The sequence below is a fragment of the Nomascus leucogenys genome, chromosome 5 (genome assembly GCF_006542625.1).
Source record: "Nomascus leucogenys isolate Asia chromosome 5, Asia_NLE_v1, whole genome shotgun sequence".
NCBI lineage: Eukaryota > Metazoa > Chordata > Mammalia > Primates > Hylobatidae > Nomascus > Nomascus leucogenys.
This window is the reverse complement of record NC_044385.1, coordinates 25,425,055-25,497,143: the sequence shown is the minus strand read 5'-3', so window position 1 is coordinate 25,497,143 and position 72,089 is coordinate 25,425,055. Positions and strand designations below refer to the sequence as shown.

General features: G+C 41.1%; 1 long non-coding RNA gene and 1 other non-coding gene across 2 annotated transcripts; both read right to left on the bottom strand.

Annotated features, from left to right (window-relative positions):
* Positions 1-53,596: 53,596 nt before the first annotated feature.
* On the bottom strand, positions 53,597-66,625 carry LOC105739726. The gene is made up of 4 exons (XR_001115669.1): positions 66,495-66,625; positions 66,267-66,412; positions 60,237-60,291; positions 53,597-53,687 (listed from the first exon to the last, which is right to left on the bottom strand). It is a non-coding gene; the product is annotated as an uncharacterized LOC105739726 (long non-coding RNA).
* Positions 63,271-63,376, bottom strand: LOC115835248. Its single transcript, XR_004030240.1, has one exon. It is a non-coding gene; the product is annotated as a U6 spliceosomal RNA (small nuclear RNA).
* Positions 66,626-72,089: the final 5,464 nt, after the last annotated feature.

Genomic DNA, 72,089 nt, shown 5'->3' with positions numbered 1-72,089 from the left:
ACAGGAATTTGAATCTGAACCTGAATTTTTATGTACCATATCCAGAATTCTTCTGAGGTTCCGAACTCAGTTATCTTGTGTTCAAAGCCTGTAGGCCCTGTTACTGCAGGTACAAGCCTGAGAACAATGAAGGGGCGCTTTCCGGAACTGCTGTGTGAGCTTAATGCTATCTCTGCCATTTCCTTGTACTCCTTTAGCAAATCCTGTGTAAATACAAGTTTTATTTGAACAAAGGAGAGTGCCCAGGATTCTTCAGCTTTGCCTTCAGCTTTGCAGCTGGAGAAAGCAAAATCTGTGGAGATAAAATTTAAGCCAATCAAACAGCAAGAACAAGCCAAAAGCTCTCTCCTTCTCCCTTTTATTTCTTGCTTTTCTTGGTGAGCTTGTTTGTCTCCCTGACTAGGAATAAAGGCCTCTCTTTGGGCACAAACAGCATCTTATTCATCTTTATATACCCCTTCCTGAGATAGCGGCATAGTGTACTTTATGTTACAGATACACACCACACGCTTATTAAACAAAAATTAAGTTTTGTACATAACTCTTATCACAATCCACTGATGCTATAAAACTAAGTTAAGTTCACCATCCAGGCTGGGCGTGGTGGCTCACACCTGTAATCCCAGAACTTTGGGAGGCCAAGGTGGGAGGATCGCTTGAGGTCAGGAGTTCAAGATCAGCCTGGGCAACATAGTGAGACCCCCCATCTCTACAATAAAATAAAATAAAATACAACAAAATAAAATAAAAACTTCATCATCTCTTGGCTTTTATCTCCTTCTAAGGAGGTCCTCTGGACCTCCTGCCCACTCCTCAAAATGACAACATGTTTGGTGTTTGGAAGACAGAAATTAATCTTGTGCTTTTAAAATGTATAGTTAATGAGTAAGGAAGCTCAGACTTAGCACAACTCAGGGTTTTCCCTATGATGCAAACCAAAAATGGCCAATTCAGTTAGTTCAAAGAAAAAATACTCCACCAAGTTGTTAGGTGCTTTCCATAAATATTACTGTGTACCAGAGGATTTCACCAAGTTGGTAACCGTGTTTAAAAATCTTCCATTATAAATGCACCTAATAATTGGGTAGAGAGTGGGAAAAAGACATTCGATTGACTATGTTTTGAAAATCCTGATATTTGATTGAATTGTATAGGTGGCATTGAGGAGTCAAAGGCTGCATCTTCTGGATCTGTGGTCGACACCTTGGCTTCCCAAAATGAGGACGGCAGCTACACTGACATTGCTTGGGAGCTTCTTAGAATGCAGAATCTCAGTCTGTGTCCCAGACCCAAAGGATAAGAATCTGCATTTTAGCAAGATCTCCAGGGGATCAGAATATACACTGACATTTGAGAAGCACACAGCTTAACCTCTAGCGCTTTATATTTGGAAATATGGAGCCACCTGATTTCACCCCACAAATTTGAGCAGGCAGAGTTGGAGGAATGTCTCCCTGTAAAACAAAGTTAGAGGAGACAGTTTTGGGCACTGACCAGCTTTGGAGCCCTGGGGAAAGCCATGGCCAAAGAAGACTATGAAAGCCACAGCCCAGAGTCAGTCTTTAAAAAAAAAAATAACAGCTTTCTTGAGATATAGTTTACATATGATATGATTCACTCTTTTAAATTATACAATCCAGTGAGATTTTGTATATTCACAGAGTTGTGCCACCATCAAAAATTTTAAAACATTATTATCATCTGTAAAAGAAATCCGTACCCATTAGCCATCAGTTTCCAATACCCTCATCAACCCCCCACCCTGGGCAAACACTAATCTACTTTGCATCTACATACATTTGCCTAATCTGGCTTTTCATCTAAATGGAATAATACGTAATGTGGGCTTTTGTGACTGGCTTCTTTCACCTACCATAATGTTTTCAGGGTTTTGCCATGCTGCAGCATGTGCCAACTCTTCATACCTTTTGACAGCCCGATAATATTCCACTGCACGGATTATACATTTTGCTTATCCACTCATCTACTGATGGACATTTGGATTGTTTCCAGTTTTTAACCATCATGAATAAAGATGCTATGCACATTGGTTTACAAATTTTAGATGTGAACATAAATTTTTACTAGAGAAAGTTTTTTTTTCTTAAGTGAAAGCAAGTTTGTTAAGAAAGTAAAGGAATAAACAATGGCTACTCCATAGGCAGAATAGCCCCGAGGGCTTCTGGTTGCCCATTTTTATGGTTGTTTCTTGATTATAGGCTAAACAAGGAATGGATTATTCACAAGTCTTCTGGGAAAGAGGTGGACAATTCCCAGAACTGAGGGTTCCTCCCCGTTTCAGATCATATAGGGTAACTTCCTGATGTTGTCATGGCATCTGTAAATTGTCATGGCACTAGTGGGAGTGTAGCAGTGAGAACGACCTGAGAGACAGTTTTGATCCTTAAACAAAGTGGGTGATATGGCTGTCAGCAAGAGAAAGGCAGGTAGGCAGGACTTCTGGGAAGAACAGCAACCTGCTCAGGAAGAAACCCTTCCACCCCAGCTCTTCCACTACCTGTGCAACCACCAGCAAATCACGAGATATCTCAGATCCACGTCTGCAGAATGGACATAAATCTTAGCCACATTGACCTCACACTTTCCTTTTTTGTGTTTCAAATGGGATAATTAGCATAAAGCTGTTTTCAAAGGAAAAATACTACACAAAGACCCGACAGGATAGTTGTTCTTATCACATCACTGTCATTTTGGCAATTCTTGAAATTGCCAGTACCTAGTGAGCTAATGACCTTCTCACTCAGAACCAGGGAAGGAGAATCACACTCAGGCCTTTCTCTCTGGTGCCTGAAAAGATTTTCAGTACAGTAGAGATGTGATCTCATTGTGACTCTCAGAAGCTGTGCTTAGGCTTTCAGTCAATAGGCAACCTCTTTGGGGATAAAAGAACCATCTTATTCACAATGGCTTGCTATACAAAAAAAATTAGAATAAAAGAATTATTTAATTCGTTGATTCATTCACTATTTTTTAGCATTTATGATGTGTTCAGCAGTGAGTTGTGTGCTTATAGAGGGTGGTGGAATGAGCGGGGGTAATATAAGAAAGTACTTGAAATTTGATGCTGCTTTTAGAGGAAGCCAATGTGGCCACTTCTGCTTTCTTATTGACTATTGGAAACGTAGCACAGTACTAGTAATTGTACTCTGGAATGGGCCAGTGGAAGCCCATTTGGAAAAAGTGGTCCAAGGAAGACTATAACACTTTGAAGGAGAAGGGGAAAATGACAGAGGAAAAGAAGAGAAAAGATGGAGAGAGAAAAAGAGAAGAGAGAAAAAAGAAATTATAACTTCTTCCACCTTTAAGGAAGTGATGAGCCCACATATAGCCCAGGTGATTTTGAGCTAAATATAAAGCTTGTGAATTCCCCCCAGTGCCCAATTTGGCACCTAGAGGTAGAGAGGAGTTCAGTGGCCACAAAACCAGAGACTCTAAGTTCATAGAAGGGAGGAGAGAATGGTAGGTGTGTGGGAGAAGGGAATTCACCTGCTTCCTGTTTCAGCCCCTTCTGCTAAAGTGAAATGCTGTGGTTTTGCTGGTTATACTTGTTAATAAAATTCCCTCCCCTTGCAGGACATGTGTGTGGTAACGGCACCATCTGGGTTAGCGAAATAGATACTCCAAGGCATAACACACTAAACACAGCAGGATGTTCATAAAATTCTTAATCTGGGCCCTTTGGACCACCAAGAGTAGACATAGAGATTATATAAACAAATTACTAAGTCAGGCTGAAACCAGACATATAAGCATTTTCATAAATACTTAAAAATTTACCTATACCACGAGAGGCCAACTCTCAGATCACTCTCTGAGAAATACTAGACCACCCTGAGATGCTGGTACCATAAGCAAACATTGTCTCTTCTTGTTATGTGGTCATCACCACCAGGACATCCGCCCCTCTCCTGCCCTGAACATCTAGAGCAATTTGGCTGGGCAAAGTGTTCTTTCCAGAACATTTGGTTGCCATACTTACATAAGGAGAAAACTCTATTTTCATTTGAAGACTTCAGACCTCCTTCATGAAGTGATACTGCAGTGAGGAAAAAATGCAAACTGAGGAGCCACAAAAGCTTGCAGCTGAAACAGTGGGGTCTTAGACAAATGACTTTGCCTCCTCATCTGTACCACAATGATAAGAAAGTTCATCCAACAGAAGTATTTGAATAAAGCATCTGCTTTCATGTCTGGCATATAGTAGGCATTCCAAGAAGGCTAGTAGCTCTTACCCATGCCCCTTTGAGGTGATTTTCGCTTACAACCAAGCCAGAAGGAAGTCATAAAGCTCACGGGCCTTGCATAGAGAGGAAGCATCAGAGAGCTCTGACTCTCAGCCCTCACTGCTCAGTGCAGGAACCGCCCCAGTTGACAGGACTCACTTCCTCTGTGAGGACTCCCAAATCTTCTATGCCCAGCAGTGTGTGCACATCTGTCTACACTGAGCTCTAACCAGAGTGCCTGGTTGGGGTCATGACCTGGCTCATTCAGCAGCATGAGCTGGAAAGGACTTTGGCTAATAGGACACCTGGTATCCAATAAATTCCCCACCCTGTATTTGTGACTGCTACAAAGCTAAGTACAGGTGATTGGAAATTCATTTTGATGGTAAAGAGTGGCCTATTCAGGGGACAAAAAGGGAGTCCCCAAAAGAGACCCTGGGTGCTCAATGCCAGGAGCAGAGTGAGCTTATGTATGGGATGTGTGCTAAGGATGTGTATAGCATGGTGAGTTACATTTTTAAAAAATCACAAAAAATGTACAGGTCTAGGGCTGAAAGTTCTTATAGCTGCCTCACAAGAGTTGAGGTCCTTTCCCATTGTTCGCAATCTCAGATTGGTTCTTCTTCCCAGGGGCACATGGCACACAGCACTTTGGTGATGGGGACTGCTTTGCTGATGTCAGGGTCAAGGGGTGCATGGACCATGGGCAGAGTGCTGGGCTCAGCCAAATGGTTCTGGGTAGGTCTTGCCTCTTGTAGCTTCAGTTTTCTCTTTTGTCTAGTGAAGTGATTACAAAAACTCATCTCTAGCCTTGGCTTATGGGATAATGTTCTTGATAGGACTTTGGAAATTTGAGATTTTGATAGAAGTGTAAGGGAGCAATTTTTGAGATTGGTTCTATGTGCCAAGGGGGAGAGGGCAAACAAAGGCACATTGGGGTGCTGGTTATAAGCTTGCTTGCACACTCGCAGTGTTCTCTTCCCTGGTCTGGGGCGTGGTGTCTGTTCACACAGTTGAAAACCAAAGGTGGCCGTGGGCAGCCCTAGACCTCCTAAGGACACAAGGCGAAACTAACCACCTAGCCACAAAACAGACTCAACCAGAGCCTAGCTAGCTCTCCAGCCTCTGGGCTCTCCCTGCATGGATGGCCACTCTATCTACCTCTAAGACCTATCTGGGCTTGGAAAAGGAAGCTCCTGAGCAGCCTCAGCCCTGATGGTGAACTCAGCATCAAGCTACAGCTTCTATCAGTCATCCTGGAGAAAGCAGGCCCAGAGATACACATTAGGATCCCGCCTGGATCACAAATTCCTCCACAGTGAAGTGACAGGGGTCAAGCTAGTACTGCAGCCTGAGTCATGTCACCTCCCTTGCAGGTTCCCTTAAGGTCATGAGTCTCCTGTGCGTGGATTCATAATCCATGATCCAGTTTAAGTAAGTTGGCCCGTGGTTTAGGCTTTGGTCCCCAAGCTTCTGTTTTGATATCTGTCTGCTATTCCCTGTCCTTCCCCCGCAACAATCCCATCCACAAATCCAGTTTTCCTGCATTTCCAAATAGCACCTTCCCCGCTGTGGTAGACAGCTTCAAGGTAGTCCCCACTCATCCTCACCTTGCAGCCATACCCTTGAGCAGTTTGCTCTCACATTCACTCGGGGTGACCTGTGTGACCACAGTAGCATGCAGCTGAAATGACAATGTACAACCTCTGAGGTGAGGTCATGGGAGATGTCGCAGCTTCTGTCTTGTGCCCTTGGACTCATCCCCCTGGGGAAGCTAGCCACCTTGCCATCAGCCCCAGCAGCCTTGTGGGAGGTTCCCTGGGGAGGAACCAGAGCTGTCCACCAAGGGTCAGGAGCCACCTTGGAAGCAGATCCCAGGGTCCAGGCAAGCCTTCATAAGACTGTTTCTGGCCGACATCTGATTGTGACCTCGTGTGAGACTTTGGGCCAGAACCACCAACAAAGCTGCTCCTGAATTCCCAATTCACAGAAACCGTGAGAGAATAATTATTTTAAGTTACTAAATTTAGGGGCTACTTGTCAAACAGATAACAGAACCAGAGAATAGATAACCAATACACCCGCTTCTCTAGTTTCCTTAAGGCAGTGCTCCACCTACCCATTGAACACCCCATTATACTCAGGGAGGATGATCCCCAAACCCTATCACCTCCCACCCGATCATGTGCTAGTGATCACTGTGCTAGTACTTGCTAATTCTATTCCATTCCTATTACTCCGTCTTGCTGTGAGTACAAAAGCCAGGCTTTTCTTTGAGTTCTGAAATAACAGCGTAACTAGGCAAATCCAAACTAGCACTAAGAGGATACTCAGAAGGGTAAAGTTCCTAGGACACAGACAACCCTATAGACTAGGCTTGCTCTAATTGTTAATCCCTTTGCAGATACATTCTGTAGGTAAGCAGGCAAATGCCTTTTCCAAAAGGGCCTGTGTCCATTTCACAGATGAGGAAACTGGGACTTATGCAGAGCCTTGCTAGGCTTGGTGTATGTGAGGGCTCAGCACACTGGTTGACCAGCCTGCTATGGGGTCTCTGTCTTGCCCATGAGTCATGCTTTCTGCTTCCAGGGATGCAGTCTGGTATTGAGCCACTTATGGCCTTTTTGCCTCAATACACTTGACCCAGTTCACTTTGGGGAAACTGAAGTGAAACTGCATGATATCATCTGGCAGCTGCCCAACTGCAAACTGCCCTGTCCCTCCAGGTTGCACAGTTGCAGAGGGATTGTCACCTGATGCAGCTGGACCCTCTGGGAAAGGAGGAGAAGCCGGGGGTAAAGGCAAGCAAGGCAGAGGCATTGAAACCAGAGCCAAGCACCAGTGCGTGCAGCTCTGCTACAGGCCCCACCATTAGCTGCCAAATTGGAATAAATAAATATGATAAATCATCTCCCCAGCCATCTTGTGAAAGGGCTTCAGGAATGCAGTGTCATCATCAGTTCCCCTACTGGTGTTCTCACAGATACATTTTAAAATGTCAACCTGAAATGGAAGCTCCAAGCCTCAAACGTTACAGAAAAATGGATTTTGTAACAAGACACTTTCTCATTTGGGCTCCTTCTCTCTCCCTCCTGCAAAAATGCTCTCTTGAGCGGACTGAAATCTGTAGTTAAATAATAGTAAGGCAAGAGGTAAATTGAAGCAGAGAAAGGTCTAGATACAGCCTGCTATTGCAAAAAGATGGCAAGTCACAGAAAGGAAGGAAGATGACCATTCAAGATGGACATGGGCAAGCCCAGGAGACCTCTGTGTGGCAGTCGCTGTCCTGGGGGTGGAAGTCAGGGTAAGTCGTGGGAGAACCATGAGTACTCACCAACCTGCCCCACCTCTAGCCTCTTCTCCAGAACCGGTTTTCCTTTCTCCCCCTGAATTTGAATGAGAAACGTGAGGTGTCAAGTATATCCATGAAACCTCAAGAAGAATATATGACACACCATTTTTGAGTTCAGAGTTGGAAGCTGCCCTGAGGACAACATGGTCCTCAATATGGTGCTCGGCCTGAAGGCCATTCCACTTCGCAGGAAAAAAGCTTTGGGGACACCTTCTCTGGTGGGGGCCAGCATTTGCTGAGGTCCTGAAGCACTGTCCAGGGGTCAAACATACCTTGGCCACAATATTGATTCATTGGCGTTTTTGAAAGAAACATATCTTGTCTACAAGAGAGGGCATCTGTGCTCTCTGAACACCTGAGAGCATGATAAACAATGTTAAGAGTAGCAGCTAATACTTAGCACTAACGGTGCAAGCAGTGTTCTAAGTAAAGTATGATTATTATCTCATTTAGTTCTCACAACAAATTGATGATGGAAGAATGACTGATATCCTCATTTACAAGCAAGGAAACTGAGGCTCCAAGAGTTTCAGTAACTGACCTAGATTCACCTGGCTAGTAAGCAACAGAGTTGGTGTTCAGCCCAGCTCTTCCTCTCCAGTGCCTATGTTCTCTCCGTTACTCAGGATTTCCAGCAGCACAGACTCACCAGAAATGTGGAGCTACATTCCAGGAAACCTCTGAGAGGCCACACAAGCCACTCCTCTTTGAAAAACAGTCATTATCCCTGCAAAAGGAAGGGAGCAAAGTCAGGTGGCTCCCAAACCATTGAGAACCCCATGGCATTGTCCTTTTGCTTGTGGCTTGTTTCGTTTTGTTTTGTTTTTTCTCAGCACGGATTTTTCCTTTCCTCATTTTTTTTTTCTTTTGGCTCTGGCACCATGATAGGAAACTAGCCTGCTTTCTAGACCCATTATGGGTAAGTGACCCAGAAACCTAGGACGCTAACATGAAAATTGCAGGCTGGTGAGGAATCATGGGAAGACCTTGAGCTTGAGAAACCAATGGTCTTAGGTGTGGCTCCTGGCTCTGCCACTTAGGAGGTACATGGTCTTGGTGAAATACAGAAATGTACCCAGGCTTAAACTCCTCATCTATAAAATGGGGATTAACAAAAGCCTACTGTGTGGGGATGTTGTGCTGTCAGGGACACAGTGAAACCATGTGTGTGGTTCTGGCTTTATGATGAGTGCTTGATGAATAGCAGCAACTGTTAGGTGTTAAATGAAGAAGATTCTACTTCTGTGGGGAAGTGTAGTTTTTTTCCTTTCCATTTCATTTTTAGAAATGTGGATTTTGTTTGTGCACCACAATTTACTTTCCCTCTGCCTACTTAATGCAGAGGTATGGGGGAGGTCACACTGATTGATTTAAGAGGGCTTTACCTGCATTGATAACAGAGTGGAATCATTTTGCAACAGATAGAATGTGGAGTGCTATTTTTTCCCAACCCTGTGCTAGAGCGCATTTTTTTTTAACAATCTACCAGGCCCCTAAGCGAAGCAACTGACCCCTGTAGTCAATTGCATGGGAGCTCTGGTGAGGTGAGGAGAGCTCTAGTTATTTTCTCCCCGCCCCCAGGTCCTGCAGACCTCACATCTCTCTACACAGCTGGGGTGGGAAATTTTGACATTAGACTCCAAAGAGGCTTCTGTGCTTTTCATAGCCCACATCCTGCTTCTCTGTAATTGGGTCTCCAGAAATGATTTCTGCAGACAGAGGGATTCTCTAAAATGTGCGGAATGAATGAGTGAATGATGAATGAATTATCCAATCTGGGATGAAAAGTGGACTCAGGAGAGATAGATGCAAAAACTTTATAAGTTCACACAGCTGAACTGGCCATTGATCCCTGGACTGAATTAGAGCTACTATCCAACTTCACCTGCATATTCTGTGCAAAGCTATTCAAAAGGGAGAGGGGTGAACACCATGGGGCAGGGATCAAGTCTAGGTAGGTAGCTTTCCAGGGTACCTGGAAGAGCCAGGGTCCAACCAGGAGAAGATAATTCACTCTAAATATTTAAAACAGAAGGAATTTAATTTGAGAACTTGGTCACCCAGGTTTGAAGGGGGAGAGGCAGATGGAGGAGTCTGAGAGGGATGTGGTTTTATTCAACATTTAAAACTGAAAACTGCCTGTATAGTCCCATCTGGGCCATGTAGAAAGGCCTGGGAAGCAAGGAGCTTGACCTTTATTATGGTAGCAGCTGTGGCAAAGCCAGGCTGGTTTTCCCTTGGACTGCAGTGACCTAAGCTGAATAAAGGCTTCCTTGTGAATGTGGTAAGGTTGCAATGATCACAAACCAGGCTCAGAAGCGCAGCGGCATCATCAACCATGCAGAAGCCCAGACCCAGAACCAACCCATAGCACTCTCACAAGTCCCAGTGTCCTCCAGCATGCAGTAATGACTAGGTATTCTAAAAGCCAGATATACATGGATTGCCCAAATCAACCAACTTGTAGGCTTTGCCAGCCCTGAATCCTGCCAAAAATGGATGAGCTGAAAAGCCCATTCAAACTTCACAACTGCCATCCTGCAAGCCAAATCATTAAGCAGAAATGAGTGGAGCTATTTTGATTAAATTGGCCAGAAAAAGTAGAAGCCAAGCTCTCATTTGCAAGGAAGCTTTGATAATCCAGTGAACTGAGTATTCAGGATGTTCTTCTTTTTTGAGTATTCTCATTCAGCATCAGGGCTGCCTTTATGGTCAGGCACAGAAGATTGCTTGACAAGCAGGCTTATCTCAGAGAAAACTCCAGGGAAGAAAGCGACCCAGAACCCATTCTGTCCTCTCTTCCAGGCTACAGTTTGGGCAGGCTCTGCGTGTGCACAGAGCGACCTACCTCTCATTCCAGCCTCATCTCTGCGTGGTAACCACTCCTAATGAGCACACTAATAAAGCCTCAGGTGTTATCTAGATTCAAAGGGGAAAGCAATTTAAATGCAAATAAATATGAACATCTTTGTATCTTACAGATTAATGAATGTCGTGGGAAGAAAACATAGGACAGTTATGAGCAGAAACAGTCCCAGAGAGCAAAAAATAATTTGAGAAGGTCATAAAATACTTTCCCTCGACTTCTGCCAGGGCATCAACCAAGACAGCTTGTGTAGCTATTACTTAACGTATCCTTCAAGCTAATGAGTCAAATAGCCCTTGGTCATCTGTTCCAAAGCTTAACAGCTGGAACAGTCTTCCTGGTATCTACCTGCATTCTCCTTTTCAATAACTGGGATAGATTTTCTTGCTGTATTTACGGTGCATGTGACAGCATAGTGGATCATGGCTGTTGCTGATTTCTGAGCACTTAGCCACATATCTACCTTTTTGTGATAGTTGGCGAGCCATCTGACATACAAAAAGGATGGGCTTGGGGGCAGTAATATTAGAATTCATTCTTTTACTCGTATTGTCATTTTAAAATCCACAATGCTTTGTAAGTAAATGAGTAGCATTTGAGAGAGTAAGGCTTTTGCAGAGGGAAGCCTCAATACCTGTAACCAAGTTGTTCTCAATACCTTTAACTAGGATTTCTAAACTTTGATTTACCCTAAGTCTTCAGGAAAATGCTAGGAAGCTCCCTGTGTCTGTCTGCAGAAGCCAAAAGTGAGCTAGAGGCCAGGACTTACCATACTCTGAATATCTGGGGAGTAATTGAGGAAATCTGTCAAATGTCAGTATTCCCTGAGCTTTCCGATGTTGGGTACCAGGGCTTGTTGCCACAGTTTCCTTTGGCAGAATAAAGTTTGGGGATGATAAACTGTAGACCTAGCGCCCCAATATCAGAGAGCTTCCTTTTCATTTTCTGTGGTGTGAAAATCAGAGCAACATCAATCTCATTCAGAGATATCCACAGGCCAGGGCTCTCATAAAAGAATACAATTGTGAAACACTTCTGGAGTCTTTTCCTTTTCTTCCTTTCTTCCTTTTTTCTTCCTTCCTCCCTTCCTTCTTTCCTTCCTTCCTGCTTTTTTCTTTTTCTTTTTTTTTTTTTGACAGAGTCTCACACTGTCTCCCAGGCTGGAGTGCAGTGGTGCGACCTTGGCTCACTGCAACCTCCACCTCCCGAGTTCAAGCAATTCTCCTGCCTCAGCCTTCCTAGTAGCTGGGACTACAGGCAGGCACCACCACGCCCGCTCACGCCTGTAATCCCTGCACTTTGGGAGGCCGAGGTGGGCGGATACCGAGGTGAGGAGATTGAGACCATCCTGGCTAACACGATGAAACCCCAGCCCTGGCGTCTTTTCTCTGAAGTTCTGCAAAGTTGGAGCAGTAGGTAGATGTGAACTGTTCTGCTGAGTTAGTCTCTGGGTTATCTCAAGTGTTCAAGGATAGTCATCATAGTAGACCCTGAAAGATGCATCTCCCACCTCTGGCCATGTTGCTCCTTTCATCAAGGGGTAAAATCTATTTCCCCTCCCTTTGAATCTGTGCTGGCCTTGTGACTTGTTTGGCTGATAAAATGGGATGCAAGCAATTCAATTTTTATCCTCTTGGAACCCATCCTTGGTACTCTTAGGAAGTCAGTCTAGACTACTGGAGGAAGGGAGGCCATGTGAGGGGAATTGAAACATCTAAGTTAATGGCCAGCATCAACTGTAGCCGCATGAATGAGGCTATCTTGGATGTTTCAGCCCCAACCAAGTTCCCAGCTAAGCACAGCCACATGAGTGCCCCAGCTAGCACCATGCAGAGCAGCACTACCCAGCTGAGCCAAGAAACCCACAGAATCAATAGAAATAATACATTATTATCATGTGAGGCCATAGAGTTTGGGGGTGGTTAATTATGCAGCCATAAATAGTCACGTAGTCCGGATGCTTAGTGATGTAAAACATGCAGGATTTGCCTTATGCACAAGTGACAGAGGAAGGACCCATCCACCTCAACTGACAAATGATCAGGAGATAAGAATTCCCTCAGAGACTCTTAACCAGATTGTTACTGTGCTTAATATGGCAGCATCAGGGACTGATTCCATTGGGCACATCATTATCTTTTCCCTTTCGTCTTCTTTTAAAATGCAAATGTAACCCACATGGATGTAACGAAAAGAAAAAAATTCAAGGAGTCGAAATTCCTAAAGAGAGCACTTTTCCTAGAGTGGTAGTAATCTAAGCATAGGCCACAGTTTTGGATATTAAGGATGATACTTGTCCTGATGTAAGGAGAGAGGAAGAAATATTTAAAAGGAAAAAGTGGAAAAGAATAAAGAGAATGGGACTGGGAGAAAGTTTTCCCCAAGTCTGTTATCTTTCCAACTCAAACCAGTGTGATAAAGAGCATCTCCCAGCATTCTGAGAGTGGCAGTTACAGGAATCCTGAGACCCCAGTGCCCAGCTATGATAACATGCACAGGGTGAAGCCAGGTCTATCCTCTGACAGCCGGGGTGGGTTGTAAGGAAAGGAAGATGAGATCAGGGATTGACATGATCCAGTCATTGATTTTTAGCCAACAGCCAGGGTGTTATCTTTTGAAGATGGGAATATAACCAATCTGGCCATGTCTGAATAGTTCTAAAACGTTTTTTTTCTTTTTAGTTGGAGTCTTGCTCTGTCATTCAGGCTGGCGTGCAATGGTGCTATCTCGGCTCACTGCAACTTTTGCCTCCTGGGTTCAAGCGGTTCTCCTTCCTCAGCAGCCCAAGTAGCTGGGATTACAGGCACCTGCCACCACGCCAGGCTAATTTTTGTATTTTTACTAGAGATGAGGTTTCACCATGTTGGCCAGGTTGGTCTTGAACTCCTGACCTCGTGATCTGCCTGCCTTGGCCTCCCGAAGTGCTGGGATTACGGATGTGAGCCACCGCACTTGGCCTAAAATGAATTTTTAAAGAACTGTGGCCACGATAAAGAGATGTAAAGACCCATGGAAAAAAATAGGTTGCTACAAAAACATCATTTCTCAAAGGATAGCCTGTAAAACACTATTCCTACAAGTAGCTTCCTCTTAAAAACAGCCTACAGTTCAGTGCATTTGGGAAAACCTCCCTAATGCACACCGTCACCCCCTTGCAGAATGATAGCACATATCAGAATACAAGGGCTCTGAGCTGGTCTAGAGCAAGGAAGTCTTCTCAGCTTTGTTAAACACATGATTTCACAGACGTTTTGTTGATTATGAGAGTTACTCCCCACTTACGTGCCATTGACTGTCAAGCAGAAAGGAAAAATTGCTTTTGTATGGAAGAAAATGTCATTTTAAAAGCCCCAGTCCCGAAAAGAATTAGTCTTTGATAATTGTTCTCAGGTCTATCTCTCTGCAAAACATCGAATAGTGGCCAGCCCATCTATCCACCTGCATAGGTCATTTAGGCAGGAATAGGTGATTAACAAAGAAGATGGTGTAAATTCAGCATCCTGGTCTACATAGAATCCCCCCATCGTCTCTATTAGAGACTCATATATAGCTAAATAAATGTCACACTTGGATTATTTCCTCTGCTCTGCTCAGTAGTCCTGAAGATAAGGAAACATTCTTCCCGACATCATAAGCCATCAAAATACATTTATAACAAATCCCAGGTACACCAAAGTTATCTGTGTTGCCGACAATGGGCTTTCTTCCCGCCTGTCTCTTTCATTATGTTCCCAACAAAGGAGGTTCACTATTACTCTTGTCCTGGCAAAAGACAGTACTTCAGCCCTTGGAGCTCTGACAATTGTACTCAACCCATTTAATTACTTCCAATACAGGCACACGCTTTATTAACAGAGCCAAGATCAGCAGGGGCTTCCTTAGGTCACAGAAAGGAGAGTTGATTGAGACTTATTTATAAGGATCTATGCACACACCAAGTGGACAGCAGCAGTGGCTATATTTTCTTTCTTGTGTATAAGGTCTAGGAATCAAAACCTAGTCTACACAACAGCCTCCAGAAGAGTTGACAAGACAAAAAACAAACAAACAACAATAACACAGAAATGAGAGGGAAATGAGCTGTTGCTCATTGTTTACATGTTGAGAAAATTAAAAATTCCTCCAGATCTAGATGCACAGCCAACTTGTGCCTTCCAACCCCACAACTGCCCTCTCCAGCTCCTGCCTTGCACCCCAAACGAGCCCTCAGCATTACTCTCAAAAAACAACAAACGAACAAAGAAAAGCCCCAACTTTCCTCATGTTAAAGTGTCAACTAGCTGGGCACGGTGGCTCATGCCTGCCTGTAGTCCCAGCATTTTGCGAGGCAGAGGTGGGAGGACTGGTTAAGCCCAGGAGTTTGAGATCAGCCTGGGAAACATAGTGAGACCTCATCTGTACAAAAAAATCTAAAAAATAGCCAGGCATGGTGACGCATGCCTGCAGTCCCAGCTAACCTATGGTCCCAGCTACTCAGGAGGCTGAAGCAGGTGGATCGCTTGAGCCTGGGAGGGTGAGGCTGCAGTGAGCAATGATTGTGCTACTGCACTCCAGCCTGGGTGACAGAGTGAGACCCTGTCTCAAAAATAAAAAATGTTAACTGTTGTAGTGAAAGTTGTCCTCATATCTGTGTTTTGCAGAAGAGTATCTTTGGACTCTATAGTTCATCCTCGACTTTCAACCTGCTTGCAACAGGCCTCAGCTCTTCACACCCTAATGGTACCTTTACTGCTGCTTTGTGGTAGCCCCAGCCTACTAGACACACATATATAGAGGGAACCCCCAAGGCTCCTTGCACCTCTAAATATTGTAACTAAAGGAAGTCCTAGTTGTAAAGTCAGTATTTAAGGCCTCGTCTTAAGTTGTAAAGTCAGCATTTAAGGCCTCGTCTTCAAAGTCTCTGAAAATACCCTGTGTATCTCCTATGTTGTGGAGAGGCTGTCACCACAGACTCAGATAAACTGTAAGGTGAATCATTGGGGGTCCATTCATCTTTGAGCTTTTGAACTCTGTCCAGGACACCTGGATGGTTGCTGAGCCAATATGACCAGAGGAAAGGTGGGGAGGAGGGTAAGGGGGTTGAATCTGGACATGGTTTCCTTGCTATTCAAGCAAAGATAGTTTAAAAATAGAAGGATGAGCTCAGGGAGGTCACAGCCATTTAATTCAGATTTATTTTTTCAGTTAAAATATCTTTCTTATACATTCTTATACTGCTTTTTTCATTCTAAGTTGCAATAAGAAAAGATCTAATAATTCAGAGGTCTGGACAAACATACAAAAAAGTTTGGAGCTTGTCCAAATTGTATCTAACGGCCTAATTAGGACACCACGTGACTGGGTTGGGGGTTGTCTCATGAGGAACAGGGCATCAGACACTCATTGCTACAAATACTATTTTTCTTCAGTGATAGCCATTCACCCACTTCATGTCAGGTCAGGGAATTAGAGCAAAAGGAATTCTGGCAAATCCAGAAAGCCTTTCTCCCAATTAGTAGAGCAAATTATGCTGGGTACTAGGACATTGCTCCCTCAGCCTAGGGGAATGCAGGGGCAGAGACTGAGGCCTGGATGCGAGTCCTCACTCCTCTGCCTCCCCACCACGCAGGGGCCACTCCTCCTACCTTTATGGACTCGTGGAGGCTCTAGCTGCCATGCTTCAACAGACCATGCTGTGGGCCCCTCAGGGATCCCATAGCTGGGGGAATATCACGTGTGGAGGGAGGAAGAGCCTAAGAAGAAATGGGTGTGATGCAAATTTATTCATTCAAAAAATATAGGAATCTCCACCATGTGCAAGACTGTATCAGCTATCATAAGAGATACAGAATGACAAGGTCGCTGCCCACAAGGAACTACAATCTATTGGAAGTAGCTTAATACCAATAGGAGGTAGTGGTATTAAGCCATATACATAAGTAAGCACACCTGCATTATGTGGTAGGAAGAAAGAATGAACTTGTTCTGTGTCAACCCAGGTTTGGGTCCTAGGCTACCTTTGATGAGCTGTGTCTCTGCTGGAGAGTTCCCCAAACTTTCTCAACCTTGGTTTCCCATAAGTCAAAATTAAGAGAAAAAAACCTCATTTTTTCCAGATTTTGTTGCATATTAAATGATACGGAAAGCAACTGGTTCCTGCACTGACCCAATCAGGTAGTTTCCTGATGTTGATATTGGGCCCTATGAACTATGCCATGTCTCTCTGAAATCATTTATGGTTCTTGAAGGGGAAAAAAGAAAAAAACCCATTCTATCTTCATGGCCCAAGGATCTCTTAAACGAGGTATGGAAGTAAAAAAAAAAAAAAAAAAGAAATGCAAATTACTTACTTAACATTTATCGAACATTTAATATATGCAAGATTCTGTGTTAAATGCTTTTCGGGTAGATCTCATTTAATCTTTACACCATGTAAGGAAGGCACTTTAAAAAATCCTCAATTTACAGATGAGGTACCTGAAGACCAGAGGGGTTAACTCTCATTAAGTCCACACTGGATCCAAACAAGCACTCTTTTGACCCGGGAGCCTGTACTATCTACTTGCTGCCTACTTGTTTCTCTGAGGTCTCGACCACAGAAGGATCTAGCCGGACAGCAACAGGTCTCAGAAGTCTGTCCCCACCAGCAATGGGGCTGGCCTCACTCAGACAGCCCTGGGGATATCAACAGCCCTGAAAGTCCCAGGACTTGTATTGGCAAAGGGATGCTCTGGTGACCTGGGATTGTTGCTACAGTGAAAAGCTATGACTAGCTATAAGGCACACATAAGACATTGCCCTGCCTCCTGTTTCCTCTGCACTACGAGATGTGCTTTTCAGGCTGGGTGAGGTGGCTCATCCCTGTGATCCCATCAGTTTGGGAGGCTGAGGAGGGTGGATTGCATGAGCCCAGGAGTTTGAGACCAACCTGGGCAACATGACAAAACCCCATCTCTATAATAAAGACAAAAAATAATTTAACAAAAAAGATGCTTTTCAGAAACCATGGCTGTATAGAAATATCATTCCGAATGCTGGCAAGAGACCCAGTCATTGAGTGACAGCCTTAACTCTCTTCTTTATAAACTCAGTTTTTCATTTGAGTTTGTTTATTTCTGTGGGCAGACCATGTTGCTGGTCCATTATTTTGGTTGATGAGTTCGATTATTTCCTGAATCAACTCCGGCCCATTGTTTTCAGCCTGCTTCATGGTCATGGAACTTTGATCATAACACTAGTAAATGTGTTCCTTTCACCCTGGCAAGGCAGGCTTACATATGAGATGATAGCATAACCTCACATCCTAGTGCAGGGGAGAACTTCAGTCACTGTACTGCCATCTTCACCACACAGGGAAACACCTGTAAGTCTTTTTTTTTTTTTTTTCTATTCTGAAACATTCTTCTAACTCAGAAGTCAGCAAACTATGGTCTTTAAACCAAATCCAGCCTGCACTCTGTTTTCATAAATAAAGTTTTAGTGGAACACAACCATGCCCACTTTTTAAAAATGTCTTACTTCTGGCTGCCTTCATGCTACAATGGCAGAGATGAATAGTCATAACAGGGAACAAATGGTCCAAAAAGCCTAGAATATTTACTATCTGACTCTTTACAGAAAAAGATCACCAACTCATGCTCTAACATATTTTATTTTCTATTTCCATTGCTTGGACTGTTGTGATTTCCAGATTTGAGATTTCTTATGTGACCATCTAATATTTCATAATTCTTCAGTGACACCCATTGTCTCCAGTACAAATCCCAACTGAATTCAGCATACAAGGCCTTTCATAACTTGGCTCCTATCTAGATTTCTATCCTCTTTTCCTGTTCATTTTCCATCAACCACACACATACCCTTGTGATAGAACCACAATAAGTTTGTCCTTCATGTGTAAATAGCCCAGGCTCTTGTAACTTCTGGTATAAGTTATGTTCTCTGCCTGGAGTCCACTTTCTTCATGCTAGGCAATAAGCCACTCTTTCTCTAAGAACTAACCTATCATCTAGCCTTCATAATTCGTTGCTTTTCTTCTCCACTGTTTTAATAATTTGTTTTCACATCTGCCTATCCTATAAAACTGTGTATTTCCTGAAGGTGGGGAACTCTGTCAATTGATTTTTATATTCAATGTGTCTGACACATATTTTGGTACATGGTAGATACTCAGTAGATGTTTATTTGACAAAAGAATGGGCCAATAGAGAAATGCATGCCATGCGTATATTGGTGCTTCCATTAGTAAAGCACATGCTCTCCTTGGGATGACCCTCCCTATCTCCCACTCCCATTAACATTATCTGACAAGAGTCCTTTTTATGTGGAGCAAACATGGGCTTAGCAATGAACATGAAATTGATGAACATGCTCTGTCTGCAAGTCTGCTGCTCACTAGCCCAGGCATCACTAGCTGAGGCACGTAACTTCTGCCCACTTGCCTGATCCATGAAGGTGGCAGAATAATTTATTTTTCCTGAAAGACTGTGAGCATTAGTCCCTATATCAGAAGAAGGTATAGAAATAAGGGAGACTATATTGGAATGTCTAAGGGAAAAGCCATGCCTAGTGCTGCTTGGACGTCAGAGGCAGGTGAGAGTGTACCTGTGTACACTTGGTAAGGCCAAGGCAGCTCCACTGACAGGAAGGTTACCTCTGAGCCATGTGACTTAAATTGCACAGAGCGGAGCCAGCCTTTGGAGAAGGTCAATGTGGTGAGGAGGGAGGGAGACGAGGACTTGGAGGTTTCTTTGGGCTCAGTCATTGGCTCAGTGTTCCGCAGCAATTTTACCCCAAACCTCAAGTCATAGACCAATCAGAAAGAGCCTGGATTTCCTAGGACTAAATCATGGGTAAGGAGGAAGATAAGACAAGAAAAATGCATGGGGAAAGAGGGAGAAATAAGAAAAGATCAAAGCAGTCAGGGTGAAGAAATAAAAATAAAAGCAAGGGGGTGAGATCACATGAGCAGAGGTGGTAGACTGTGACCACTTGTCATTCATAAGGTCTCAGGCATTTCCTGGGCAGCTTCTCTCCACTTCAAGCCTGTATCAGTTCCTCTACCGATCAAGCTGGCATTTTCTGCCTTTCCCACCTCTGCGCTCTCTCCCTCTTCTCTTTTTCCTTTCGTCTCTCCCTCTCTAGTTCTCTATCCCTCCTCCTGCCTGCCTTAGCCTCTATTCTCCTCCTTTTTTCCTCTCTCTCACTACTCTTCTTGCCCTATTTCCAATGCCTCCTTTCCAGTGTTAACTTGATCCAGAAACGATCTTGCCTCTGGGGAGAGAGCTCAAAAGCAGTGAAAAGAGGCTGCTTTCTATTGGAATTGTCATGGAACCATGTCTGAAAGTACCAGGCTGGAGCACTGGCTTTATCCTGCCCCTAAGAAAAGTGACTGAACTTTCCTTTACACACACACACATACACACACACACACACACACACACCCCAACAACATGCCTACCAATTCAAACACTCTCCTACACAGGGGACTGGCTCAAGGGAACAATGCCATTGTTCGGAATGTTTAACCTGATTCCTTTGTGGGGAGTTCCAAACTATCATAACCAAATTCTGATGTCATGCTGGTGTCAGGGAAATAACCCATCTGCTCTGGGCTAACCATGTTACATCAAGTTTTTATTACATGCAATTATATTGGTGGAGAGAGAAGGGGATGACTTGATTTGAGGCCCTGTCAGTAATCACAGGCTAGGCTAAAGGGACTTTTGCTGGGGAAGTTAATGGGTGCCCTTACGCGGATGATACAAATACATGCTCTACAAAATGAATCAGTTGCGAAGTTCTGTTGGTTCATCCTGAGTGATGTCTGGGATTCTCCATCCCTTTGTTTCCTTTCCATTTCACCGCTAGTGCCCCAGTTCAGCTCCGGTTGCCATAATCCCAGACTATTAGCATAGTCTTCCAAATACTTTCCACCCCTCCTGGAGCTTCCCTTTTCAACCCAAATTGCCTGCTAAGGGTAAATTGATTGTTGTAAAGAAAAATATCATCATATAAGCTTTCTGCTCACCTATAGAAAACAGCTCATTCTCTTGCCACATTTGTGGCTCCTAGCATTCTGCCCTCAGCCCACCTTTCCAACCACATCTCCCACTACCCTCGTACATGGATCCTAGATTCTGGCCATGGTGGACCTTGAATATTCTCTAAACCTGTCTCATGTTAATTATCATTGAAACTTTAAAAAAATTCAACTGCAATATCTGATACTCCTGTTTACCTAATCTTCCAGACCCACTCATCTATGGTCTGGACTCTGAAGCTTCTTTATGATTAATGGTTCAGAAATGATGTCTTCCTCCCCTGAATCTTTAGAGCATTCAGATAGGTTTTATCCCTGTAAGGTGGTCCAATGAGGACACAATGGTCTATACTAATAGCTCACTGAAGGCAGAGTTAGTTTATATTTAATCCATCTTGTATCTCCCACAGTATCTTACACAGAGTAAAAACTGAATAAATGATTTTTATCTATTGAACAAGTGTAAATACAATGGGGCTCATAAGTTGAAATGGATGGCAAGGAAATAAAACACAAGGACAGAAAAAAATGTATAAATTACATATACAACCAATCTGACAGTCCATTGTGAGACTAAACCAACACCAAGAAGTTGTTAGAAGTTTATGGATGGAAGCAAAAGGGTATAGAGACAGTGTGGGTGAAGTCTTTGAGATCAGAGGAAGATTGTGACTATGCGGGAACTTTTCTGTGCTAAGTGGTGTGCTGGTTGCCTTACCACACATCTCTCATTCAATCCTCACAACCACCCCGTGTTACATGTGAGGAACCTGCCTAGGGCCACACAGCTGGAAAGGCAGAGTCAGGACCCAAACCCAGGCTCCCAGACCCCAAGCCCATATTCTCTGCACTGCACAGTACTATCCTTCCCCTAACATATTGTCCCTGATGTAAGATGTCTGTCGTATCAAAACTACTCTCATTGTTATAGAAGTTAAAGTAGAAAGAAATTCATTTTTAGAATAAAGTTATACAAACTGTATTTTGGTTCTTTGCACTTCCTGGAAAAAAAATCATGTTTTATTAAGTCACCCTTGCCTTGTCAAAATATTATTAAGACACTTTAGACCCCCCTCTCTCCCCCTTGCTCCCTTCCCTGCCACTAACTCTATGACCCCAATCCTCTTCCCAAAAGCCTTGTCAACTGCACTCTGTTCACCTGATTGTTATGACTTTATTCTTATATATATGGCTTTTTGCTTATGTTTTAATAGAATAGTTATACATACATACATATATATAAAGTTATATATATGTGTACTCACCTATACATATATATACACATATGAGAGAACTTGAAAAATTGCATGGAAAATGGAATTAAAAGATAAATATAAAATATGCAATCTTTATTTCTCAACATAAACTCTATCAAATTCAAGACACAATTGTAAGTGATGATACCAGCCATTTAGTCCACCCCTGGTGAACTGAGGGCCCTGGGAATTTAATCATGTCAATGCAGTATTTTTTACCTTATTAACTGGAGAAAAATGGGTGCCCTTTAAAGATTTTTTAAGATTAGGAAACAAAAAGAAGTCAGAAGGAGCCAAATCAGAACTGGAAGTGGGATGCCTAATGATTTTCTATTGAAACTTTCACAAAATTGTCCTTGTTTGATGAGAGAAACAAGCAGGAATATTGTTGTGGTGAAGAAGGACTCTCTAGTAAACTTTCCTGGGCATTTTTCTGCTAAAGCTTTGGCTGGCTTCTCAAAACACTCTCATAATAAGCAGATGTTGTCATTCTCTGTCCCAACAGAAGGTCAACAAGCAAAATGCCATGAGCGTCCCCCAAAACTTTTGCTATAAGCTTTGCTCTTGACTGGTCAGCTTTTGACTGGATCACTTCCACCTCCTGGTAGCCATTGCTTTCATTGTGCTTTCTCATCTGGATCGTACTGATAACACCATGTTCTATCTCCAGTTACAGTTCTTCAAAGAAATGCTTCAGGATCTTGATCCCACTTGTTTAAAATTTGCATCCAAAGCTCTGCTCTTGTCTGCAGCTGATCTTGGTGCAACAGCTTTGGCACCCATCAAGTAAAATGATTGCTCAGCTTAAACTTTTAAGTCAAAATTCTGTGAGCTGAACCAATTGAGATATCTATGGTGTTGTCTATTTGTGCTATTAATCATTGGTCCTTTTCAATTAGGGCACAAACAAGATTAATGTTTCTCTCACAAATCGATGTGGATGGTCTGCTGCTATGGACTTTATCTTCAACATTGTCTCATCCCTTATTAAAACAAGTTATTTATTTGTAAACTACTTATGTCTCTGTCAGCTTTTTGTAAAGCATCAGTGGTTTTACTATTTTTCCACCCAAGCTTTAACATCAACTTGATCTTTTTTTCTTTCTTAAATTTTAGCAGAATTCATGCTGCTCTGTTAGGGGCTTTTTTCAAATAGAGGTTTTATTCTTCTTAGTGCCTCAAATTGGATTCTATTCAGACATGTTATAACAAGTTAGTACAGGTTCACTTTGGTACAAAAAATCTTAAAATCCATGCATAGTTTCTCCATAATACACATTTCCCATGAACATTTTGAAGACTGCTTGTGCATATAGAGATATATATATATTTAAAAAGCAGGAAAGCATTATCACAATTTACCATTGTTGTGCACCAACTATGGGTAGGCAGGAACTAAAGAAATGTAGGTAACCTGAGAACAAGGGAGTCATCTTCCTGTATAAACAGTGTGTTTGCTTTGTTGTTGCCAAAATCCATCACTGTGTCTGGCATAGCAGACATTAACTAAATGGCTGTTTACTAATGAATGAAGACAGGGAAGATGGAGTGGGAGAAAGAGGAAGGGCCATGCAGTTTTTGGTGTGTGCTTTTCAGGAACCAATGCATTTATCTTTTAATGTGATGTTACTCTGCCACCATTAAGGAAACTCTTACTTCTGCTACTTCCACACCAGTCCAAATCTTTGGGTAGGACTCCCAGAGATCACACTAATGGATTGAAATCAAGAACGTTCATTTATGTGGCACTTTGTTCATGAATTCTCCCAACCATTGGTTGGATCAAATGTCATTTTATCAGTCACCCGTTTTAACATTCTTTTCCAAACCTAAGCCAATTTCCAAACCTAAAAACCTGATTGTGTTCCACCAAAATAACAGGTTACATGGAAAACACCTAAGTATAAATTTTGCTTAAATGTAGTTATCCAAACAGAATAAAGCAAAACAAAATTAAAACTGACTTAGTTGAATTTGATTTTTCAAAGAAGCATGAGATGTACATATAAAGAGAACCTTGTTCAACTGTATTTGCTGAGGACCATCTGCTTGCAGAAGCTTGCAGTGGTTGTTTAGCAAAGATGTTACCCAAAGAGAAGATATATTTCTGCAAAACATAGGTATACAATAAGGCAAATATGCACACCTTAGATGATATCTTATGTTTTTATTGTATAATATTCTGAAGAGAGGCCATAAGAGAAAGAATAAAAAGAACTATGGTAGAAACAAGAGAAGAAACAGACTTGAGGAACTGGAGTTTATGTAATCCATCCCAGACATTTAAATTATATTTAGAGCATTTTATGGAGTTCAGACACATCATAAGAGCAGCAAAAACATGGCACTGGTCACAAAGCTATTAAGAGGCTGGCATTCCAACCATGCCTCTGCCTCTTAATGGCTTTATGACCTTAGGCCAACCATCTAAACTCTTCAAGGTTCAATTTCTTATCTGTGGAGAATTGCCTTGGAATTGGTCATCTTGGTGTTTCCTTCAAGTACTGATATTCCAAGATGGTGCTCAATCTTGTTTTAAAATATTTTCTGTGATCTCCCCAGGTAGTCAGTTTCACAATTTAATAACATGCTTGTATACATGTATTTAATTGGAATCTCCCGTCCTGCACTTTAAACTAATTTCTTTAGTTTGGTCCTTGGCAGAATTATAGAAAAAGAGGCATTTTCTTGATGATGAAACACCATGTGCTTAAAACAAATAGTTAACTCTTTTTCTTTCATAAAAGTAATATATACTTACTGTGTAAAAACTTAGAAATATAGAAAAGTATAGAAAATAAAATAACCACTTATAATTCCACCCCAAGTTAATAACTGCTTATATATGCATTTCTTTCTAGTTTTTTTAGCATAGGATTACGTGCCAAATATGTTTTGTACCCTAATTTTTAAAAATTTATATTCTCATGAGGATTTTTCTTGTCATTAAAAATGATTTAAACACTGATTTTTTTTAAAAGATGATTTAATAGCCTATTGCATTCAAAGAGATTGTTAGACTTCTTTGTTTGTTTGGAATTCCAGTTGATTTTAAACTAACATTTATTTTTACCAAACTAATACTAGTACATATTTTAAAAGTTAAAAGATAGCTGCAAAACTCTTAAGATAAGACAGGAGATGCTTGCCCTTCCTTCTTTTCTTCAGGGCCCAACTTCTAATTTTTTAACTCTTTATTTATCTCTTTGCTTCCATATTTCAAAATTATGTGCTTATATACTTACTCTCATTTTTGTCAGTTTTGTCACCAAGGTTAGTGACTTCATATAATGGGGGATGAAGATTTAGCATGCCTATCCCAACAACTACCATACGACCTCTCATAATTCTCTCACCAGAATAAAATTATAATTTTTGGTTAAATCAACACTGGCACCATGATTATAAAAATCTTATTTACTGCTGAGACAAGTAGTATGCTATGATTAAATTTAATTTTTTGCATATGCAACATTTTACTTTACTAAAGACATCGTTCTTGGAGCCCTTTTATTATCCTGCTCTAGTTTCACTGGTTGCTTTCTGGACCAGGTTACATCTATTGTCCAAATACTTATGATTGCAATAATCTTGGATAGTCTCCTCACCTCTCTTGTGTTCTGTGTCCCCTAGTTTTCCAGTTATCATGCCCTGATCTTTTTTGGTTCACTCTTTCATTAAATGAAGCACATTCTTCAAAAGCTTCATGAAGAAAGGAGAATGAGAAGTAGAATTTTGAGGCTTGGCACATCTTAAAAATGTCTTTATTTTTCCATCACCATCACAGTTGATGTATAGTTTGGCTGGGTATAGTATTTTAGGTTGAAATCCTTTAAAACTTTGAAGACATTACTGCACTGTCTTTTAACTTCCAGTGTTGCTTTAAGTAGTTCAATGCCATTTTAATTCCAGGTCTCACATGTGTCATCCTTTTCTTTTTCTCTCTCTCAAAACTTTTAGAATTTTCCCTTTATTGGTGGTGTTAATTTGAAATTTCATCATGATCTGCCTTCAAGCATTTTATTTATTTATTTATTTGTTTATTCATTCAAGCTAGGTGCTTGGAAATTTTTATTATAAAAACTCATGTCCAGTTATGGACTTTTTAAACAAAATTTTTCTTTTATAATATAGTTCCTTCAGTTTCAAAATGTTTTGCCAATTTTCACAATAAAACAGCATCTATTTTAATTAGATTTTTGATAACTAATCACAGTATGACTTAATTCACTGCTGATATTTTATTTTACAAATAATACATTTATTGATCTTGTGCGTGATTCAAACATACAGAAATATAGTGAACAAGTTGTATTTCTTTTCTCTCCCTATATTTCTACTCCCTTCCTAAGGTAACCATACCTAAAAATGTGCTGTGCATCTTTCCTGTTACCTTTTTTAACATATATGTAGACTCACATTTGTAAAGTATGATAATAAAATCATACTACACTTTTATTTTTGCAGTTAGATTTTTTCCACTTGTCAATAAATCCTGAATAATTTTTGGTGTCTGCACATATGCATTTCATAGTATACAGCACCACACTGATTTATCCAATCATGTATCTATTAAGATGGTTTCATTTTTCTTAATGATACTTAAAAGCTGCTTATAGATTAAAAATATTAAACTTTTAAAATAATATTTTACCATAAACTATCATATACTTTGATGGCACTCAGCCCTCAAGCTGATGAATTACTCTAGACTATGAATCAAATTCACTGGCCCTCCTATAGCTAAGTAGGAGACAGAAGAGAAAATCAAAGATGCAAGAGATAAAGATAAGTATTGTGGTTTACATTAGTGGTTCCCAGCCACCAGGCTAATGGACTAGTACCTGTCTGTGGTCTATTAGGAACCCAGCTGCACACCAGGAGGTGAACTGCAGGCTAGCGAGAGCATTACTGCCTGAGCTCTGCCTCTTGTCTGATCAGCAGAGGCATTAGCTTCTCATAGGAGCATGGACCCTATTATGAACTGCACATGTGAGGGATCTAGGCTGCACACTCCTTAAGAGAGTCTAACTAGTGACTGATGATCTGAGGTGAAAACAGTTTCATCCAAAACCATCCCTCACCAGCCCCACCAGGCAAAAATTGTCTTCCACAAAACTGGTTCCTGGTGCAAAAAAGGTTGAGGACCGCTGGTTTACACAAAGCTCACACTTACCTTCAAAAAATTGTACTGTGCACTGTGGGGTGTATCTCTGTTCTGCTGAGGGGTGGCTCACCACAACCTTAACTGTGTTTCACTGGGGACTGGTGATTCAGAATAGGCATCTATTCTATAATGTGTGCAGTCTCACCCCCAGCAAAGGAGGTAATAAATATAACCATAATAATGGTAATAACATTTGTAGAGTACTTTATAGTTACACAGCCCTTTCAAACGCCTTACCTCATTTATTGTGCACAGTGCATGATAATAGCCATGCAATTTGTCCTCATGGCTCCCATCAGCCACATATTTGTTAAAGCTCAGAGTCTGAGATTGTGTGGGCCAGCTTTTCAGGCAGGTAGACCTGGATTCACAATTTCCTTCTCAGTCACCAGTTGGCTTTGTGACTTTGGGCCACAACTCAGCCTACCTTAGTCTCAGTTTTCCGGGCTAGCATTTGTGCTATGAAGTATGGTTGTTTTAATTAAATATATTGTAAAAGTAGAGCATCTAGCACAGAGTTCAAATATTTTAAGTTTGCAATAACTTAGAACTTTGCTTCCCTTTTACTCAATCCAAATGTCTAAAGAAAATAGACATACCCCTTTATTTCTTCTTGTTTTTGGGATTTGCCTCTTAAAAGAATGCTAACAATGTCTAGAGACCTATGCTGCCTTCACTAGGCCAAATAGAGGGCAGGAACAGAAGACAGAAGTCATCAGGAGGTAGCAGTAGGGTGGGGCTGGGGAAAAGGTATTGACATGGGGAAAGTAAATGGGGTCCATTTGAATTCAGAATATAATGTGTTCAGGTGGTAGGGCTGCCTGGTATCAAACTTGACTCAGCTATTAGAGAACTTAGACTCATAACATCTTCCAAATTGGTGAGTTCCAAATTTTAACCACAGACACTTGTAATTAGGAGACTGGGTGACATGGGTTCCAACATGGCCTCAGTTAGTATTTGCCTGGCTGTAAATCCTCTCTGGGTTCTGGAGCCAGGTACTCACAGAGCCTCATCCCAGAAGGGAGAAGCGATTCAGGAGAGATGACTCACTTGGGTGATTTGTTTTAACAGGCACGAGCTGCTTGTATTCTTTTCCGCTCACCCTGTAATCTCCTTTCTACTGACTCTTTTCTGTGTTCTCTGCACTTCTTTCAAAGCATTATAGGGTCTGGCTCCATGGGGGACAAAAGCGAAGGATAGTTGATATAACATCTCCGAGATACCCAGCCCTCAAATTCCCGAGGAGCTGGATGGTGACTGGCAGGGACTGGTTTTCCTGTGAAATATCTCTGTTGATGTGAGCTATTCTTTAACATTATTTGATGAATCTGATTTATGATTATTTTCATCTGAGAGTCAGGTGCAGGTGACAAGCCCAATTACAGTCTGGCTAAAAAGGTCAAAAAAAAAAGAAGAAAGAAAGCCATTTCAGCTGGCTTTGTTGATCTTCAATGACAAAGGCCAAATGTGCGTACCAGCAGTTTTTTAATGATCTATTGATACACTCAAAAATACAGTGATGATTCCATTTAGTGCTTTAGATGTAAAGAAATGTGTCTGCAATATTAGCTAAGTCTTATTGTTTATTAGACATGTAAAGTGTCATTAAGTGACTATTTCTTTGGGGGTTTTTTTTTGTTTTTTTTTTTTTTTTTTGAGACGGAGTCTCGCTCTGTCGCCCAGGCTGGAGTGCAGTGGCGCAATCTCGGCTCACTGCAAGCTCCGCCTCCTGGGTTCACGCCATTCTCCTGCCTCAGCCTCTCCGAGTAGCTGGGACTACAGGCGCCCGCCACCACGCCCGGCTAATTTTTTTGTATTTTTAGTAGAGACGTGGTTTCATCGTGGTCTCGATCACCTGACCTCGTGATCCGCCCGCCTCGGCCTCCCAAAGTGCTGGGATTACAAGCGTGAGCCACCGTGCCCGGCCGGCTTTTTTTTTTTTTTTTTTTTGACGGGTTGGAATACAGTGGCACAATCTTGGCTCACTGCAGCCTCTGCCTCCCGTGTTCAAGTGATTTTCCTGCCTCAGCCTCCCGAGTAGCTGGGATTACAGGCACGTGCCACCACATCCGGCTAATTTTTGTATTTTTAGTAGAGACAGGGTTTCACCATGTCAGCCAGGCTGGTCTCGAACTCCTGGCCTCAAGTGATCCTCCTGCCTCAGTCTCTCAAAGTGCTGGGATTACAGGTGTGAGACACCGTGCCCTGCCGATTTTTTCTATTTCTTGATCTAGAAAAATTGCCATAATTAATTAAGTTTCTTTCAAATCAGTTTGTCTATTATTAGGTGATACACAATGATTGAATGAGTTAATAAGCTTCAGCAGATATGGGTTTTTCTAAGGAAAACAGCATAGCATGGTTGATATGACCTCACTAAATAGACCCATTATCAATCTGCCATTCCACAGACTTAAAAAAAAAAAAAAGCTTTATTGGCAGTAGATTTCTCAAAGCAGTTCTAATTGTTGTTTGCTATTTTTGTATTCAACTAATGTTTGCTTAATCTTACAAATTATACTATAAACATTTCAGTTTACAATAGTTTGTAGATACTATTTAGTGTACCAGCATTCCATTTATCTTGAAAAATGTACACAAACCTACTCCCCTTGGCTAATCACTCCCTTCTCTTCTTTTACACTTTTTTAATATCCCTAGGGTAAAAAGAATGCACATTATTTGCTTGTAACATTAAAATATAGTTTGTGTGTATATATATATTTATTTATTTTTGAGCCAAAGTCCTGCTTTGTCACCCAGGCTGGGGTGCACTCTGTGAGATCACGGTTCACTGAAGCCTCAACCTTCTAGGCTCAGGTGATCCTCCCACATCAACCTCCCAAGTAGCTGGGACTACTGGTGCGTGCCACCATGCCCAGCTAATTTTTTGTAGACACTGAGTTTCACCATGTTGCTCAGGCTGGTTTCAAACTCTTAGGCTCAAGTGGTCTGCCTGCCTTGGCCTCTCAAAGTGTTAGGATTATAGGCATAAACCATGGTGCCCAGCCTTGCTTTCTATATTAATAGTAATCTATGAAAACAAAACAAAGAGGAAAAAAAGGAAATTCATCATTTTTTCTAATCACTTGTTGTCTTTGCTTTAAACTTGTGGAGCACTGTTTTCTGTCATGACTGGTAAGAAACATAGTTCTTCAGATACAATGATTGGATTAGTTAGGATGAAGGTGGGACTCAATGTGAGAAGAAAGAGAGAATAGGAAATGTTTGATATAGATGAAGGCAATGAATGAAGAACATTGTCCTCTCTTCTGAGCCCCTAACTCCACAGCTTCCAGACACAGAGTTTCATACTCTAGTTAAGAAAAACTAAGTGATTTATTTTTATTTATTTAGAGATAGGGTCTTACTGTGTCACCCAGCTAGAGTGCAGTGGCACTTTCGTGGCTCACTGTAGCCTCGAACTCCTGGACTCAAGCAATTGTCTTGTCTCAGCTTCTGGAGTAGTGTAGCTAGTTCAACGGGCGTGAGCCTAAAGTGATATTTTTTCCATCGCAAAGCGATTACTTATCTACTGACTGTTGTCTTAAAGCTGATAATACATAGTTAATCAAAAGGCAGATGTGCTTCTTATGTCTGAGTTCTTGACAAAGCCTTTCAATCTCATGAAATTTCTGTGTGCGTGTGTTTCTTTGATAATTAACTCCCCTCTGCCTTCTCTGTTCTCTCTTTCTGGAACTCCTATTTGTTAAATTTTCTACTTTTTCTCTTCTGTTTTTCTTCTTCTACTTTCTGGTATGCTCTTATCAGCATAATCTTTCAACTGCTCTCTTGAATGTACAGTTGAATGTATGCTCTCTTGAATGTACAGCTCTCATGAATGTATAGAGTTTTTCGTGTTCTTATCTTCTCTACATCATATTCTCTGTTTTTATAGCATCTCTTTCTTCATTAATACACTATCTTTTCCCTCTGAGACCCATAATTTCATAATTTCATGAGATTTTATTCCTGTCTTTCATCTTCTTAGTTTCTTTCTGTCTTAGTTCAGGCTGCTATAGCAAAGTAGCATACACTAAGTGGCTTACAAACAACAGAAATTTATTTCTCGTAGTTCTAGAGGTGAAAGTCCTAGATCAATCTGTCAGCATGGCCCGGTTCTGGCAAGAACCCCCTTCTGGGTTGCAGAATGCCATCTTTTTGTATCCCCACATAGCAGAAAAATGAGGAGAGAGCTCTCTGGGATTTCTTTTATAAGGGCACTAATTCCATTTATGAAGGATCTACCCTCAGGATCTAATTACCTCCCAAAGGCCTCACCTCCTAATACCATCATATTAGGGGTTAGGATTTTGAAATATGAATTTGGGGAGAGAGAAACATTCAGTCCATCGCATTTCTCAATTTCTTACTTCCTTTTTTTGTTTCTTTGTTTTGATATTACTTTTAATGTTACATCATTTCTCCACATGTCTGATGATTCTTGGTTCTCTCTTTATATTCAAGAATGAGTCACTAAAAATAAGATTAGAACCAGAAACAAAGTTAAAAAGAAAAATTACCACACAGAGAAAATATTTCTTATATATGATACAATAATGGTCCATGCTTATATAGCTAAAAGTCATGAAGACATCAATAAAAAAGGACAACTGTCCCAATAAAAATAAATAAATGCTATAGATAACCAGTTTTCAAAATATCAGTAGTTAGCAACATTTCAAAATGTTCAAATAGTGATAAAATATACATGTAAACAATGGGATGCCATATTTAGCATCATATTGTTAAGGATTTTTGTTTGTCTGTTTTTTGGGGGTGTTCTTTTAGTGATGATTCCAAATATTGGCAAGGATGGGAAAAGGATACTCTCATACATTGCTGATAGAACTATAAATTGAGAAAGATGTTCAGGAGAACAATTCAGCTAAACTTAGTGAAGCTTTGAAAAATAGTGTACCCTTGGAGCCAGCAATTCTACTTCTAATAATCTTAAAGAAATAGTCATGTTTGCAAAGATCTATGTTTATTTCAGTGTTGTTTAGGATACTGAAGAATGGACACAATACAAATGTCTAACATCAAGGGACTAATGGGATAAATTATAGTTATACCCACCTGAGAAATACTCTTTAGCTATGAGGAATAATGTTACTGCAATATATTTAGTGACAAGTAAAGATGTTAATGATACGTTATTAAGTCAAAAAAAGTGATAGAAGATTGTATCAAAATAGAGATCTATCGAAAATATTTATGATATATACATATATAGAAATCACCTAGATGATATATGTAACCATTATTGTTTATAAAAGATGGAAATATAGTTGATTTTTTCTTCTTCATGATTTTATATAATTTTCAGATTACTTAAAATAAACATAATACTCTGTGTACAATAAAACAAATTCTGAAAAAGGAGAGACAGAGAGTAAAAATGGATTTAGGATCTCTAAGAATGGTTATAGGGTGGGAGTTGGGAATTTTTGGTTCAGCTGGCTTTATCATAGAGCGACAAGATAGATACAGTCATTTTGTGAGAGAACCACACATACCAGTATCTGCAAGCATGCTGGGCCCATGTGTCTCTTTCTATGAGGAGCAATCTTCTGATCATTTTCTGGGGGAGTATAAGATAGGCAGCGAGTATTCTGGGAACCAGATGGCTCACCATAATTAACTTGACACTTAATTGTCCCTATTTCCAGCCTGGCATTTCCCCCACTATCTTCTGCCGTGACCAGGTGCTCAAGTAGAGCCTTCCAGGTTAAATTTCCCTGAAAAAGAGCGTCCACTCTCCTGCCCAGGTGAAGAAAGGTTAATTGACCGGTGGTCAGAGATAGAAAGAGGATTGGAAATCTAACTCTTCTTTACACAGATTTTTAAACGAATCCTCCTATTTTAAGCCCCATACTTCCTCTAACTTCAGAGTACCTACTGCCTCCAAATTTCTAACCGTTTACAGGGTTCTGAAATTCACATTAACTTATTTCTTGTGCCTCCCTCCTCAATATTCTTTCTGGGCTCTGATAAATAATTACCAGTCATTCGTCTATTTCCAGATTCCAAAATTTTGTTGGCATTTCTTATTTGGTGGGATCACCTTTCTTGTTCTCTTCCTCCTTGCTGATTTGTATCCTTCTATTTTTTCTACTCTCATTTTAATAAAATTTCAGAAGGAGCAGAGATAAATATTTGCATTCAGTGTGGTACATTTAACAGGAAGTCCCATGGATATTTATACATTTTGCTCCTATTCATAAATAACATTGGGCACAGATGTCTCACATAAGAAGCTTCAAGGGTTTGGCAAGGCAACTTAATGCTAACTTGGTGAAGAGGATACACATGATGTCACTTGTATTCACCTGACCTAGCTAGGAGCTAGGACACGAAGATACTTCTTCCCTGATTAGTCTAGCCATGGGGAGGAATATGCAAAAAGCACATGGCAAAAACAATATGCCAATTTCTCTATAATAAAATGTTGTGCTTGGATAGGAAGGAAATTGCAGCTGTTCCGTACAGATGGCAAATAGCTGACTGCTTTTTAGCAGGATTCAGTGAAATATCTAAAGTGAATAGGCACATCGAGAGAGATGTGTGAGCTAAGTTCCTGCTTCCCATTTCTTTCAAAAAAATCCCTGGATAGTTAATATTTATTTAGATTTTTTTTAATGAAAAATTTCCAGGCATGGTGGTTCATGCCTGTAATCCCGGTGCTTTGGGAGGCTGAGGTGGGAGGATTGCTTGAGGCCAGGAGTTTAAGACCAACTTGGATAATATAGCGAGACCACTAGCCTCCTATAAAATAAGTGAAAACTTTCCCCCAAACCACTGACCCAAGTAAAGAATTCCTAAAAGCCAATTTGCTAAGTATTGTGTCCCAAGATGCTCTTGGACTTACCCAAGATAGATAAGATTTTTTAGAATTATCTCTGTATCGCCTATACAGAGATAATTCTGTATCATCATCATTACCACATAAAAGTAATGAGGTCAGATGTACATGTGAATAGGTGTGTGTTTGTCTGCAAACATGTGCATATATGCTGTTTACTACTATTTTATGTGCATTCACTTTGCCTCCACATCTACAAAATTAGAATTTTCTTAAGGGGAGAGATAATGGCTATTCTTCAAAATTCTTATTTTTTTGTGGCTAAACATTTAGTAGGAATTCAATAAATACTTGCTGATTTACTGATGTACTACATTGTTGAAAAGAGATGTTTGGACCCTCAGTAACACCAACAGTATATCTGGATCTATGTGACATAAAAACAAGTTGACTGAGGAAAATGTTATAATAGTTAAGAAGTATCAGTGAAATCAACCAGTCACAAAAGGACAAATTCTATATGATTCCATTTCTGTGAGGTACCCAGAGTAGTCAAATTGATAGAGACAGAAAGCAGGATGGTGGGCAGGGGCTGAGAGGTGAGAAGGAAATGGAGAATTAGAGTTTAAAGATTACTGAGTTTCACTTTGGGAAGATAGAAAAGTTCTGGAAATGAATGACAGTGATGGTCACACAACAGTGTGAAATTACTTAATGCCACAGAACTGTACACTTAAAAATAGTTAAATTGTTGAGTTGTATGTTGTGTGTATTTTACCCACAATTAAAAAAAAATTGTCAATAGCTTAGGAGGCTTTTTAGTACCAGGAATGCCTGGAATCCTAGAAAGATCATGTTGTTTACCAGGGTAATTTCAGCCTCATGAATCTCTAGGTCATTGGATCAGATCCACTAGGGGCTGGTGAAATGAAAACTCATATCTGAATAAAACAAAAAGAGACCTTACTTCTTGCACATTTCCTAGAGGCTGTTTTCTGTCCGTGTTACTCTATCATTTAACCTTTTTGAGGTAAAGTTAAAATGGGTATTCTTAAGCTTTCAGAAACTGGTCACTGCTTGAGATTTCTAGCAAGTTCCACCCAAGGAGTGAGCCCAGGTCACATTTGTGCAAATGTGTTCTTGCTGGATTGGCAGCTGAGGACAGGACATTGGGTTGGGAGTTGAGGAAGCAGATTTCAGCTATGGAGCTCCTGATGATGAAGAGACTCTTGTTTCTACGGCATTTTATTCTCCAAGTCTCCAGACTTTTTCTTCTTCTCTTGTGATTCTTTTTATCCTATGGAACATCCAACAGCAGTGTAATCCATTCAAGGGCCCAGCCCTGAGGCCACTAGGTATTTGCTAAGTGGGTTGCGGCATAACTTACATGTTTACAATTTGGAAGAGCTAGCAGTAGGGGGCCTACCTATGTCACGAGGTTCTAGAAATGTCCCCAGCTTGGATTTGGGAAATCATCCACGGCATGGTGAGACATGCTCAAGTGTCATCTGGGAGACCACAGGAAACTCTGCTCATTGAACAGCACTTCATGAGTTGTGGACTTAGTGTGACCTACAGCAAAATCCCAACTGTGGGCAAGGTTGAACGCAGGAATTTAAAGCAGGAAGAAAGCATAAGGCTGGCTAGAGGGAGGAGCTAGAGTCTCAAGCTATGAACAATAAGAAGGTGTCAGAGGCCCACACCTGGTTTTGGTAGGGAGCAGACATAGCTGATGAGGTAGACATGATGTCTTAAAGTTGCTGGTCCAGATCAAATAACACGGAGCAAAGCAAATTATAGAGATGGAAATGAGCTAGTAAATACCATGTGGCCACATAATATACAAATGTCATAACATGGATGAAAAGGAGAAAGTTCACTTAATTAACCAGATGTCTTATCTACAGGAAACTAAACCACTGCCTACATGAAAATGTTCAAGTCATTAATTAAATTTTTCATGTTCCTCCAGTGATACAGAGGAATAGCCCAAGAAATCATATGATAAGAAGAGAGAACAAGGAACTAGAATTTCCCTTTTCAGAATGATTTTTATCACTTTTTTTTGTCGGAGTCTTAACCTCTGCCCTCTCATCTTCGGTACTTGATTAACTAAAGGTCACTTCCTGGTTTCACATCGCCAGAGCTCTCGCTGGGCTTCCTCCTGGGTCGAACTCCTCAGTGCTTCTTGCCTAACTGAATTTTCTCCAACACGGTCTCCTTGCAGCATTATTTTGTCCATTTATCTGCCCTCAGAACACCCTCCAAAGCCTTCTTAACTTTCTGAGAGCCTGGGCCTAAGGCCCATCCAAGCAGGCTCTTCTTTCCCAAGGGGAAACGGGGTGGGATAAAAGAACATATATTTGCAAATAATAAAGAAACAGGGAGTCATTTCTGACATGTTTGCTTGGGGAACAAAAATTAGCTATCTCATAGCTAAAGCTTAAAGGACTCAAAGACCCCATTCTTTATAACCCTTTGTTTGAAGACAGTTTGGAGCTAGGAAAAGAAAAAAAAGGACACACACACACACACACACACACACGAAGAATATCTAATTTTGTGAATGTCATTTTCAAATTCAAGTCTCAAATGTTCCCTGAGGCAAGTGGATTGCAAAGGCAGCACAGTGATGAAAACTTAATAAAATACCCAGAAAGATCATAGATCACACTGGCTCATCAGCTGTCATAGGTAAGGAAACAATAATGACATTAGTCTAATATTTAGGAAGTTCTTGGCCATGTTTCATTCTCTGCAATGACAGCTACCCTGGCTTCAAACTTCATCATTGTCCACCATGAGCTCATCTGCGGTCTCTGGTCATTTCTGCCGCACACTTTCTTCTTTCTGCCTCTGTTTAAAAAATGTGTTTAACCACAAAATCTATGCATGTCGATGTCTTTATGTCATGACTTTAGTCATTTCCCATTCCAGGCTCTCATCTTTTCCAGCCCGTTTCCTCTGCCACCAGTTACACCAGAAATATGGGTTTATATAAATGGCATCTATTAAGACATTCCCTGGCTTCCTCATTCCTGTAGGACAGGCTGAAGCCCTTTGAATGGAATACAAAGACTTTGCAATAGAAACTGACTCATTTTACATCCTCACTTCTTGTCACTGTGCCTCTGACCTTTTTTGTCCCCTTGCCCCCACCTTTACCATGATCTATGCTGCCACAATCCCAAACATGTGGGACTCATTGACTTCTCCATGCTTTAGCATGTGCTTTTCTGGAATGCCCTCTCTCTTTTTCTCCTTGTGAACAAAGATGATTTGGCCTCCACTGCTTTCAAGTGTCCTCATCTCAGAAGTCTTTCCTGAATTTATGCTGGGATAATTGCTCTGATCTCCAGAGATACGGTATCATACTGGAACTGTTGTTAGCACATCTGGGATCTACTCCCAGTCCCGTCTTTACTCAAAGACACACTGAACTGAGAACTCCTCACTTTTGCACCCCCTTTTGTTTTACAGTGCTTGACACCATGTGCTCAATTAATGTTAAATAAAGAAAAGAATAATGAAGAAAGGGACACAATCAACCCAAAAGGAGTGGAAAGGCTGTGTGCCGTCTTCATCTGAGGAAAGCTTGTCTTGGCATCAGGTGCTGGATACACACCCCCTATGCCTTCTCTCAGAGATCCCAGAACAACTTACTTTGAGAGTTTAGTCCGTCATTGGCTTATTTCCTGCTTGATTTCCTACTTGAAGTTCATTTCCTCATTGTACTTTCTATGTGTATGTACATCTAGTGTGACCTCAATTTTTCTTTTTATTTGGAGGTAATGACCTCCCTAAAGGAGGCTGGATAACCTTCCCATCTTATCCCATAAACACCCATTCTCAGAAGTCCAGGATCAGCAGGTGTTACTTCTCCAAAGTCCACATCCTGAGAAAGTCACAAGAACAAATTTATCAGTCTTCTTCTGCCTTGCTGGTGGGAGCGTTTGTTAACACAATTTTCTAGAAAGAAACTTAGAAAACTGTATCCAGAGTCTTCAAAACCTTCCATCCTTTGATTCAGCAATCTCACTTCAGTGATGGGAGAAAATATATATTCATAGGTATTCATCCCAGAATTATTTATATTAGAAAACAATTTAAGGTAATGGTTTAAGTAATGGCACAAGCATTAGTCAGTAAAAATTATATCTTAGAAAAATATTTAATGACATTCCCAAAATGGTCAGGTTAACCTGTTAATGAAAAAACAAACACCACCACTACTATTTTTTCCATCCTCATAGCTGCCAGTGTAAAATAGCTGGAGGCTTTTTCTTTCTGACCCCAGGCATAGCCTTATCCTGAACAGTGGAAGAGAAGACCCTGCTCAGTCAGCTGATTTAAGCCTAAAGCTCACAAGATCACTCTAAGCTTCTCCAATGACCCCTTTCTACCTTTCTGCCTCCACACCGGGACACTATGACTCCCTGGGGTGTGCCCTGGGGTGCACACCCCTCTGCTGGTTCTGCGAAGCACCCTGTCACCTGCTGCCACACTCCTGATATTTCTGAAAGATGAAACAGGGGTTTGCTCCCAGCCTGAATCAAATCTGCATTCCTGCTTCCAAGAGCCAGAAGAGTACCACCAGGCCACTGCTTTCCCAAAGCCTTGAAACTGAACCTGCCCACCCTGGCCCTGCTTTACCTCCAGACAAGGGAGCCCGTATCATCTACCTCTGAGACACAGGGTGCACCTGACACCCTAACACGCACCTCTGAATCTTACTACCCAAATGTTCTCTAGGGAGAAATTTGAAAGCTGAGATGATGAAAGAAATATTAAAAGTAGTCTCATTCCTGCCATAGGAATCTCTACCCTCTGTCCCAGGTACGGTTTTTCTGGTAGCTTTTTCCACATCTTTGAGCTTGCTGGGTTCCTTCCCAGAAGGGGTGAAGTGAGGGATGAATGTGGGTCCACATGATTCTAATGGTGTTTTCTTCTCATTCCTGCACACTCTCCTCCTCCAGGAAAAACATCTAAAGTTAATGACAATGGGTCACCTTAACAGAGAATAGGGTGGACACAAATACAGATGCTCTGACCCAACCTGTTCTCTGAAAGAAAAAGCGGGGATTTTGTTTTGAATATTTGAAAGAGGTCAATGTCGCAGTATAATCTAACGCCTCTCCAGTTTCTGTTTCCCAAAGCAGATAGAGTTGGAAAATCACAGGGCTTTATGGCCCAGGGTCAGAGAATAGTGACTCTGTTCTTTTTTCATTATCACTTGTCCCATATTTTGGGAATCATTTCAGGTGCTTTGTATGTCACACTTTTCCAATATTCTCTCCTCTTATGGAGGTATTTCTTAGGAAAGTCTCCCCCTGGAGAAAAATTGCTGTGTGCCCCCCTCCGCATGCTTCCTTATCTGGTGTAGCTGTCCCTCTGCATCCATTTTCTCCAGCTTGACAGACATGGTGTCACGAGTTTCTTTTATCTGTAACAGGCCTGCCATGACACTGATGGCCTGAGCCACCAGACAGGCAGTATATTTGTGTCTTCAGGCTTTTGAAAGTTAAACTAATGACATGATTGCCTACTTGTCAGCAGCTCCTGAGGTCCCAGCACACCTCCCTGGCTTCTGTGCCCTCAGGTGAATAACGGTTGTAATAAAATTATGGAGTCAAATCCTCTCTTCATTATGAGGTTCCCAGGGAGCTGGAGCTCTCCAGCCAACATGCATCTTACGAGGTGGTCCCTTTCATCAATATCAGGGTAGAAGCAGAGACAAAGGACAGAGAAAGCCTACTCAAAGAGCATTCTGGGAACATTTAGGGGGTAAAAAATGTCCAGGGGAAAGGTATATGAGGTGGTTAAATCCTGACGAGGTTTCTGTGTAGATGCCAAGAAAGGTGTTCAGGAGGTGATGGGGGTGGAGGTGGGGGTGGGAGCAGGAGCGGGAACAGGAGCACTGGATGCGTGTCTTGTCTTTCCAGAATGGATCTCTAATGGACTGTCATTAGAATGTAGCAATATTTTTAGGCTGAAGATAGTCTCCAGAGAGAGCTATTATAATTCATTGTATTATTTCTTATTCAACAGTAGAGTTACAAGAAGTAAGAAAGCTGGAATGAAGCCACCTTTCAAAAACAAGGACACTTTTTCCCACCTGCCCCCATAAAGTAAGTAGTGGTGTCTGCTTCTTCAGTTTGTGATTTGCAAAGTATGTTTTTGGGAATTGCAACTTGAGTTCTACTATCCCCTTCTTCACTCTTTCTAGGTCCCAAATAAAACAGGCTTTACCAACAGATTCTGGAAACACAGATAGCACAGTGCATCTGTTGGTAGAGCCTCTCTTATCTGTTTGAAGAAGTAACATGATTCCCTTTGTATTTCCCTGTCTGAGTGAATCATTTTTGAGCCCAGGATTCTTTAGAAATTCTCCCACTTCAATGATTTCAATTTCTAAACATTTATCAAGCTAGTACCACGGGTCATTCTTATGTAATTCACATGAAAAACATAAAGATGAAGAACATGGTTCTCAGACTCAAGTAGTTTTGGAAAACCTGCCACATGCAAAACAATAAACAACCTGATCCCAATTTTTCTCACAGTTGTACTCATGAAGAAGTTCAAGAGAGCTTTAAAATACCTTGCAGCTAGAAGTTTCCCATGGAGATATTGACAGTGTGGTGATCCTGGTTGCTGCTAACTTAAATAATAACTTATCATTGTATATCACTTATTTGATTTTACAAAATATTCTTTCATGTTTTATGAACCTCAGCCCTATAAGCCTCCTTCTAAATGTAGTACCTTGTTTGTGCTTTGATTAATTGTGCTTTGCTTTATTGTGCTTTGTAGATATTGCTTTTTTTTTTTTTTTACAGATTGAAGGCTAGTAGCAATACTGAGTTAAGCACATCTATTCGTGCCATTTTTCCAACAGTATATGCTCACTTTGTGTCTACATGTCACATATTGGTAATTCTCACAATATTTCAAGGTTTTTCATTATTATATCTGTTGTTATAGTGATCTGTAATCAGTGATCTTTCACGTTACAATGGTCTCTAGGTGAAAGGAAGAGTAAAAGGAAGCAGAGGAAAGACGTGAAAGGAAGAGTGGCATGTCCCTCACTTTAAATGAAAAGCTACAAATGATTAAGCTTAGTGAGAAAGGCATGTCAAAAGCTGAGACAGTGCTAAAGGTAGGCCCTTGCCAGTTAGCCAAGTTGTGAATGCAAAGAAAAGTTCTTGAAGGAAATGAAAAGTGTTTTCAGTGAACACACAAAGAAAATCAGAAAGCAAAACAGCCTTATTGCTAATATGGAGAAAGTTTGAGCAATCTGAATAGTGCAAACCAGCTACTACGTTTCCTTAAGCCAAAGCCTATTCCAGAGCAAAGTCCTAACTCCCTTCAATTCTATGAGCCCTAACTCTCTTTAATTCTATGAGAGAGGTGAGGGAGGTTGGAAAAGAGAAGTTGGAAGCTAGCAGAATTTGGTTCTTGAAGTTTAAGGAAAGAAGCCATCTCCATAACAAAAAGTGCAAGGTGTCATGCCATCACACTCCAGCCTGGGAGACAGCAAGATTCCATCTCAAAAAAAAAAAAAAAAAAAAAAAAAAAAAAAAAAAAAAAAAAAACGAAAAAAGTGCAAGGTGAAGCAGCAAGTGCTGATGGAGAAGCTGCAGCAAGTTATTCAGATCCAGCTAAGATCATTGATGAAGGTGGCTACACCAAACAATAGATTTTCAGTGTAGACAAAACAGCCTTATTTTGGAAGAAGATGACATCAAGGACTTTCATAGCTAGAGAGGAGAAGTCAATGCCTGACTTCAAAGGACAGGTTGGCTCTCTTATTAGAGGCTAATGCAGCTGATGATTTTAATTTGAAACCAATGCTCCCTTACCACTCCAAAAATTGTAGGGCCCTAAGAATTATGGGATGTCTACTCTGCCTGTGCTCTATAAGTGGAACAACAAAGCCTGGATGATGGCATATCTATTTATAGCATGGCTTACTGAATATTTAAGCCTATTGTTGAGACCTACTGCTCAGAACAAAAAAAGATTCCTTTCAAAATATTACTGTTCACTAACAAAGCACCTAGTCATGCAAGAGTTCTGAGGGAAATATACAAGGAGATTAATGTTTTCATGCCTGCTAACACAACATCTATCTGCATCCAATGGATTAAGGGGTAATTTTGACTTTCAAGTCTTATTATTTAAGAAATACATTTTTGTAAGGCTATAGCTGCCATAGACAGTGATTTCTCTGATGGCTCTGGCAATATAAGTTGAAAATCTTCTGGAAGGAATTCACCATTCTACATACCATTAAGAACATTCATGATTCATGGGAAGAGGTAAAAATATATAGATTAACAGGAGTTTGGAAAAATTTGATTCCAATCCTCATGAACGACTTTAAGGAGTCCAAGATTTTAATGGAAAAAGTGACTGTAGGTATGGTAGAAATATCAAGACAACTAGAGTTAGAAGAACTAGAGCCTGAAGAGGAGATTGAATAGCTGCAATCTCAACTCAAACTTGAACACATGAGGAGTTGCTTCTTATGGATGAGCAAAAGAAAGTGGTCTCCTGAGATGGAATCTACTTCTAGAGAAGACATTGTGAACATTGTTAAAATGACAATAAAAGATTTAGAATATTAAATTAACTTGGTTATTAAAGCAGTAGCAGCAGGGTGTGAGAGGATTGACTTCAATTTTGAATGAAGTTCCCCTGTAAGTAAAACGCTATCAAACAGCATCACCTGCTACAGAAAGTTTTTTCCTGAAAGGAAGAGTCAATCAATGTACCAAACTTCACTGTTGCTTTATTTTAATAATTTGCCACAGCCACCTCAACTTTTAGTAAATATCATTTTGATCTGTCAGTATCCATCAACATTGAGGCAATACTCTCCACCAGCAAAGAGGTTATGACTGGCTGAAGGCTGAGATAATTGTTAGTGTTGTTCAGCAATAAGTATTTTTAGTTAAATAATGTGAGTTGTTTTTAGACATAATGCTTTTGCACACTTAACAGACTACACTATAGTGGGTAGTGCACTGGGAAACCAAATCTCTGTGATTCAGTTTATTGCTGTGTCCTGGAGCTGAGCCTGCAATATCTCCCAGGTATGCCTGTGCTCTGTTCTCTGTTTGAAGTCTTCTTGTTATTCATTTCACGTGTTAATGCATTCACTCCTTCACTCGTGGCCTACAAGAATGTGTTTCTTTAGAAACTGCATTTTCTACTGGTGACTCTTCACCACTGAGCTTGAAGTTGAGCTAACCATCCAGTATAAAGCACAGGGATTTTATTTACATAATGGCAAATGCCCATTGGCATAGCAGAAAATGCAAAAATGTCTTTTGCTACAAAGAGAGAGTCCATGGCTTGAAAGGATTGAGGACTACTGTAATAGAAGGCACAAAAAGCCTGATTCTGTTCTTACTCAGAAACAACCATATTAACTCACATGATCAACATATATTTTAAAATATCAAAAATAAAACATGCTAACCATAGATAATTATCACTATTTTAAGTTGCTGTGAACATTGTGGCCAGTGTAATAAGGCTTGAAATAAAAATAAGGGGAATGACTGTGTATGTAAAAGGAGAGGACATATTATTTGTAGAGGGCCAAAATTCTACTTAGAAACCCCAAGAAATGACTTCTAGTAAAGACTGTGCTGTAATTGAAAAACCAAGCCAAAGGATGGAAAAGATATTGGCAATACATATAACTGAGAAAAGACTCATATTCAGAATTTACAAAGACCTCCCACAAATCCACAAGAAAAGACAAATCACCCAATCCAAAAATGGGCAAAATTTGTGTTTCAATTAAAAAGAGGAAAATGGTCAATAATCCTCTGAAAACATGCTCAACTTCACTGGTTTTCACAAAGAAAGGGGTGTGCAAACTATGGCCTGTAAGCCAAATCTAACCCACAAGTTGTTTTGGCAGAGCCAGAGAGCTAGGAACGTGTTTTTACATTCTTGAATGGTTGGTTGAAAAACACACAACAACAAACCCAAAGAAACTCCAAGAACAAACCTGGCCCTTAACCAAAAAAGCCTGTTGTAAAAGCATATTAAAACAAAATATCACTCCATACCCTTCAGATTGGCAAATAAAGTCTTACTGTGCCTCATGCAGGGTCGGATGTGGAAGGAGAGCTTGCTCAGATAGCTATCTGGAGGGTGCTTGTATTAGTACAAAGACTACAGAGAGCAAGTTGGCAATATTTGATAATATGGAAGGTGAGCATACCCACATACGTCTTAAAGAAACTCTTGCACATTTGCATAAGGCCACACATGTGGGAATGGAAGCATTGTCAATAGCAAAGGCCTATCAGAAGAAAAATGGATAAACACATTGTTGCATATTCACACAATCAAATGCAATACAACTATGAAAATCACTAAAAGAGAACTACTATATCAACATGAATAAATATTACAGTATTTTATTGAGAAATAATATCTACACTATAATATAATTTCATAATATTTTAAAACATAATAATCAGATAGTTTTTACTAACATGTAAGTAATAAGTATAAACCCATAAAAGGGAGAGGTATGAGCCCAGAAAGTAACTTTGGGCTCATAGACATCTCTGAGAAAAAAGGAGAAGGGACTACTGTTAGGGAGGGGTAGGCAGAGTTTTCAAATATGTCAATAATGTTTCATCTATGGTTTTATTAAAAAAAAGCATTAGAGGCAAATATGGAAAAAAGTTAAGACTTGCTAAAGTTTACTGGTGAGCATAATGGTATTAATTATATCATTTTTTTCTATGTTTGCAAAGAAAATGCAAGAAAATCATTGGAGAAAGATGTAATTAAGAAAGAACTTCAGTGGAGTCACTGAATACCAAGTAAATACATTAATATTAATAGGGTTTTTTTTTTGGTATGCCATTGAAAATCAACTAAATGGTTACAAGGAGAAAAGATGCTATTCTCAATAAGGATAAAAATATAAGGCAACAAGGGATACATATTTCCTGAAATAGATAAGATGTATACAAAAAAGCTGTGAAACTTTACTGAGAAATATAAAAGAAGTTCTAAACAAATGGATAGATTTATTGTATACCCCAATATGAAATGTGAATATTTAAGACATATTTTAACACAATTCTATTGACATTTTTGAGGAAAAACAACTAAATCAGTCTGAGAATAGCTGAGAAAACATGAATAGATAAGCATAGCCAAGAATACTTTAGAAAGTGAAGTAATGAGGGTGTTTGCTTTAGTTATTAAAACATACTGTAAAGCTGTAATAATTAAAACTGTAATGCAATTGCAGAAGCTGATAAATAATTCAGTGAAAAGGGATAACGTTGTACTAGAAGCATGTGTGTGTGTATAAATATATACACATATATGTACATGTGTGTATATATACATACATTGTGTATATATGTACAATTATATGAATATATGTATGTATATATGTACACATATTCACACATATTTATATCTGTATATAAAGTACATACATATATACACAATACATATTAATCATAAATGGAGAAGTGTTGTTTGTTTTATTTAGTCTCTTTGGGAAAGCAAAGTTTTTACTTCTTATGCCAAATATTTTCTTAGAAAAATTAAAATGCTAATTTTAACATGTAAACCAATTTAGAAATCTTTATTTAAAAATAGAGTTTTATTATCTAGTCTATGGCTGAGGAAATACATTCTAGGTTTAAAAGCTATAGGAAAAACATTTAAAACAAAATTTATTTATATATTTAAAAAATCATTAACAACGTTAAAAGTCAATTGACAGAATGGGAGATGATATATGACGGGTTGATATCTTTAATGTATAAAGAACATATGCAAGTGAACAATAAATATTCTAAGACACTATTGAAAAATGGACAAAGAACGTGAACAGACATTTCACATAAAAAGGAAGTACTAATAGCTAGTGAAACTTGCCATGTTTAATCTAACTAGCAAAGGGTTAAATGATAATTAAAAACACCGCACAACATCTCTAAAGGTGATACATGAGAAAGAGTTCAACAAAGTGGATGTTCTCACACACTGTTGATAATCTTGTAGGCAGGTACAACCTTTCTGAAAAACAATTTGGCAATAGGTATCAAGAGCTTTAAAAATATTTCTATCTTTTCATCCAATGATTTTATTCTAAGAAATAGATTCTAATCATAAATAAAATATTTTTCTAGAAACATATTTATCTAGGCACATAGAAATAATATTAGATATACCCTAATATCCAGTAATAGTAGAAATATTAAATTGAGAATATTCACAAACTAGAATATTAAATGACCATGAAAATGATGTTTTCAGTGAATTGCTAATGATTTCAGGAAATTTTCATTATCAAAGTAAACTAACAAGGCTAGGCATGGTGGCTCATGCCTGTAATCCCAGCACTTTGGGAGGCCGAGGTGGGTGGATCACCTGAGGTCAAGAGTTTGAGACCAGCCTGGCCAACATGGTGAAACCCCATCCCTACTAAAAATACAAAAATTAGCTGGGCATGTTGGTGGGCACCTGTAACCCCAGCTACTCAGGAGGCTGAGGCAGGAGAATTGCTTGAACCCAGGAGGCAAGTTTGCAGTGGCCTGAGATCGTGCCATTGCACTCCAGCCTGGGCAACAAGAGCAAATCTCTGCCTCAAAAAAAAAAAAAAAGAAAAAAAGTAAATTAACAAAATGTGACTTAAAAATTTTTTCCATTTTTATTGTAGATTAAAGGATATCCATGCAGGTTTGTTACATGGATAAATAGCACGATGGTGAGGCTTGGGGTCTTGACAATCCCATTACCCTGGTAGTAAGCATAGTACCCACAGGTGGTTCTTCAGCCTATGACCCCCTTCCTCCCTCTCCCAACTAATGGTCCCATTCCCAGTGTCTGGTGTTCCTTTATGTTCACGTGCACTGAATGTTTAGCTTTCACTTATAAGTGAGAACATGCAGTATTTGGTTTTCTGTTCTTGTGTTAAGTCTCTTAGAGTAATGGCCTCCAGCTCCATCTATGTTGCTACAAATTTCCATTATAAAAGTAAATTTCACAAAATGTGACATTTTATATAAAATATGGTAATAATTATATATACCTACATACACACATAGGCACATGTGATGGGAAAAATGTTTCAAAAATTAATAGTAGTTAGCTTCAGGTTGTGAGATTACGGATGATTTTTTATTTCTTTGTATTTTTCTGTATTTTCTAATTTTTAAAACACATTAATTTCATAATCATATATTAAGTCAACAACTTTCATTAATTTATTCATTCAACAATTAATGATCTATTAATGTTTAATTGACAAACACTTATAAAGTTCTTACCATATGCCAAGCAAAGAAACACACTTTGTGAAAATAAAGGTCTATTGAGCTGATGTGTTGGCTCTCAATAAAAGTTGTTTAAAATTCTCACACTCAAAAAGAAATGGAATGAAATCAAGTGTATTTAATATCGCACCAACTGAACCATCAATGGAATTGAAACATAAACGTATTTGTTTTAAGGAATGAGAAGATTTGTCTTTCTGGGTGTGGAAGTGATTTGAAAAGTAAGAAAGTCTGTAGAAATAGCTGACCCTTGTAAGAGATTAGATCTAAGACTTCATCAATTTTCATATTCAATAAGGTGTCTCAAAATTTAGTTTGCATTTTCCATCTCCAGAGACTTGTTTGTCTCTTATGTAGTGAAGGTACCTGGTAATGAGCTTGTAGTTAAGAGCTGATTTGAAATGGAATTTTTATAGAACCAATTTTTTGGTTGCTTGAAGTTAATTGCTTTGTACCTAATTTAGGTCCCACAGGGAGTAATTTTGATCTCCCCCAGCAAACTTTATCTTAAATGAGGCTGATCTATAATCCTATTAACATGTGTCTGGGTGTCCATCAGTAAATACCAAGGGTTGCATTAAGTTTCTAAAGGATACTGTGTAGTTTTAACACCCTCCAAGGATTTTACTTTTAGCAAAGAAGTAAGTTGTTTTCCTGGAGCTAGGTCACTCCACTGTACCAAATAAAAGTTATGGGAAAATGGTGAGGTTTATATTACCTTTTCTTGCCCAAGCAATAGATCACAGTTACCTGGCAACCTGCAAGAAATACGATGCTGTAAATGGAATGAATGAAACAGAGGAAGACATGAAACACTGCAATGAGAATGGAAGGGCATCAGGACTGCAATAATCAGAAAGAATCCAGATATTGCCGTGTGCCAGTGTACAGCAGGGGTTCTCAAATTGTGGTCCCTGGACCAGCAGCATTAGCCTGACCTGTGAACTTTTTAGAAATGCAAATTCTTGGGCCCACCTAACATCTACCGAATTAGAAACTCTGGGAGTGGAGCCCAGCAATCTGTGTGGTAACAAGGCCTCAAGTTGATTCAGATATACGCTGAAGTTTGAGAAAGCTAAGCCAGAATAATCAAATTTTGCTGACATAGAATCATGAGGTGAGTGTGGTATCAGAGTTTATCTGAGATTTGGAGGCAGAGAGAGAGAGACAACACTGGGAAGTGGGCTGCTAACGGAAATTCATACAAAAAGCTTTAATAACCAGTTTTCATTTGGAAAAGGAGTGCAATTCCAAGTCAAGCCAAGTCAGGAACCAGAAGGTACAGGTAGGAAGACAGACAAAAGTATGGGACAAGGCACAGTTTTCCCCTTCCTGCCAGGTTTTTCCTGACATCTTTTGCCTGAAGACACATTAAAGTTACTTGAGGTCTCTGACACAGGAAGAAACTCATTGATGATGGAGCCTAAAGGAAACAACCCTTTCGTTCATCTAATTTCACTTGTAAGACAATGCATTGAAAGCTAATCAAACTGAGCTCATAGGGTATAAATAGGTAAGCCCTGGGTAGCACATAAGGGGAACAAAAAAACCTTTCAGGAAAACTTGATGACTCTTTGACACCATTCCAATTTTGGTGGACAATGGAGGTTTCATTAGTGTGAATAGAATAGATCGTTAACAAAGCATTTGATGCCTCTCTCAATAGATCTTATTATAGCAGTAGAGAGCTATTTGACAAAGAAAACTATGCCCAGGATACCAAATTACTTTATAGAATCTAGAGTACATGAAGAAGATAAAATATAACTGTGAGGGCTTGTGACAAATAAGTTTTCAGACAACTTGGCTTTAGCCATGGATTCCAGTGATCAGAGCAGCCTCCAAAAATAACTTAAATATTAATTGTTTATTGATTAAATATTTAACAGAATTGGATCATCATTTGGTCTCTGGCCCAGCATATCAGTGGTAGGAGTTAATCAAAAGGATCAGTTGCCCTAGAAGAGTGGCTTTCAAATTTAGCATGCATTGGAATCCCCCTGGAGGGCTTGTTAACACAGATTATTGAACTCTACCCTGAGAGTTTCTGATTCAGTAGGTCTTGGGTAGGCTTGAGAATTTGCATTTCTAGCAAACTTTCAGGTGATGCTGATGCTGCTGGTCCAGGGACCATACTTTGAGAACCATGGGACGAGAGAAACCACTGAAGAGTAGAGATTCATTTTGAAGACTATGCCATAGGAAGGAGGCAGAAAGTAGAAAGAAGCACTCCACTGCATAAAGCTGAAACTGGCATCCAGGAATGAGAGATACCAGGCAAGCTTTGGATGATTACAGGAAATAATTTCTGAATGATAAAAAATGAAGTCAGATCTCCTTACACCTATGGTAGCTTTTTAAAAGTTCCCATTTCATCAAGAATCAAGACAAAGATCATAAAGAAAATTGTCTTTGAGGCTGTATGCCCTACCTGATTGCTCTTGAACTGGAACTCAGCCAGCCTGGTTGCTTATTTCCAAGGTTAGCCATAAACTGTGCAGATGTGTGAGAAATTGCCCACTACTGAAGCTGACTCTTGTGAATAGTCTCTGATGTGTAGCTGCAAGGGAAGCGTTTTTTCTTTTCCCAAGATGTTTGTCTTTTCCCAAGTTCTCCACCACTTATCCACAAATGCTACTTGTGACACATACAGTTAGCCTCTGAACTAAGATACAGAGCATCGATGTCACCTTCTCCTCAAAAACTTTGGCACATCTTAGTTATCTCTGTGGTCTCAGGATGGAGCATTAGGTGCCGCCCGAATGCTGGAGAAAGCTTCCTCACTGAAAAGGATTTGAGAGCAGAGAAAAGCACTCATTTTTCAGGCTTTTGTGGAACTTGATTTTCTGTGCCTGATTGTCACTACATCACTCTGCTCTGAGTCAGTCATCAGGAGTCCCCTGACTGCCCAGTGATGGGCAGCTTTGACTTGCACTGGGTAGAGGATGGAAGGGAGGTGACACACAGAGGTTGACTGTTTACCCAGTCTCCATCATGGGGATTTTCTTGGCCACACTCTGCTAAAACTGACTCATGAGGAAGACAGCAAGCCAACAGTTCATGGGAGGTAGAACTGTTCCTATTGTTCACATGTCTGTTGGCTCAGCTGAATCATCTCCTCCACAACCCAGAAAGGAAGGTGCTTCCATCAACACCTTCTTCATTTGGGGGAAGGGATGGAGTGGGAATTTTCAGGACCTACCTCATTCCTGTACCTTTCCCACTCCAAAGAGGGAAGAATGACTTTGGTTATCAGATACATTGATGAGAGCTTGATAATCACTGGCTATTCCTCTACTGGGCAGGGTAAAAACTCAAGGTCACTCACTTCTCCTATATGCTCCCCCATTTCCTGATTCTTCTTGAACTAGCCTTTATTTCAGAGCAATGGGTCAGTCTCTGTGGGTCAACCCCTTGGTGGGACCACCTCAGAGCAGGGAGGACTGATCTCCAGCTTCTCAGCCTGGGACTGGTTGGATAAGTCCACCTTGTAGGGAAGACTTGGCTCTCTGTAATTCTGAGTGGGAGGTCAGAAACCCAGCTATATTCTCTAGTCTTCTAATTCTTACAGAAAGTCGAACAGAACTGATGTCACAATCCTCATTTAACAATGTGTGTATCTTTTATCAACCAGAATCCTCAAGGAGAAGCAAGGTGGGCATTAGGATCTGGGACCAGTCCTCTTCCCCAGCCACTCCCTCACTCTCAATTCCCAAGAAGTTCTGAGGCTGACACTTTCCCATACATGCTTCTCTTGTGCCAGGATTTATCAGGAAGTGTGGAGGTTTGTTGGGAGCAGGACAGTGTAGGCAGGAAAGGGACTGAGACTTGGCACTAGACATGCCCTTCAGAGTGGGACAGGCCAAGCTAACAGGAGAGGTTGGAGAAGGCACAGGTGCAAGGAGTTCAGCCTTCCACATAGTGGTTCAGCTAAGTAGTTGGCACCAGGTGCTCCAAGTGGAATTGCAAATTATGCCAAAACATGAGCAGGGCCCACTGAAAATTGGGGGCAGGTAATTTTTGGAATTCAGGGCAGGCTGCCAGCCTCTGGAAGATTTGTCCTCAGAAATCCAGACCCCAACACTAAACTAAGATACAGAGCTAAAGACTCCCCTGATCTTAACCTCAGATAAGGAGAGAGGTACTGATATGGACAAGAGACAGGGAAATACTGGGTAGAAGAAGGTAGTTCCCTGGCAAAGGCCCCACTCTCAAGCCTGGAAACCCATGGCCCTAAATAGAAACAGACATTTCTGTTTTTGCACCCAAATGTTGCCTTCTGGCCCACCATGCCCTGCTATCTCATACCCATATAAACTCCAAATCCCATGCTCCACAAGTAGATGAGCAGAGGCAGAAAAGTGGACCTGGCAGAGAAGGAAAGAAAAGAAGGAATATCTGAACATCAAGAGGAGTTCATCTGGGGATGGTTGGAGAGGAGATTGGCTGCAGGACAGCCAAACTCCAGGCGAAGATCATTCTTCCTAGTTTATCCCCTCTTCAGCTCCCCATCCCTCCAGCTGAGAGCCACCTCCATCTGACAACAAAGTCCCCTGAATTTGCCATCCTTCAATTCGTCCATGTGACCTAATTCTTCCTGGATACTGGACAAGGACTCAGGTACCAAGAGGGCACTGAGCTGGTTAACACTTAAGCCATCTGCAGACAGCAGAGCTAAAAGAGCACTGTAACACACCCACTTGGGCTTCGGGAGTTGCAGGCACCTACCCCTAGATGCTACCATGGGGCCTGAGCCCAAAAGTGCTAGCCCTGGCTCTTGCACCTGCCCGTCTGCATGCTCCCCCTCCTGTAAGGGAGGTAAGGCAGCTGAACAGACAAGCCAGACCCCTGTTGCATGTTCTGTGAGGGGGGTCAGGGAACTCTCCCATTTTAGGACAACCAAGAGCAAGACAAGATGGTTGAACGAAGGATGAGATGAGAACCAAGGTCGAAAAGTGCAACACATGGCTGGGCCCGGTGGCTCACGCCTGTAATCCCAGCACTTTGGGAGGCTGAGGCAGGTGGATCACGAGGTCAGGAGTTTGAGACCAGCCTGACCAACATGGTGAAACCCCGTCTCTACTAAAAATACAAAAATTAGCCAGGCATGGTGGCGCACACCTGTAATCCCAGCTACTCAGGAGGCTGGGGCAGGAGAATCGCTTCAACCCGGGAGGCAGAGGTTGCAGTGAGCCGAGATGGCACCATTGCACTCAAGCCTGGGTGACAGAGTGAAACTCCGTTTCAAAGGAAACGAAAGGAAAGGAAAGGAAAGGAAAGGAAAGGAAAGGAAAGGAAAGGAAAGGAAAGGAAAGGAAGAAAAGAAAGAAGGAAGGAAGAAAGAAAGAAGGAACGAAGGAATGAAGGAAGGAAAGAAAGAAAGAAAGAAGGAAGGAAGGAAGGAAGGAAGGAAGGAAGGAAGGAAGGAAGGAAGGAAAGAAAGAAAGAAAGAAAGAGGGAGGGAGGGAGGGAGGAAGGAAGGAAGGAAGGAAGGAAAGAAAAGAAAGAGAAAGAAAGAAAAGAGGGAGGGAGGGAGGGAGGAAGGAAGGAAGGAAGAAAGAATGGAAGGAAGGAAGGAAGGAAGGAAGGAAGGAAGGAAGAAAGAAAGAAAGAAAGAAAGAAAGAAAGAAAGAAAGAAAGAAAGAAAAGTGCAACACTCTTCACTGTATCCCAGGAAGAAGTTTGGGTATAGGAGTTTTGTAATTACAGTGGGAATATTATTCAACTAGAGAGTTGCAACCCAGGGGTGAGGGTGGAAGCCCACTGAGGACCCCTAGGCCTAATCAAGAGTGAGGGTGACTCAGGGACACACAGGGAGCCCAGTGGTCAGCTGGTTCAACCTAATCTGGAGAATGACTCAACACCAGGATGCCACTGCTGTTGTGGAAGGAGGAGGAAGGGCTAAACCTGTTTCAATATTCCCTGTCTTAAGCCCACATTGTTCTGGGGATTGAGATCTGAAGTTGAGGGGTTGGGGGTCAGTGAATCTGGCTATAGACATTGTAGATCTGCAGAGGGAAGGCATGAAACAGGCTGAAACTGCTGCAATATGTAATCACCCTGAGGGCCTGAAGACCCAGATGATCATCTTAATTTAGATTGCTCCTTGGCCCAAGTAGATATGAGAGTGCCTGCAGACATTGGCTCTGGCACTGGCACCCATGGTAGCAGCTGGCCTCATTGTGATGGGAAAGCCTCCAGCTCCCTCCAAGATGCAGTTAGGGTTTCTGGTCTCATTCTTGGAAGAGTTTTGTTGGATGAATTAAATTGGAATCATCTTCCTTTCCCAGGAAACTGTTGTGTCTTTTGTCTGCTCTACCTCTGGGTGAAATCTGTAGTCCTTACTTGCTGCTATTTTCTACCATCCTAATAATAGCTCATTGTTAGGCAGACATGACGCAAATACACTTCTCACTATCCTGGGAGATTTGGGGGGTCTTACCTTCTTATTTAAGTTCTTTGTTTAATTATTTAATTCTTTTTTTGTTTTTGTTTTTGTTTTTTTTAGTTTGTTCTCTTTGTTTGCCCTTAGTTGGTAAAGAAGACAAGTTGTTGATGAAGGAAATTGGCAAAATATCAGTACATATTGAGTTCTTTGGTGATCTGCCTTTTCCAGAATCTTCTGATCTGTCCCCACACCTGCATAAAAAGTGCTTCATGCAATGAAACTGTCCTTACTGGGTGTCATAAGTGAGCTTACTAAATTTGGTGTGTGCCATCAGTAACCCCTCACCTTTCCATCTGGGGTAGCATCTACCATTACCTCTTTTTTTACTACCTTGTTTTGCCCTAGAACAGGTAGGAACATCTTATATTCAACAGTTTATCTTCATAGGTGCAGAACAAAGACAGAACTAGAAGTCATCCCTCTGCTCACCTGAGACAAATGCATATTTGACATGCATTTGGAATCAGGCACATCCACCCCTGACCCTCTGCTGGGAGCATTTTTTATTTAAGATATTTTTTGTTTATCTCTTGAACCTCCTCTCTACCTCCAGTTATCCCTGAGTCCCACTCATACCCCTCTTCTTTATTACTCCCTAGAAAGGAAGTAGAAAGGCAAAAGACTTTTGCCACTGAGTCACTGAAAGAAAGAAACCTGATATCTGGGAATTAAGGGAAGCGAAGGAAACACATCCTCAACCCTTAAGATGAAGCTCCCAGTAGTCACCATTTCAAGAATGTGAGACCTCAAACTCAGGCACCTTTCTTGAGATAGAGTCTTAATAAGGAAATCTGGATTGGGAATGCATGTGTTTCTTTGTCTATCTCAACATTTTTTCAAGACCATTTTTGTAGCCATCCACAGCTGTTTTGTAGGTACAAAGAAAGGGGCCCTACTTCCCAGGCTGTGGCTGTGAAAAGAATATAAAATTTCAGGACCTCGAACTCACTACGCCAAAGGGAAAAAATAAGCTTGGGAACTGAGTCACTCAAAACTGCCTTTCATTTTGTTCCTAAATAGATAGCTACAAAGGTAGAAGGTTACAGGCCTCCCCAGGGGGCCTCCTTCACAATTCGCTCACAAGAAAATTCTCTGTGCACCCCAAGATCTTTACCCTAAAACAGAGTTCTGTTGAATTTCACCGTGATAATGTAAATCAACAGCTTATCTCCATAGGTACAGAACAAAGACAGGATTAGAAGTCATCCCTCTGCTCACCTGAGACAAATACATATTTGAATGCTTCCTTTACTCTATGTTTACTTTATTTTATCTAAAAATGCAGATTAATTGAGCCGGAGCCAATGCATAGTTGACTATTCCTCTGTCCCCTCTTTTCACATTTAAAATGTGGATTCAGTGAACACAGATCTAGCTTCAAAAGAGTGCAATTGCTTGCCTCTTTTATCTATTCTTCCCTTTTTATTTTTTCTTTCCTCTTTCCCCAACTGCTTACTCTTTCCCCTTTAAATGTGGAAGACCCCAAACCCTCTTTGGAAAAAACACATCACAGGTGTTCCTGTGACTTTGTGTTCCTTTTTCCTGGGCGCATCCTCAACCTTGGCAGAATAAATCTCTAGATTGATTGAGTCGCCTCAGCCATTTTCTTTAGTTTTACATGGCCAAAGCATACCTTCCCTCTGTGGCCTTCCTTTGGTCATTAAGGATATTATTTCTGCCATCGGGTAGGCAGGTGGTACTACCTCAACCAGTGCCCATCTTCACATGGGCACTTCTGCACCTTACTCTGAGATGTGATTGCCACTAAGCAAATATGTTTCCATTTGACTTTCAACTCTTTTTTTTTTAAATTAACATTGGCATTTTTAATTTGCTTTTTTCATTGACAAATAAAAAACAATATACATGTATGGGGTACAACATATATACATTATAGAACAGGGAAATGAAGCTAATTAACATACACTTTACCTCACACACATCATTTTCTGTGGTGAAAACACTTAAAACCTACTCAGTAATTTTCAAGTACACAATACATTGTGATTAGCCACCACGTTGTACAATAGATCTCTTAAACTTATTCCTCCTATCTGGAATTTTGTATCCTTTGAACAATAGCTCCCTAATTCTCCCTAATTTTCAACCTCCTTTGTTCACAATGTCTTCAATTCTTCTTCTCAATCAAAAGGCTCTCCCCTCTCCATCCCTACCATCCAAATTCTCTGTATGATTCAGGGTTCAAAAGAGGTTCCTATCGTGCCGTGAGACTCCTCCCCCCACTCTGGTTCTTGCTGGTAGCTGTTTTAATTATGTTCTCTAGCACTTGTTACAGTGATTCATATCCTGGATACGCATGTGAATCGCCTGTGGACTGTTTAAAAATGTAGACTCTGACTAGACAGACCTAATCAGAATCTCTGTGTGTGAACTGCAGGCATCTGTAGTTTTACAAAGCTTCTAATGCACAGCAAGGGTATGAGAAAAACAGATAATACATAAATGACTAATTTTAGTGTTTAACCATACCATGCCTGTTGCTACTTATCTGTCTTTTGAATGTGTGCTTTTAACTTCTAGAAGACAGAAACCATATATTACCGTTTTTTTGTTTTTTTTTTGGTACACTACCCTTTCTTCCTATACCTAACCCACTCTCAGATCCAGGGCTGAGATGTTTCAATGAATATTTTGATATACACTTCTGCACATAGTAAAATCACCTAAGTGTTCAATAAACATTTTTGTATAATTTCACTGTGCCCAGGCACTGGATCTAGGAAGATGAAAGCAACATGAGTCCTTTTAGACTAGAATCCATAGCTAACAGGTAAATGTTGTTGAGACTGTTACTTGGTTGTTGGGACACATATGGGGTCAAGAAACTTTGCTATGATTAAAATGATTGATTTCTGAAAGAGGATAGTGGAAGATGGAAGGAGCCTCTGGGTTTGCAAAGGATGAAGGTTTCAGAGTATTTTGAGGAGGTTCTACTATTTGTGCCATCATACATTCCGCACCTTCCTATGCTGTGCAACAAGCAGGGAGAGGTTGTAAACCAAATACCTGCACATCTCCCTCCAAATGGCCACTCATTGGAAAAATAATCTATAGCTTTCCTGCTAAAGGAACATAGTGGGTGCATGAGGCATATAAGCGAGAGCATATGCTATGGCATAAACATGGGCTGCATCTGGGTGTCCATGCATGGTGTGTGTGCAAGGTCAGCTCTGCAGCTTTCTGCAGGCTGCTGGTATCTCCTTGTCCCATTCCTCAGCTCCTAGGGCTGCCCAGGCAATATTGGGAAAATCATGAGGGGCTTCTCTTAGGTGTCCCACTCTGTCCTTCCCATATCCATCTCCCCTGGAGTATTTTCTCCTTTTATTGCCAGATATCCCCAAAATCTCTCTTCCATTTAGCAAAAACTTTGTTGTGTGTGTGTGAGTTGGAGTCTTGTTCTGTCACTCAGGCTGGAGTGCAGTTTTACAATTATAACTCACTGCAGCCTCAAGCTCTTGGGCTCAAGGGATCCTCCCATCTCAGCCTCCCTAGTAGCTAGGACTATGAGCACCCATCACCATGCCCAGCTACTTTCTAAACATTTTTAGAGATGAGGTCTCACTATGTTGCCCAGGCTGGTCCCAAACTCCTAGTCTCGGCTTCCCAAAATGCTGTTATTAGAGGCATGAAGCCACCATGCCCAGTCCTAAAATCAATTCTTAAGAATGGATCATATAACTAAATTTACAGAAAGGTGTACTTCATTGATAAAGCACTTGGATCTTACCAAGTAAATAACAAAAGTAACACTTATTGAGTTCCTAATGTGTGCCAGGGTCTACTATGTTGATGTATTATTAGCAAATTAAATAGGGAAGATGATTGGAGGGTTGGGGTCTCCCACACCTCAGCACCTGTGACACATAGATGATGGCTTCCTCTTCTTCCTCCTAAGATGAGCCTTGCCTGCTGCTTCTTGAAGGACCACACACTTAGTCTTGATTTCAGATCCCTTTCTGAGCAGATCTCAGAACCTCTCTATGTTTGCTTTTTTCCTATGAACAACTAGTTTCTTTTGTTCCCAACTCCTTTTCCAAGAGGCACAAGGTTGCTTTCTAAACTAGGCCACTGGTTTAAACAGTAACCCCTAGGAAAGAACAGTTTCCAATGAGTGCTGCCATCTTGACAAATGGCCTTGATTCCAATGCACCCTTCTATATATGATCTACATACATGTAATATCAATCTTAATTTACATGTGATTTCAATCTATATACAATATTACTTTGTATATGTAACATCACCCTTTTATATGCAATGTGGCAGCAATCCATTTACTCTAAGGGATCATAATAGTTCCTACCTGATAGTGTTGTAGTGAAAATTCAGTGAAATAATACAGTTAATGAACCTACAACAGTGCCCAGCATAGAACAAGCACTCCACAAAGGTCCTTACTGTTGTCATCACTTTCCCTTCTGAACAGACTGTTGATAATGTGATGTTCCTCAGACTACCTTCATTAGTTCCAACCTGCCCAATTTCCTCCATCCCTCCCTCTACCCACAGACTCTCCCTTCTTTCTCTTTCCATAGAGCTTCTATCAGTGGCAGTGGTGGTAGTAGTAAGAGCAGAAACAGAATTAAGAATAAATGGAAAGGTATTTCATGTTGCCTACTTAGCCATAACTAATTATAATTGTTTCCTTAGCATCAATAAACATGAAAGACTTCTGGCTGTAAAGGCATGTCAGGCACTGCTCCAGTTGGAGTTTCCAGCCCTCTCATTGCTTCCTGTCACATATGACTCTGCGGCCTGCCGCTAGACACTGTGGCTTCTTGTTAGACCTGCTTTGTGTGAACTTTGCTGTCATTGGGAATTTAATCATCTTTCTGAGGCAGGGACCACTGCTTTGTTAATCTGAACCAAGTTGTGATGTCAGAAAGGAAAACTAGCAAAAGTTAGGTCCCAATGTTATGAACAACTACTTAGGGTGCTCTGTCTCTGTCTAAAGAAAGAAAAACACAGTGATCCTAAATGTAAGTAATTCATCATGACATAAAGAGAGTTAAAGGAAAATTAACTTTGTAGCATAAAACAGCACTGACATATAAACCTACAGAACGAGTAGAAAACATACTCAGGATAAAATTATGGGTTTAGAGGAGGTCCATGGAGTGAACTTAAAATAAATGTATAGTTACAGAAAGGGTTGAGAATCTCTCAGGCACTTTAGCCTCTGGATGTCCTAGACTATGGGATACTGTTTATGTTCTATGCTAGGACAAAACCAAACAGGCCCACTGGAAGCAAGCCAGGTCACTGGTGATATTCCTAGGCCTGGCTGCAGGAACCTTTGGGGGATACATGCCCTTCCTTCGTTTGAAGAAAAATGCTATCCTCTCTTACCCTCTGCTCTTGACTAAATAGACACTATACCATCATCCCTTTAAGAAAAATGGGCAGGATCCAATCCCAGTTTTCTGTCTGTGTAATGCAGACATTAGGAGCCACTGGGCAGCACAGCCTAGAGTTCTCATTTTCTTTTGAATATAATAGCTTTTTGCAAGGAATGTAAAAGCAGTTGTGCAGCTACATTTGGCTTTAGCAAAAGGAGAAATCTATGAAAATTTAAAAATCAACATAGAACAAGGGGGACATTATTTGATTTTTAAAGGATTGTTGTCAAGGTACGTTGTGTCTGGGTGGGGAGAAAGAAACTATCACCTTTAGGCTGAGAGTTAGCTTTGACTCTGCTTAGTGGGGCTCCTGTCCAATTTGTTAGTACCCTGGTGTCAGAGAGACAGGGGCTCCCCTGAGACAATTTCAGGTTTGTTTGCTGCTTTGAGAGGCCAGGCTGGGGAAAGGTTCAAGGAGGTGGCTGTTACCACCAATAAGAACAAGAGATGCATTTCCAGGGGCTTGGTTTGGAGTTGGATGGAGTCTACCTTCCACAGGGACATTGGCTATTTGGGGACAGATATAGGCTACCAAGGTCAAGTGCTTAATCTTCAGTCCAACACTTCGATGCTTCTTTCAATAGACCAAATTTCCTCATATTCACCCAAGTACTTCCAGATTTAAGAGGGCACTAACATGTAGTGAGAACCCAATAATATGTATATTACTATGGATGGATGGAGGAATGTCAGTCCCAATAGCTAGTCACAGGACACAAGTTCTTTGCTAGTATAGTTAGGTGAAAAATAATCTAGGCTCACGAGTGTCGAATGGGCCCAGATAGTGACTTAGGGTAGGTCATTGATAAAATGGCAGGTTTGAGGGATTAAGTTCAGTAGATTCAGGATATTTTCATATTCATGCAGGAAATACAGGAGAGCATCTGAGATGATTCTAAGTGTTACACATGGCACAACACCCAAGTAAATAGATTGAATTAGTGATTTTAAAGCTTCTCACCAAAAAAACTCATGCAGGGGAGTTTCATCTTCTCACAGGCTGCCTGGATTCACCTGAGACAGGGGGCAGGATGGAAGAGCGCCATTGAGTTTTAGTGGATTGAGTCTATAGCTTCTGATCTGACTCTCCACTGAGGAAGTAGAAGTCTTTGGTGCCCAGGAAATTAGAGTGAATGGGAGATGACAAGGTCATTGTTGAGACTGTTTCTTGTGCAGGGATCAAGTTACTTTAGAACCTGGATCTCTCAGAATGAATTGCTGGGGTCTCTGAACCTCAAACCAAATAGATGAGCTTTATATTTAGGCTGCACATTTCAAGATTGAAATCAAAATTGTCATTTTGACTACAGTGTCTCTTACCTGGAGTTATGGCAAACAGGAAGGGTAAAGGTGATATGGGGCTTCACTAGAGCATCTAGAAGAGTAAGAAGAATGACCACTGTCATTTGACACCTCTATAACAGCTGCTGTGTTGTGATTAGATACATCGATACGATTAAATATTTCATCTTCTCATGAGGTTCCCAGACTTTTTCAGTTTTGTTAAGAAACAAATAATCAGAATCATTAAATAACTCTTCCAAAGCAGGGGACAGAGCCAAGATTTGAAGCCAGGGTTTAGATACTACAGCCCATCTTCTTCTTTTTTTTAGAGATACCAAGGGATTAATGGCACATCACACCTAGGCGTGCTATGGCGGGAAGCAGAATGCCAGGGGAACCTGTACTTCATTCATGTCATTGCAAATTAGTTTATTTGGGTAATCTCTTCTGGCACATCATTTAGCAATAGCAGAGGATTTAAATTAAATTTTCTTTAAGGGGATGTCTATGACCAGATTCTTGCTTGAAGACCTTCAAGGCAGGCACTAGTGGTGGGGCCTGACGTCTGCAGCATATCCTTGTGAAGGAGAATCTGAGCTGGCCCCTCTACCTTCTGAGTTACTATGCTAAGAAAGGAAACAGACAAACAGCAGGAGGTTGCAGTTCCCAGAAGAGGCATTGTTCTTCTTCAACTGCCTCTGCTGTCTGCCCTGTTACCTAAACAAGTATTACTCTAAATACCTGAAATAGTCATCTTCCAGGAATACACCTGATACTTGCAAAACAGGCCAGGCTTCTGTCCATAGGACTTCAAGATGCAAGTAGGTTTTGGGTTTTCTCTGCATGCCTGATTGGTCCTTGTCGTTTCCCTAACACCAGTTCATTTTCTGATTCTTTTCTCTTTGGCCAAGTGCCTCCTTTTCACACTGTGTTAGTAACAACCATTGGGTAGACCAGTGGCATGCATGGCTGGCTTGCATAGATCCCACTCTTCAACTTCATGTTTGAGCATATGCCATCTATTACATCTCCCTGTCCTGCAATCAATACAAATAAACTTCAGGGGCCCTCGGCTATAGGTAAACTGTGCCAGCATAAATCGATGAGGTGTTGAGAAACTCTATGTCACATACTCTGATGCTCTGTAATTCTATGTTTCTGGCTACCAGAGCCCTCCCACAGATTCCAGGGCTTGGTTTAGAAAGCTCCCTGCCTTTTCCAACTTGGCTCACAATGATCCCACCCAAAAATCTGGACTTCTCAGGAGAGACAATGGAACAATGGGAACTATGAGGGCTGTGTTATTCTCACTATTTGACTCAATCTGAACTGTGTCCACTGTAACAGTTAAGGTGTAGGCAAATCTCTCTCAAAATCATCCCCAGACCACCAGCATCAGAATTAGGTGCTTGTTAAAAATGTAGATCCCCTCGGGACCTCCTATTTATTCAGAATTTCTGCAGTCAATACCCAGGAATCTGAATTTTAGACAAACTCCCTGTTGTGTCAGTGCCCCTGAAGGAAACTGATGACACACTCAAATTAGGATAATTTTAGGAGAGTTTAATAAAGGGATCCTTTCGGAGAGGTAGTCGGGGTAAGGAGAAGTCGCAAGTGCTGTGCGCTGTTAAGAGCCTAGGTGCAGCTATGCAGGGGCACACGCAGCAAATGGGTTACTGGAATCTGGAGCAGAGGGACTGTGGGAAGGGCCATAAGATAGGACGTGCTTGGGATTTTGCCATGGAGGGACTCAGCCAGTGCTTGATGGCCCAATAGGGGTATAAGCACCCCAACCTCACTTTGCCAATCTTCTGCAAACCAGAAGCCAGAGGTAAGAGAGCCTGTTGTTTCGCTACACAGGAGGCAGCCCCCTAGGGCATGGGGCACGGTGAGAAGGATGGTGAGTGGCTCTGCGGGACAAATGGAGACTGCCCAGCCTCTGACTCACCCACAGCAAACCTTGAGAACCACTGGGCTAAACGTTTTTCTTGTCCCCAGCCAATTAAGGCCAGTTTCAGTTCATAAGTAAATGAGACAGAGGGTGAAGGGGAGTAAAAGAAGAGGTGAAAATGGAAGATCCTATTACGGGAAATCCAGGGAAAGCCAGAGATCCAGGAAAAGAGGGTGAGGGAGTTGCAGGGCTGTGAGCAAGTCTATACTTCACTTCCCCTGGCGCGCTCCAAATTCCCCTCATGCTGCCCTGCACTTTTGGTCACCTTCTCGTGTGTGTGTGTGTGTGTGTGTGTGTGTGTGTGTGTGTGTGTGTGTTTTCCTGCCTCCTTTGGCTTGGCATGTTTTCACTAACTCCCCAACCTAGCATGAGACTCTTCTCTTCAGTGCTCTGGGAATTGGAGGCAGCATTTTGTGTGTTTTAACTCTTTCTGTGGTCTCCATGATCTGCTACAAGTGGTTCCCATGTTCATGGGCACTTTTTCAAGACTTCATCTGACTGTTTCTGGAAGAGGCTGTGACTACAGTCGTCCTCCCTTATCCACAGTTTTGCTTTCTGCAGTTTTAACTACCCTGCAGAACAGTACAACAGGATATTTTGAAAGAGAGAGAGAGAACGACCACGTTTACATAGCTTTTATTGCAGTATATTTTTACAACTATTCTAGTTTATTGTTGTTAATCTCTTACTACGCCTCATTTATAAATTAAACTTTATCATATATACACATGTATAAGAAAACACATAGCATATAAAGAGTTTGGTATTATCAGCAGTTTTAGGCGTCCACTGGGGGTCTTAGAATATATTCCCCATGGATAAAGTGGGGCCACTATACTTTCTAGCAAAGGTGTGACATTGAACAGAGAGGTGAGACACCAGTGAGAGCTACCAGACCAAAGGTGAGTGTTGGGGGAATCCTTAGAGAAAGCTTATTTGACATTTTTGAAAGAGTTTATTGAGGAACTCGTTAAAATTCAAGATTAACTAAATTGTCTCAAATTATATGTTTTCAGACCAGGGATTGCTGCCAGCTCCCTAAAAGTAACCATTTATCTTAAGGGTTTTTAGCAGTTCATATCGTGGAACTGGTCCCACATCCTACCTTCATGATTTTTTTAAAATATGGAACACTTCACTAATTTGCATGTCATCCTTACACAGGGGCCAATGCTAATCTTCTCTGTATCGTTCCAATTTTAGCATATGTACTGCTGAAGCAAACAACTAAAAAACTAGGCATTTTTTTCAGTAAGAAAAATGCATACTTTTTTCCTTCTTTGATGACAAATTCTGCCCTCCAGCTATATTTTCTTTGTTACACACAGCTACACCTTGCTATGCCCCTGCATCCTTCTTGTTGCATCAGATTCCATGTAAAGCAAAGAGAATAAAAATTAGATGTATCTCCCATCTACCTGGGGAAGTCTGACGGCAAAGCATAAAATCCATTGACTTTTCCCCTCTGTTTTTAACTGAAAATGGAATTAGAATTTTACTCTCTTCTTCACACCCTAAATCCATCCATTTGTTCATCTAAGTGCATACGCATTTCACCATAAAGACTCAAATCCACTGGGGAAGAACAAACAGTAATAGTTTACATTTATTGAGCATTTACTACATACCTGTCATTATTCTGAATGCTTACTATAGATTATTTTATTTAATCCTCACAAGCACACTATGAGGCAGGTACTTATTATTGCCACTTTTCGAATGTGGAAGGTGAGGCATATGGCAGTTAAATAACTTGCCTAGGCTCATACTCCTGCTAAATCTTAGAGCCAGGATTAAAACCAAGGCAGTCTGACTTCAGAGCCTGTGCCCTGAACCACAAAACCATGCTGCCTCTCTGAGTATGAAGAGTTTCTGTACTTAAGTTTGCCCCTCTGTTTCCTTTCATTATTTATTTTTTATCAATAGATATTCATAGAGTGTCAAGCGCTGGTGGCGAGAAGCTGAATAAAACCAGTTCTCCTTTTGAGCAGGAACATGGGAGGTCTACAGAACAGGGGAGTGACAGATCCCTGCAATATATGTGAGAGGCAGAATAGGAGGCAGGAATAAAGTGCCCTGGAAAGACAGAGCAGGAAGTGACGTTTCAGGGAAGTTTTTGGAAAACTTCCTGGATGAGGTCGCAGTTAAGCCTGTCAAATAGCAGGTACTTAATAGTTATCTTTTGAATGAATGGCAATAGAAATTCATCAAGAAGAGAAAATGATGATAAATGAAAGAAACACCGAGGGCAGAGAGTGGCTCTTGACTTTGCTCCCCATTTTGAGACCCTATTTGTGTATCGCAGGTGGGCAGCAGAATGGGAGTTCCTGAGATTTAACTCTTGTGAGGTGCCCTGGGTCCCTGTGTGCCTGAGTCAGGACCTAGATGTGGCTGAGAGTCCAGCTCCCCGGTGCAGGGGAGGAAAGGTTTCTTTTCTTCGCACATCCATTGCTAGGTTCATGGGTAAGGCGCCCCTTACAAAAGACAGATTTACAAGACAAAGGTATACAAATGTATTAATGTAAGTTTTATGTGGACGGGAGCCTTTGGAAATGAAGACCCAAAGAAAGAGAGAAGCTTGTTTATTTTTATGCTTGGGTTGATGAAGAGTGGAAAGTCATGCAGAAATATGATTGGAGGACACAAAGGTGTGATCTGATGCTAACAACCTGCGGGGATCTTAGCAAGATCTCCTTGTTCAGATTCTTCCTGGCCTCTGTGTCTTTGAGGATAAGGATGTTCCTTTCCTCTAGGTATAGGGATGGCACCTTTTTGTTTTTGTTTTTTTTGAGACCGAGTCTCATTGTGTCACCCAGGCTGGAGTGCAGTGGTGTGATCTCAGCTCACTTCAACCTCTGCCTCCCGGGTTCAAGTGATTTTCCTGCCTCAGCCTCCCAAGTAGCTGGGACTGCAGGTGCGTGCCACCACGCCTGGTTAATTTTTTGTATTTTTAGTAGAGACTGGGGTTTCACCTTGTTAGCCAGGATGGTCTCGATCTCCTGACCTCATGATCTGCCCACCTCGGCCTCCCAAAGTGCTAGGATTACAGGCATGAGCCACTGCACCCGGCCTGAAGGCACCTCTGGAATGAGGATCTTATGGCCTCTTTCAGGTGATCAGAAAATTCTGCCTAGGTTTTATAGTCTGCTTTAGGGGAGAAGGGCAAGAGAAGGTCAGAGAGTGTCCTTACTGCTTCTGCTGTTTTCTAAAATGCCAAGGGGCCATATTTTGGAGCAGCCTGTCCTGAACTCCAACAGCAAGGGTAGAACAGGGCAGAGTGATAGCCCAGTCAGGAAGTGAATGAATGGGACTCACAGCCACACTGAGTGTCTCTAGTGACACCAAGAGCTCAGGTGAGGCTACATCAGCCAGGAGCCCCCAGGGGCCCAAAGAGGATGGTCAGGACTAGGAGGAAGACCTCACTAGTCATAGAACAGAGATAGGAGGGCCGTTTTCTCTGCACATGCCAGTTTTAACAGTTGCATTTGCACTCCCCAGTACTCCTAGAGACTCTAATATTGTGAGAAAGCCAATTCTTTCAGAATGTGGAAGACTCGTCAGTTGGACCTGCCAAATCCACCTGCATACTTTGCTATAGTATCAGAAATGATTCCTTTTTGTTTTATTTTCTCTCTCCCGAAGGACCAAGATGGACTTCCAGCCTGGATGTTTTGGCGGGGATTCTACCCAGTGGTGGGAGGAAGGACCACATGCCCTTCCAACCCTGCGTCAGCAATCCCACGAGGCCCGCCGTGAGTCACTGCCAGCGGCCCAGACTCAGCTGTGTGGAGTCTCAGACCCTGCGGCGAAACTAGCTAAGTTCATGGGTCTTTCCTGTCTGTGTTCTCAGTGACTCACCCGAAACAGATAATAACAGTGAGGTTGGGTGTACCATGTGACTGGTGCCAGCCAGAACAGGTCATGCTGTTAACCCTTGGATCCCAGGCCACCGACTGCTGACTCCCAGACCCTAGGACAGGCCCATGACACACTTGAGTGGTGTCTCCTTCCTATCTCTCTTGGTCAAGTTTTCAGTTTTGGAAATATGACCTTCCCTTGTAAAGGATCTCAAACTTGGGGTGGTTACTGATAGAGATTGCATCAATAACTGTTACCCAGGAGGGGCCCTTTGTCCTAAAACACCACCAGAGCACAAGTGAGAAGTTTTCATTCATCAAATTGGGTGTTCTTCAAAGTTTGCCAAGGTACAGATCCTGACTCCTTTCCTGGTTCTTTCCATCAGTTGGGCAATTCCCAAAGTCTGGGGAAAGAAAGAGAAAGGAGGAATTTAAGAATGGAACAGATGATTTCTCCCACCTCAGACAAGCAGACTGTTAGCTCACCGTGTATCTTAAGTATTTGTGGGCAGGGTCCCAGGCAGGACCATAACATGTCAGCATATGACTTAAAGGCTTGGTGACAGAACAAGGATCCACCCAGCTCAGCTGCCCTACCAGAGTGTCCTCATTGCCTCACCAGCTTCAGATCACTCCCCAGGGATGCTGCATTAATTATGAAAACCTCTGGTCAAGGTTGAAAGCCTGCAAGATATGTACCATGACCTCATCATTCACATGGGATAGTCCAGAGGTCTCTAAGACTCTCCAAAATATTCTTATGATGCAACCTTTACCCCATAATGTGTGACAGAGCATAACTCAAAATTTAAGTGATCCTTTGTTAACCCTTAATGAGCTTAAAGTGAAAAAACAAAACAAACAAACAAACAAAAGACAAGATGAGCTGAGATGCTGAGGCTGGGCAGTGATCTGAGTGCTGAGAGTTGCTGATTCTTCAAGATACACGTTGCTCCAGGTCATGGGGCAGGGTGTATATGTACATATGTGTGTGAGTGTGAGAGAGTGGGTGACTGGGTGGGAGACTGGAGTAGGGAGAGGGATGGGACGTATTGCTATGGAGAGAGAGCAGTGAAACAGGCAGTACGAAAGAATACAATCATGTCAGACAGTCGAGGATCTGGGTCTCAGCCCTGACATTCACTACCCAAGTGGCTTTGACAATTCATGAGCCTTCTCTCTTTCACCTGTAAAGTAGGATAATGAAGGTAGATTTGTTAAGTGAGGAGATAATATGTGTAATTGCCTAGGAGAGTTCTAGTCACATAGCAGATCATCAGTGGAGGTCCATTCCAATGACTGACAACTAGCTGAGAATTGAATGAGCAAGCCAGGCCAGAAAATTTTATGAACAGTGAAAACTGCAGCCCAAAGTTCTGTGGCTTTGGAACTTTATCCAAACACCTGTATCCTATTTTATGGTGTACAAACACTTATGTCACCTCATTCTTCCTGTCAGAAACCCTCTAAGGAAGTTATTGTAGTGATGAGGAAACTGAGGCCCAAGGCCACACAGTGGGCAAGGCTGGAGCTGGACCCCAAGTCCTATGCATCTTTATGCTACCCCATGAGGGAGCAGCTGCAAGTCATGAACACAGGTCTGTCATGCAGCATCATGGGTGTGGCACCAAAAGGATGAGCTCGAAAAGGAAACATTATAAAGATTTTGTGTTAACTGCAGAAACTCTAGAAACCAGGCATTGATTCCTTTACTCCAGAAATATTTATTGAGGATCGACAATGTGCTGGGCACTGATCCCAATGCTGAGGATACATCAATGAACAAACCAAACAAAGCCCTGATTCCCAAGAGACAACAGTAAACAATAAGCATAGTAAGTGAGTAAAATATGTCATATTTTAGAGGGTGTTAAGTCCTTTGGGAAGAGGAAGGAGTAGAGCAGAGTAAGAAGGATCTGGATTGCAGGCCACAGGGTGGTTGCAATTTAAAATAAGTTAATCCAAGTTAACCAAACTAGGGAAAAGATTGAAGTTGGGGGGCAAGGGAGTGAGGAGTGAATACCCAGAGGCAGAGGGTTCCAGGCAGAAAGGAAAGTCAGAGTCAAGGCCTAAGGCAGGCAGGTGCCTGGCATATTTGAGGAAACTTCAGCACCCAGAGCACAGTGCTGGCACCATGAAGATTGATGGATTGATTATGATGGTCGATCACCAGCCCACAAGCTCAGTTTTATGGTTTCTGGAAAGCCTATTCAAGACTACAAGGGCCTTCCACTGATACACTCACAAATCTGAGCCTCTTGGGTCAGTACATTGAATGGGATACTATCGTTTTAGTAAGGATTCTTTTCTCTATAAAGGGAATCTTTTCAATAGTGAATTGTGTTCTTGTACTTAAAATATTTCATCTCTAAAGGTTCCATTGATGTCTGACTCTGCAGAAATTACTTGGTGGTGTACACAGGACCCTGATATAGGAATCTCTATTGATGACACTTGACCTGCTGCTGTTTAGTTATATGTTCCATAAAGACAGCCCGCAGGTCCCATCTCTTTACTCAGGCACTGAAGTGCTCCCTGCATCTGGCACCTCTTGTCCCTGCATCCTTACTTCCTCTACTGTCTTTTACACACCCCTCACTATAAGTCAAGCTAGAAACCTGTGCTCTCCAAATCCTGCCAGAACCAATTTAGAAGAAAAAAATTTTATCTGCATAAAAGTTTGTATAAAACAGTTAAGCATACATTGAAATCTATATTTATATTTAATTTTCCGATAGCTTTAAACTAATGTAAAACATTTTTAAATATTTTTGGCAAATAAAGTTTGTCCCGGCCCCCTCCAGACAGTGTGCTTTTCCTGGTGGTACCTGTCTCTCCTTTCTTTGCCTTAGCTTACCCATACTTGATATCAGTTACCAGTGTATCTGCTTAAGAAAAAATTTAAATCAAAAGTGTGTGGCAAACATTACAAAACAGTTTTCATAGAAAACAAAATATTTTTAGATACAAGTTAATGCTTCCCAGGATTAGCAGCAGGTAAAATTCTAGGAGACCCCTGTCTCTTTCCCCCAAGCAGAGAAGGTCACTGCTAAATGATCACTGGCAAGAAGCTCCTGGGCTATAGCACACTTTGCAAACTACAAAATCACAACAGCCAGAATTCCTGATGTTTGTACTATAATTCTGGATATATTTACTTGCTATATTTTTTAGACTTAATCTAGTCTTTTTCTCTTTCTCTCTCTTACACTGGCATTTTTCTTCTTAACACCATTTGAGGTGAGAAAAGTTGTAAGAAAAATAATTAAAGTTTGAGTCTTGGTTCCTCCCATCTTTAAATGGATAACAATAGCAACAGTAATAATAGCAACACTAATAACAATAGCAACACTAATACCCATAGCAACACCAACAATCGATAAAAGACTCTAGGCAATGATTGAAGTGATAGTATTGGAGAGACAAGCTGACATGCAAACACCAACTATAAGAAGAAAAAATTGAGGAGAGTAAAAGACAAACTAATCCATAAAGTAAATTAGACATAGATTTTTAGAATACCCTTTACTTTCAAGTTTTAGTTTCAGGCTTCTGTTAATTTTACTCTATGTTAGATAAAAAGTAAGGGGTTTCTGCAGTTATAAGAGTGTGCTCTTTGGGAGGTTCCACACATCATTATTTCCTTGCAATGCCAATGATTCTGGAAAAAATGAGAAACAGATAGTGAAGAGGGAAATGAGAATAAAGGAAGCTGGACCTAAGAATTAAGTTCATCACCCAATAAAATACTTTACTTTTAGACTGATATTGTAAAAAAAATTCCCTGAATTCTCAATAGACAGTGGCATTTACTGTATTAAAACATCTGAAAAAGTGTGTGTGTGTGTGTGTGTGTGTGTGTGTGCTCCTAGTTACAAATTATGCAGGAAAACCAATTTTCCCTACTTTCCCCTATTTTGGGGATGAGATTAAGCCTAGAGTAAGAGACAACTATTTAAGGCAAATCATTTTATTGTAAAATTAGGATTATATGGTTCTGTAAGGGCAAGAAATAATTCTGGATTTGGGATGAGGGAAAAAAGGAAATGGAGATTTACACACATACACACACGCACATGCACGTACACACACACACACGCCATAGTCCTTGATTCTTCCCATCTCCATCCCTAACCACATCTACCTCACATGATAGTGGGTCTCAATTCTTTTTCTTTTTTTCCACGTAAGTACAAAGATGGTGCATAGATCCTGGGCTATAGAGCACTCCAGGAACCCCCAGCCATGCAGCTTGGAGGGGCCTGGGGCCTGAGAGGCAGAGAGATCAGAGACACTGGAAGAAAACGCAGCCAATGAAGAAAGGAAGGTAGTTCAGACGATTTTTTAAATTGCACACTAACTCCTCCAGAGGAAGAGAGAGTAGAGAGAGAAGCCTGGGGCTCAGGAAGATGGAGAAGAAAGAGAAAAACCTGCCAACCAGCAGATGCATATACTTTCCCCCTGTTTGTTTTTTTCTAAATCTGGTTGCAGGAAAAAAAAGCCCAAGCTATAGTTACTAATATGTAAGATATGACCCAAATGCAGAAATCTTCCCTTCATCATAAACCAGGTAAGTATAATAATAATAAAAACAAAGCACTCAGAGGTTATGGGAAGAAAGTATTTCTGCTTTCAAAACTTTGATTGGAGGACTTTGTTTATTTGAAAAACAGAGCTTTTAAATTATACTTTGTTCATGCCATTTGGTTTATTAGACTTTCTTCCACTTATGCTAGATTGTAGCCGGTCAGAGCCAGTGTCCCCAGCAATCCTAAATAGCTAACCATGTTCACACTGAAAGCATTACACACCATGCATACACAGACACACACACATACACACATGTACATATGTACACACACACACATCCAGCCATTCTTTGAAATCCAGCTCTTATCCCTCCACATCCTTTTTGAACACTTCCTGGGTTTTCAGCCTATGTGATAATGAGAACCGTACCATGTTACTTGGTTGTTTATGAGTTAGTTACTTCTCTGGAACTATTACAGATTCTGAGCACCTTGAAGGCAAAAATCCCTTTGTACTCCTTGTCTCGCCTTTCTGTCTACTGCCCTCTACTCATCATGACACAGGTTGAGCACCTAGTGTGTAATGTAATCGCTTTGTAATTGTACAGACAATAATAGAGACATCACCACTAAGCTTTATCTTCCTCTGACAGTAGGCAAACTCCATGACAAGATCTTTTACTACCTTTTTATTTATTTATTTATTTATTTATTTATTTATTTATTTATTTATTTATTTGGTTTTACCACATGCATCTTTTTAAAGGCAGTCCTTTAGGATATTTCAAAGAAATCCCTGAGTACATTTTACAAAAGTTTGCTCCCTGCCCACCCTCACCCACCAATGCAACACAACTTAGCAAATGCAATTTCTCTCCAAGTATGAACACTCAGAGAGGACAAGGATGGGATTCAGTTCTCCCTTCAGTCATCTACCTGGGGTGGAGATCTGGCCCCTGTGGCTTTCATCATGACCGCCTGCAGCCTAACCATTTGGGGCACACAGGAGAGGGTGGCTCTTTCTTGGGGAGATCATTGTTCAAAAGCCCCCCTATACCGTTTGTCTCTCTGCCATGTTGCCTGCCAGAAGCAATGTCTGATGCCTCCACTTGGCAGCCACAGGCTGTGAGGTCATCTTTTCACCACTTGCTGTTCCTTCAGCATTTAAGCTCTCTGGCAGTGACTCAATGTTTACAATCATATTAACCTGTGAGGAACGCCGTGGCTGTGTCGAAGAACAAGGCCCTTGCTGGCACCAAGGTAAGTGTGGACATGTTCTTGGGAAGAGGAGAGGGGAGGGGGCAGGGAGCCAGGCAGAGCGTGGTGGGATACCTGTGTGTGGGGAGCTCTCTTCCGCTCTTGGCAGGACATCCAGTTCCCAAAGAAGGAGAATGACCTGTCATGCTCAGTCTAGTTTGTGCTGTTGCTTGGAGGAGAATGACCCATTGCTGTCTTGTTTACAGGCCAGAGTGAGCAAACCCCCCATGCAGCCAATACACATGCGTAAGGGAGGCATAACGACATCCATGCAAAAGGAGCCTCTCGGGTAATG